We start from the raw sequence: 70,706 nt of genomic DNA, 5'->3' as shown, positions 1-70,706 counted from the left end.
GAGCACCAAAGACGCAACGCCTGACCACACATGTCATTATGGAACAGGGAAGCAGAACCGCCAGAGGCTGCCCAACAACAGAGGCAAGCAGCAGGGGGGGCAGCCCGCACCAACCCCCACAGTCACCGCCGGGGCCAGGGGAATGCCTGCCATAGGCAGACGCAACATTGAAGGGGGCCCAGGCCCCCGCCAGTGCGGAAGCCAGTTCCGCCCCTGAAAAATGGGCGACGGACAGGGAGGAAGCCACCCCGGAGCAAGCCCACAGCTGCAAACCCCACGCAAGAAACGTCAGACAGGTCACGGCACGGCACGCCGAACACTAGTCCGGGGCGTCACACGACCCAAGGAGGGAGCCACATGCAACACACAGGGAGAGCCCTCCACGGCCAACGCGATCGCGTTGACAATAGCTGAGGGAAGGGGGCGCGAACGCCACCTGCTCAGAAAGCGCAGCCAGGCCAGCGATATCGCCAACCCACGACACCGACCGCAAGAAGCGACGGGAATCGACCAAACACCGTGAAAGCCAGCTGAGGGAAGGTGGCGCAAACGCCACCTGCACAGCAAGCGCAGCCAGTCCAGCGAGATCGCAAACCCACGACACCAACCGCAAGAAGCAGCGGGAATCGAGGTAACGCCGTGAAAGCCCGCGCACAGCCAAAAGGCTAAGCAAGCGGCTACAGTAACCAGTGAGGCGGACGACAGCGCCGCCCCCGGAACACACGCCGGCGGCGAAAAAAGAAACAGGCGAACGCAGCCGGCAGCCACGCAAGCGGTGAGCCAGCAAGCGGGAACGAGCGAGGCGGGCGACAGCGCCGACCCCGGAACACGTGCCTGCGGGGAAAAAGAAACAGGCGAACGCAGCCGGCGGCCACGCAGCGGTGAGCCAGCCGGGATCACTCACCCAATGCCCTCAGCCGGGAGAGGGATCGCAAACGAAGCCGTCACCAGCACGGGCTGTCAGCGGCACGGGCAGTCATTCGCTCCAACGAGGAAGTACATAAACTCCACATGGCCGGATCGCTACCAAAGTGACGCAGCCTAAGGAGGGCGAATCCAACTCGCAGCTCCGACACACAGTCAAGAAGGCTTTACGCGACACAAACAACAAGGTAGCAACTGCCACGCGAGAAGAAAAAAGGGACGGCATCTAGGTTGACACCTGAAGTTATACCTTTGCAGGGGGTCAACCTGGGGTCACAGGTGACAATGTTGGTATTATTACTCGCACTGCGCCTGCGCAAAGGGATCATTCAGTGCTTACAGCACCGCCTCTGGCGGTCAGCAGGGATGAAATAGACCTCGGAGGATGAGCTTTACCCGTTCTCATGATTGGCCTTGCCAATTTGAGCTGATTTTGGAGGACACAACGGTAGCACACTCAGCAAATACCCATATTCCACAATCCGGCTAGAAGAAATCATTTTAAATGGCAGCATCTACTACGGACATGTCTTATAAATAAAAGTATTCGATCATATTTTTACTGTACGGTTTTTACTCATTTGATCGTCCAAAGCCATTTATTAAAACAAAACCCCAAAATTCAAAATGCACTTTTACTGTTTAGACATGGTTAGCTTGACACGATAAAAATGTTTGAGGTTCAGCTGTTGCATCATAAGTTTATATAATTTTAATATACATTATTTGATGTAAAAGGAAAATTCATTTTATTTTTTAAATGATGCAAGCAGAAAATACACCGAAGGCTAGACTGTCTCATTGGGTTAGCAGCAGGAGAATCCTCTGTGCAGACCCTGAATTGGCACACAACTTATGAATGCACATTCAAAAACATCCTCTATTTTGTCCTTAGAGCCAATATGACCTCGCGGTCAAGGAAAAGGATGCAGAACTTGACGAAAGGAAGAAAAGTGAAACAGAGGCGCTCGGCAGCAGGAAGTCACTGGTACTGACGATTTAAACAAGATCTGTTAAAAAAAAAAAAAAAAAAGAATAACCTAAAAACTGAAAATATCTTAAATAGGAGCTCGAGGTCACCAACCTTAAGGCAGAAAACAGTCAACTGAAGCAGCAACTCCTGACTGAGAAGGTGTTGTATTATAAATGCATTTTACTCTTGGATTACAGTTGCTAAACTATTGTGTTCTTTACTACCAGGATAATTTTCAGAAGGAGTTAAGTGATGTGAAGAAGGAATTGTCATCATTTAAAACAGATCAGCTGTCCCAACAAAGGAACAAATTGGTATGAAGTCCATTCATGAGACAAACACAGGAGCAAATATTACCTCATTCATTTTGATACTGTACATGTACCTGATTGTGTACCTATTAGGAAAGTGCTGTCAACACAAATGAAAAAGGGAGGGCTTCTAAGAAATACGTGTTTGACTTTGATCACACCAAGGTCTGTAGAAGTCTACTGGTATATAAAGCAATAATGAAAAAGCCTCAACAAGTCAGTAATTTTTCTTTTATATATATATCCATTTAAACTTGTATTTTCTTTACTGCCAGGATACCTTTCAGAAGGAGTTAAGTGATGTTAAGAAGGAATTGTCATCGCTTAAATCATCTTTGTCTTCCCAAGAAACCAACAAAACGGTACACAGTACATTCATGACACGAATATACAAGCAGTCCTCCCTTTATAAATTTCCATCCATGTACCTGAGTGTGTGTACCATCTAGGTCAGTGCCATCAACACCAATAATAAAGGGAGACACACGGATACACCAAAAACTAGAGCTGCAAAGATGAACGTGTTTGACTTCGTTAAGGTCTGTAGAAGAAACCTGATCTATTTACATACTGTCACCATCACAATGTAACATTTGGAACATATATATGTAGGAATTAGACTTTGAATCCTCAAGCCCATCAAGTAAAAGAACACAGAAGAACAAGGTAGAACCCCGATTGGTTCATTTCACATGAATCTTGCTTATCAGTAAATCAACTTTCAAATCAAGCTCAAGGACCTCCGTCTTGAAGACTTTGCTACACCGACAAGTAGGACAAAGAGGGCTGGAAAGGCAGACAAAATCCAAGTAATTGAGCAGTTCAACCGTCAAGGTGGACTCTTCAACGTGCTGATGTATTGTCTGTTTTACAGAGCTTCAGAATAAGGACGCCCCCTGTTGCTGAAAAGCAAGACAGATGGGGGAAGAGACCCATGGAGGTGAAGCCCAAGACTTACAGCCCTGATCCAAACAATATTTTGGTGAAAATATTTGTAACTCAACAGCACTACGTCATGATTAAGTGTTATTAATATCTTTCTGGTTTGGACAGAGTTTTGAAACCACGTCGGCAACCCATCGCTCTATTCCATCGTTTAAATCTAACAGATTCAAAAAGGTAAAGTAAATGATCTAAATGTTTAAGAATTATTATTCCTTTTAAAAACTGACATTGCATTTTTAACCCACCTGCAGAGCCCCTCATCCATTAAGCCACCCGCAAACTCAAAGTTCGCGGCCATGAAGAGGATTCGTGATGCTGGCTGGACCGCTACTGTTGACACTGACAAAAAAAGGAAAAAGACTCGCGACATCTTTGCATAAGTTTGCAGGGGAAAAACTATAAGACACAGTTCTCTGTTCTAACTTTAATGAGCAAATATCTTTGGTGGTAATGGGAAAATAACGGTGTTATAAGTGAAGCGGTGAGTAAAGCGGTTCAGGGTGTATTGCCATAAGCATAGGAGTAAAAAAAATTACAGTAATTTAGGTTGTAGTAGTAGAAGTCAAAGATTGGGAGTGTAAAGGTCATAGTTTTATTGTGTAGCAGCCATTGTTTGATGTTGTGGTCATAATTTGAAATATCCAGAATGTATGCTGTTGCAATAGTTTGCTATTGTATTATTATTACATACTGTTAGTCAATATTGAAGTAATGATAGTAGTGTGCAAAGACTGGGATTCACAATAGTGTATTTTACTACTCGTTATTTCTGTGATTATTTGCATGCGTTCAGAGTTCGGTAAATAAACAAAACAAACTGTCCAAATTTGTGTAATCAAATGTGAACTGTACACCTCTCAAGTTCAGTGAGAGAAATCAAAGAAGGAATGCAAAACTGAAGACAAAAAAAAAAATGTTGAATAGCATGAAAAGCTGACAATAAATGAAAATTCACAATACAGTTTATCTTAAATATCAAATCTTTATTTGATGAGCATTTGAACAAGTTGTTGATGTTAAAAAAAAACACACTTTCCTCTAACACAAGGAAAATAGGTTATACTGTGTATTGACCAAAGGCTATATGCTGTTTATACTAGTATATTGCTCATGATTGCAAAATTTAGACAATTTTAGTCCAATCACATAAATGAAACCTTTGTCATTAAAAAAAAAAAAAAAAAAAAAGTCATTTAGCGTTTGTTTTCATAACACTAGGGACATCACGCGGTGGATTTGTGTATTGCAAGTAAATACTGTACAAAATATTTGGCTACACCGAAGCAATAATGGAGTACACGGCACTATTCGCTGAACGATTTCCATCCTCTTGAATACATAAAATATTTTTGAAGTAGCCCTTAAATCAAGCGCAACAACTATTTACATTTGAAATTAATAAAATTTAAAGTTTGGTTGCTTCAAGAATACAGCTTCTTGTCGGGCCGCTGAGTACAAATTGTGATTTGTCCACTTCCATGTTGAAGTCTGACGCAGACTTTACGGTCTTTAAGGCCTATAGGAAAGGATAAAATCGAAGACAGCCATGAATTGTAATTCTAAACAAACAACAACAACAAAAAGCCATACCTTTGATTTACTACTGTTGCTGAAACACACCAAGTCGTTTTTCCTCACAAATAATTCGGACCTCAACTTTGCTTGCTTGCAGCCACCTACAGTATGACATTGCATCTTGTGTTTTACAAGGTGTCAAAGCCAGTGACGTGGTGGAGGTGGACGGGTAGTCCTCACCTGTGATCACACTCACCAAGAGACCGATCAAAATGGTCATCAATGTACCCAGGAAGGAGATGTAAAGGTAGGATAGCGAGTACCACGTGTCTGCCAATGGAGGCCTAACACTGATATATACACAGGACAGATTTCATATTCATATACAGTTCTGCTTATGGCATAAATAAGCAGTGTTTGGAAAACTTTTTTTTTAGGTTGGCAACATTCACAGCAAAACGTGTTTTATTGGTCATACTAGTGAACTGAGGTTCCACTGATTTTTTTTTTTTCACTTCTAGCCTCCTTTTGAGCCTCTTGCTCATTCATTACTCAAGCAATTACTGGGGTTACTCATAGAGCAAAGTCAGCCACCATATGAGAGAAAAATTACAACAATGAGGAAAAGGGTGGTGGGTTAAAACTGGATAATCGACTTAAGAGATACAGTGGGGCAAATAAGTATTTAGTCAACCACTAATTGTGCAAGTTCTCCCACTTGAAAATATTAGAGAGGCCTCTAATGTCAACATGGGTAAACCTCAACCGTGAGAGACAATGTGGAAAAAAAACAGAAAATCACATTGTTTGATTTTTAAAGAATTTATTTGCAAATCATGGTGGAAAATAAGTATTTGGTCAATACCAAAAGTTCATTGTGACGTAATTTGTTTAAAAAGTTTAAAATATGCGAGTGAATAATTTTTTCAAGTCGTTTTTTTTTTTTTTTTTTTTTTTTTTTTTAACTAAATATTAGACATCAATTAATGATTCTAAGCTAAAAATGACAGACATTTCGAATAATAAATATAATTACTTAGCTTCTTTTTATGGCTGGGTCGAAATAAAAGCGGTTGAACGGTGTCTGTAAACGGGGGTCTTCAGGGTAAAACGGACAAAAATAAAAAATAGTTCGGGGGCTTAATGCGCAATGAAACTGCTATGGCAGCATATAGATATATTGTTCTATCAAACACAACACTTGTTTTGGCTTAAAATACAACAGTATGACCGATGATGATAAATAGAATCCACCTGTGTGTAATCAAGTCTCCGTATAAATGCACCTGCTCTGTGATAGTCTCAGGGTTCTGTTTAAAGTGCAGAGAGCATTATGAAAACCAAGGAACACACCAGGCAGGTCCGAGATACTGTTGTGGAGAAGTTTAAAGCCGGATTTGGATACAAAAAGATTTCCCAAGCTTTAAACATCTCAAGGAGCACTGTGATAGCCATCATATTGAAATGGAAGGAGCATCAGACCACTGCAAATCTACCAAGACCCGGCCGTCCTTCCAAACTTTCTTCTCAAACAAGGAGAAAACTGATCAGCGATGCAGCCAAGAGGCCCATGATCACTCTGGATGAACTGCAGAGATCTACAGCTGAGGTGGGAGAGTCTGTCCATAGGACAACAATCAGTCGTACACTGCACAAATCTGGCCTTTATGGAAGAGTGGCAAGAAGAAAGCCATTTCTCAAAGATATCCATAAAAAGTCTCATTTAAAGTTTGCCACAAGCCACCTGGGAGACACACCAAACATGTGGAAGAAGGTGCTCTGGTCAGATGAAACCAAAATTGAACTTTTTGGCCACAATGCAAAACGATATGTTTGGCGTAAAAACAACACAGCTCATCACCCTGAACACACCATCCCCACTGTCAAACATGGTGGTGGCAGCATCATGGTTTGGGCCTGCTTTTCTTCAGCAGGGACAGGGAAGATGGTTAAAATTGACGGGAAGATGGATGCAGCCAAATACATGAACATTCTGGAAGAAAACCTGTTGGTATCTGCACAAGACCTGAGACTGCAATGGAGATTTATCTTCCAACAGGACAATGATCCAAAACATAAAGCCAAATCTACAATGGAATGGTTAAAAAATAAACGTATCCAGGTGTTAGAATGGCCAAGTCAAAGTCCAGACCTGAATCCAATCGAGAATCTGTGGAAAGAGCTGAAGACTGCTGTTCACAAACACTCTCCATCCAACCTCACTGAGCTCGAGCTGTTTTGCAAGGAAGAATGGGCAAGAATGTCAGTCTCTCGATGTGCAAAACTGATAGAAACATACCCCAAGCGACTTGCAGCTGTAATTGGAGCAAAAGGTGGCGCTACAAAGTATTAACACAAGGGGGCCGAATAATATTGCACGCACCACTTTTCAGTTTTTTATTTGTTAAAAAAGTTTAAATTATCCAATAAATGTTGTTCCACTTTACGATTGTGTCCCACTTGTTGTTGATTCTTGACAAAAAATTAAAATTTTATATCTTTATGTTTGAAACCTGAAATGTGGCGAAAGGTTGCAAGGTTCAAGGGGGCCGAATACTTTTGCAAGGCACTGTATATATATATATATATATATATATATATATATATATATATATATATATATATATATATATATATATATATATATTCATGCCCTTACAAATTGGTGACTATTCTTACAACGTCATATATAGCGCGCAATATGAAACAAAAATAAAACACAATTTTTTAAATAATATGAATTTATTGGTAATATTGTAACATATAACCTGGTGCAATCAAATAACAATATCTTCAGCTACATCATCATTACTAAAATTCAGCAGTGACTTTTCTTATAATTGTATGTAGCACTTTTGGCAATTTCTATCATATTTTTTGATGGCTACACTTCATGGCACTTCAGCTCGCAATTCAGTTTGACTTGAAGGAAGTTCGTTAGTGTGTCCAATTATAAATTAAAAAGGTCAATTGATAAAATTAGCTTACTGATGCAATCTTTGAGTCAGGAAACATTTCTTTTGCTATTCCTGAGAAGTGATCAGCAATAGGTGCGGACAAACTGTGTTCTGCAAAAAATTGGCAGAATAAAATCTCCGCTTTCGTCAATTTTCATTCTGCAGACTTCATCTTTACAACCAGTGTTGTTAATCTTACTTTTAAAAAGTAATTAATTAGTTACAAATTACTTCTCCCAAAAAGTTATTGAGTTAGTAACTCAGTTTACCTGAATGAGTAATTAGTTACTTGGCAAAGTAACTAGTGTTATCTTTCATGTTTTTTTTTTTTGTTTGTTTTTTTTTTTCATTTTTCCCAAAAAAAAAAAAAAAAAACAGTAACCTTTGCTACCGTTCAAGTTGTTAAAATTTCTCCCGTTTTTGCATTAGTTCCCTTCCTTCTACTTTCGACATGTGAAAGTTTTAAAACTGTTTCATCATTTAAAGATAGATTCAAGTCAAAATTTTGCCGATTTAGGAGTATTTTAGATTTTAAAAAATTACTTAGGTTAGCTAGGAAGGTTCACTTCAACAGAGCTATTCTGAGAAGTCTACTGCTTTAAAATGGCGGCTGTTCACCAACACCGCCAAGTCTGTCATTTCGCATGTAGTTCTATATGCATGTGATATCTAGGCATAGATTGTAGGCTGTCGGCTACAGTCAGGAAATTGGAGCCACCTAGCCTAGCATCGCGTTTGCTACGTCACAACAAACACTCTTCTCTCTCCGTTTCTCTGACTTTTCTCGCGTCATTCAACCAACGTAACGCACAGTAACACACACTGTCTCGTTGCCGAAACGGTGACAAAATCCGAACGGAGAAAAAAAAAGGTAATGCACAAAAACATACAGATTTTGAACGTCCGGCATACACATTTAAAAATCAGTGCTCACTTGTACAAATTACGCCGAAACTGTACAACTTGACAGGTATGTATATATACATATATAAATATATGCATATGTAAATATGTATTATATATTTATATTATTATTATCATTTTCTGTTGCAAGTACTTTTTTAAACATTCCTTGCCATTTTTGGTCACTGTTTTTAAATCCACCATCAATTTTTTGAATATATTTTTCTGAATCCTTAGCTGTTCAGGGATCACTAATTTTCACAAATTGGGGGATTTTGGCAGCAGTGTCAGCACATGTCACATTGTCCCTGTTGATGGTATCCTGTTTCGGCAGTTGTCTAAAACAGCATAGTTAGGGTTCGAGCACTAAGCGTGCGAAGGCCCTATTGTTTTGCAAAGGATTATTACGGCCCGAGCACTAAGCGTGCGAAGGCCCTATTGTTTTGCAAAGGATTTTTTTTTTTTTTTTTTTTTTTTCCAGGGCAAATGAAAACGGCCAATTTGGAGGCCTGAACATGCACGAAAAGTCACCAGAATTTGCACATACATGCGGCTTCGCGTAAATTTCGATAATCTTGCTTCGTTCCGAAAAAATGGCTCAGTGGCGCCCCCTTGACCCTTAAAATTTTCAAAAAGGCCTCTCCTCTCAGGTTTTCAACGTAGAGCATGAAATTTGGGGAGTAGATACCTTATGCCTAACTGCTCAAAAAAGCCTCTTGCACCCATATTCCAAATCCAACAGGAAATCGGGTATTATGGATCAAATGTGAAATTTTTATCGTTTCACAGTTGGAGTTTACATTTGGAGGCCTGAACATGCACGAAAACTCACCAAAATATGCACATACATGCAACTTTGCGTAAATTTTGATAATCTATGAACAAATTTAACAAAATGGCTCAGTGGCGCCCCCTCGAAATTTTCAAAAAGGCCTCTCCTATTAGGTTTTATCAACGTAGAACGATGAAATTTGGCAAGTCGATACATTGTGCAAAACTGCTCCAAAAAGTCTCTTGCACCCATATTCCAAACCCAACAGGAAGCCAGAAATTTTGGATCAAATGTGAAATTTTATCGATTTACATTTGAAACCTTGTCGCTGAAGGAAATAGTTGGATGGTCTTCAAAATTGGACAGACTATTCAGGAGACATATGAGATCATAAGTTATCAAAATTTTGTGTTTTCATTCAAGGGTCGGACCTGGGCGTGGGCCCAAAGTTGGCCATTTTTGGGCAAAACACCAAATTTGGAAAATTACTGACAACTCCTTCATACAAAGTTCAATCTATTTTAAATCTGGCATGTGTGTGAGGTATCCCAGCCTGAGAAGGACTGGATTGAAAATTTACCATTTGTGCCTGGCGCCTCCTAGTGGGAACAGGAAATGCCCTTTTTTACGGGACACACTCCTCCTCTAAAGGGAAAAAATCAATCTACCTCAAACCTGCATAAGGGGAGCCTTAAGACCTAGGCTTGCAGGCCTAGTTAGGGCCCGAGCACTAAGCGTGCGAAGGCCCTATTGTTTTGCAAAGGAATTTTTTTTTTTTTTTTTTTTTTCCCAGGGCAAATGAAAACGGCCAATTTGGAGGCCTGAACATGCACGAAAAGTCACCAAAATTTGCACATACGTCCGGAAAATTGTAAATTTCGATAATTTTGCAACGTTGCAAAAAAATATAACAAAATGGCTCAGTGGCGCCCCCTTGAAATTTTAAAATTGGCCTATGACATTAGGGTCTGTCAGCGTAGAGCAATGAAATTTGGGGGGTCTATACCTTGTCCAAAACCGCTCCAAAAAAGCATTTACACCCATATTCCAAACCCAACAGGAAATTGGTTATTTTGGATCAAATATGAATTTTTTATCGATTTACAGGGTGCACATTTGAGACCTTTTCGCCGAGGGAGTTAGTTGGATCATCTTCAAAATTGGTGAGACTGTTCAGGAGACATACAAGGAGATATACAACATATCTGCGCCAAACTTCCCGTGTTTGTTGAGAGTCATACCCTGAAGGTTCTTGTAGGGGTCATTTGCATCAACTCTACAGTGCCAACTAGTGGCGACAGAAAGAAGTTTTAAAAAAGGCCTTTCCTATTGGGTTTTTTCAACATAGAGCGAGGAAATTTGGGGAGTAGATACCTTATGCAAAACAGCTCCAAAAAGTCTCTTGCACCCGTATTCCAAATCCAACAGGAAATCAGGTATTTTGGATCGAATGTGAAATTTTTATCGGTTCACAATAGGAGTTTACATTTGGAGGCTTGAATATGCACAAAAACTCGTAAAAATTTGGACATACATGCGGCTTTGGATAACGTTCGATAATCTTGCAATGTTACGAAAAAATGTAACAAAATGCCTCAGTGGCGCCCCCTTGAATTTTTCAAAAAGGCGTTTCCTATTAGCTTTTTTTAACATTGAGTGATGAAATTTGGGGAGTCGATACCTTGTGCAAAACTGCTCCAAAAAGTCTCATGCACACACATTCCAAATCCTACAGGAAATCGGGTATTTTGGATTGAATTCGAAATTCTTATCGATTTTCAGTGTGCACATTTGAGACCTTGGCACGGAGGGAATTAGTTTGATCATCCTCAAAATTGGCGAGACTGTTCATGAGACATATGGAATCTTAATTTATCAAAATGGTGTGTTTTCATTCACGGGCCTGACCTAAGGGAGGTGCCAAAGTCGTCCATTTTTTCGGCTAAACGCCAAATTCGGATAGTGACTGATAACTCCCTCATACAACGTTCAATCTCTTTTAAATCTGGCATGTGTGTGAGGTATCCCAGCCTGAACAGGACTGGATTGAAATATTACCAATTGTGCCTGGCGCCTCCTAGTGGGAGCAGGCAATGCACTTTTTTACGGGACACACTCCTCCTCTAAGGGAAAAAAAAAATCAATCAACCTCAAACCTGCATAAGGGAAGCCTTAAGACGTGTTGAGATGGCTGATGAAAATTATTGAGGTTTGGGTAAAGCAGAAAGGTCCAAAAGGAAAGTGATTATGACTGTCATCATTTTCTCTCTCCACATATTTTGAACAGTCATAACTTGGGAGACGTAGAGGGGGGCTGTCTGCCACCATCTCGACCTGCATGCCGTCCGAGTTTGCATGGTGTCCGAGTTGCGCCAAACTGCGAGGGCCCGTTCAGTCCTGCTTGCAGGCCTAGTTTTATTTATTTATTTTTCAGGGCAAATGAAAACGACCAATTTGGAGGCCTGAACATGCACGAAAAGTCACCAAAATTTGCACATACGTGCGGAAAATTGTAACTTTCGATAATTTTGCAACATTGCAAAAAAAAAAAGTAACAAAATGGCTCAGTGGCGGCCCCTTGAAATTTTAAAATTGGCCTATAACATTAGGGTCTGTCAGCGCAGAGCGATGAAATTTGGGGAGTCTATACCTTGTCCAAAACTGCTCAAAAAAATCATTTACACCCATATTCCAAACCCAACAGGAAATCAGTTATCTTGGATCGAATATGAAATTTTTATCGATTTACAGGATGCACATTTGAGACCTTTTCACCGAGGGAGTTAGTTGGATCATCTGCAAAATTGTTGAGACTGTTCAGGAGACATATGAGATCTTAAGTTTTAAAATGGTGCGTTTTCATTCACGGGTCTGACTGGGGCGTGGTGCCAAAGTCGGCCATTTTTTCGGCAAAATGACAAATTCAGTAAATGACTAATAGTTCCTTGACACAATGTTCAATCTTTTTCATATCTGGCATGTATGTGCGGTATCCCACCCTTAACACGAGTGCATTGAAATATTACCCATTAGGCTTAGCGCCCCCTAGTGAGAACAGGAAATGCCTTTTTTACGAGACAGGTTCCTCCTCCAAGGGAAAAAAATCTGTTGACCTCAAACCTGCATCAGGGGAGCCTTAAGACCTGTGTTCAGGTGCCTGATGAAAAATATTGAGGTTTTGTTGAAGCGGAGGGGTCCAAACAGGAAAGTGAAAATGACCGTCAACAATTTGTCTCGCAAAAAACTTTGAACAGTCATAACTCAGCAGATATACAACATATCTGCCAAACTTCCCGTGCTTGTTGAGAGTCATACCCTGAAGGGTCTTGTAAGGGTCATTTGCATCAACTCTACAGTGCCAACTAGTGGCAACAGAAAGGAGTTTTAAAACAGGCCTTTCCTATTGGGTTTTTTCAACATAGAGCAATGAAATTTGGGGAGTCCATACCTTATGCAAAACTGTTCCAAAAATTCTCTTGCACCCATTTTCCAAATCCAACAGAAAATCGGGTATTTTGGATCGAAAATGAAATTTTTATCCATTTGTAGTATAGTTTACATTTGGAGGCCTGAACATGCACGAAAACTCACCATATTTTGAACATACATGCGGCTTTGCGTGGATTTCGATAATCTTGCGACGTTACCAAAAAATGTAACATAGTGGCTCAGTGGCGCCCCCTTGAATTTTTCAAAAAGGCGTTTCCTATTAGTTTTTTTTCAACGTAGAGCAATGAAATTTGGGGAGTCGATACCTCGTGCAAAACTGCTCCAGCCTACTGCCTAGCGCCCCCTAGTGGGAACAGGAAATGCCTTTTTTTACTAAACAGGCTCCTCTTCCAAGGAAAAAATTATATTCGCCTGAAACCTGCATCAGGGGAGCCATAAGACATGTGTTCAGGTGCCTGATGAAAAATACTGAGGTTTGGTTGAAGCAGAAGAGTTCAACAGGACAAGTGAAAATGACTGAAGCCATTTCGTCTCACCACAAGTTTTGAACAGTCATAACTTCTACAACATATCTGCGCCAAACATCTCGTGCTTGTTGAGTCATACTCTGAAGGGTCCTGTAGGGGTCATTTGCATCAACCCCACAGCGCCAACTAGTGGCAATATAAAGTCACTCATTTTTCTAATATACTGTATGTCCAGTTCTTTTCAGGTTGGTCATTATAGTTTCAAGACCTTTTGAAATACTTATTTTACAGCCTATGTCCACATGTCTCTGTTGCCGTGACGACCCTTTATTCGCTCCTTTTTTGTAGTACTCTCTCATGTTAGGTTTTAATGAGATGATTAGAGAGGACAATCTGCCACCACCCTGACCTGCACACTGTCCGAGTTGCGCTGGATCGCGAGGGCCCGTTCAGTCCTGCTTGCAGGCCTAGTGTATTATGTATTTTGATACATACTGTTACATATTTTTAAGTGCCAGCTAAATATTCCACTTAATTATTATTATTTATTTATAAATGAATTTATTGTATAATGCTAATTATTACATGTAATAATAAACACAATAATTTTGCATTGCAAGATCACAAAAAATTCTAATCTCAATTTGCAAAAAAAAAAAAAAGATTACAGGCAGGAAAACAAGCCAAGGTCAGCACCCCAAAATTATGTAAGAACAAGTGCCAGAATCAGTTAAGATGTTATAGTAGCGTGTGGTTGTGTGTGCATTGTAAAAAAATTAATTTTTTTAAAAAAAAGAGATAATTAAAAAAAAGGTTCTTTAAATATTAGCAGCTGCCAAAATTTCACCATTAAAAAAAGGAAAACCTGTAAAATACACGAAAATAAATATAATTCTTCATTAAACCTAACTTTTACGAAAGAGTTATATAAGATATATTTTTAGATGCAAATTATGGAAACAATATTAAATAGTGTAATAGTGTAATTTGTTAATATTTATATTGTGGTCCATATGTAACTTGTCGTGATGGTGGTGCGCTTCAACCGGGATTTGAATCCAAGTCGTGGGGAGTTGAGCGTGCTGACTACTGAGTTATTGAAGACCAAAAGTTTTTCTATTTAGTCATTACTAAGAACAGTGGCATGAAAACATATTTGCCCTCTTTTCCAATTTCATTCTTTGTTAAGCAAAAGCACATCAACTGAGGTTTTTAGTTCAAAATTGGCCTATTTTTTTGGACTTCTTTGCTACTGAAAAGAACACGTGTTGTGTCGTGAGACTTACTTTGGTTGCGTGACGTGGGTGACCGGAGTACTCCATGGAGCTATAGTGGTCGTGTTGTACTGTAGTGTGCTATTACAACCCACGGTGGTCACCGGCAGAGGGTTTCTCTTAGCTGAAGGCGGCGGATAGAGCTGACCTCCGATCCCCACCCACAATGTCAACACCAGGCTGAAAAGCATTCCCACGAGGCCTCCCTGCAAAGTCAACAAGTTGGTGGTGAAATATTTAAATCCTGCTACTGTGCCACGGGTTGGGCTAGCATGTGCGTGTCAGTTTGTGTTTTGGCACCACTCACAATTGGGTTGGCTGTACGGAAAAGCATCCCTAATAGATAAAGCCCCAAGAGAGGCCCGCTCAGCATGCCGAATATGGAGAGCGCTGCCTGTGCACGTAACACTGTCAGGACACAGTTCAGCTCACGGGTACTAGAGATCAAAATCGATGTTTACCTGCAGAACACTTCCCAACTGTGAGGCCACTCCAGCCATACCAATGCACAGAGCACCAAAGGCCACACCTCAGGAAAAGATTAAAAAAGTGATTATGCTTTTATTTCAGGGGTCTTAATAAATGGATGCTCGAGGAAATGAGGCAATTACAGCAGGCCAGCATTTAAAAGGTTTAACACACTGACTTAGATCAAACATGTCCAAACCTGTCCTTAAAGGACGCTGTGGGTGCAGGGTTTTGTTCCAACCAATCCGGCACAGATAGTTTAACCAAAGAGGTTTCTGCTGAAACATCAGTACCTACAGTGGGGCAAATAAGTATTTAGTCAACCACTAATTGTGCAAGTTCTCCCACTTGAAAATATTATAGAGGCCTGTAATTGTCAACATGGTTGTTAAACCTCAACCATGAGAGACAGAATGTGGAAAAAAACAGAAAATCACATTGTTTGATTTTTAAATAATGTATTTGCAAATCATGGTGGAAAATAAGTATTTGGTCAGTACCAAAAGTTCATCTCAATACTGTTATGTACCCTTTGTTGGCAATAACAGAGGCCAAACGTTTTCTGTAACTCTTCACAAGCTTTGCACACACTGTTGCTGGTATTTTGGCCCATTCCTCCATGCAGATCTCCTCTAGAGCAGTGATGTTTTGGGGCTGTCGTTTTGTCTCTCATGGTTGAGGTTTACCCATGTTGACAATTACAGGCCTCTAATATTTTCAAGTGGGAGAACTTGCACAATTAGTGGTTGACTAAATACTTATTTGCCCCACTGTAATTGCAGTCAACTAATGACACAAGATTGGTGAAATGGTGTTGATCAGTTGGAATGAATACCTTACACCCACTGTGATTCCTTGTGGAATAGTTTGGACACACCTGACTTAGATTGAAATGATAACAGAGATAATTGCTTTAACTCTGCAGCTAACAAACTTTATTTACTATAATATGCAAGTACGATAGCCTATTTACAGAGGTGCTATAGCGATTTTGTTTACATAAAACTTGTGCCGCAATCAGTGTTGAAAGTTCCTAGAATATCATTTTTCAAGTTATTAGTTGGTCCGCTTGACTTGTTTTCTTCAAAACCTCGATTCCCATTAATATGTGGCGACTTTATACAATTTGAGTATTCAATACTTAAATTTACTGGTGCCAATTGGTCATTCGTAAAATGGGTGCGTCCAGTTGCAAGCTCGTGGACGCAGCTATCTTTAGCAGTCATCATATGCCAATGGTGGCTGCTGCAAGTTCAGCTGTTTGACAATTATAAAATGGTTACTCACAGAATAATATATTCCATTACTTGATGCTGACACACTTAGAGCTGGTCATTGTCATGATGCAGTCATTGTAGATATGTATTTCCATTTATTCACACAAATACATATTTGTTCATTTCACATGGTTGTACATGATCTTCTCATAGCTGTGTGTTATCTACAGTACAATGACTTTCGCTTCCATTGTGTTGTCTGGCTATGGGCAGCACTAGGCTGCTGTTTTTTTTTTTTTATTCCACGATTCATGGAAAACAGCAAATATAAACGGTATGCTCTCTGAGATTCGGGGCACTTTTTCCGGGGTCACCTCGTTGTGTTTTGGGGGATGTGTCCTGGTCGATCAGCTTTAAATGACTTTTTCCTCAATAAATGTACTGTATATATCTTAGATGATTAATGCTTTCTTTTTGTTCCTGAATTGTGTGTTGTCATCTCCTGTTTGTTAAAAGAATAAAAGAGCCTGTAAAAAGAAAAAATCGACTACTTTTTCCTTCATCATCTAGACATGACTAATATAGGACGGGGGAAAAAGGCTGATAGAGAACCAGGCAAGGGACCTGACTCCAGGGAGCGGACAAGCAGAGCGAAGTGGCTTCCAGCCAGCTAGACTGTGAATAGAGTAGTGGTTGTGGCAGTCGCAGGGACGGGGGGAAAAAAAGAGTTACAAAGACAGGAAATGGTAGCGTGACCCACAGCTAATGCACATTTACCGTATATACCAGGCGTGGGCGAACTATTCCACAAAGGGCCGCAGTGGGTGCGGGTTTTTGTTGCAACCCATTAAGAGGACACATTTTGACCAATTTGCTGTTTTACAAGTGCAATCAGTCGATTGCAGTCAGGTGCTTCTCATTTCTGCTGAAACCTCATTGGTTATACTATCTGTGCCTCATTGGTTATACTATCTGTGCTGGGTAAGTTGGAACAAAGACCAGGACCCACTGCGGCCCTCGAGGACTGGTTTGCCCACCCCTGGTATATACAGTATTTAAAACAGCATTCGTTTTATACTTACGGGTCAGTTGTCTGAATGTTTTTGTCTATCCTAAATGTTGTCTATTATAAAGTGATGGGGTTTTGTATTCATGTTGGTGATGACGAACTAAAAATGAATTTCCCTATGGGACAATAAAGGCTATCTATTGTTATTTCATGCATGGTAAATCTTAGTTTAGAATCAGAAAGTGGCAGACTCCAGACATCTTGCCCAATATTAGTGGGTTTAGAGGAAGAACGAAGAAAGTCCATGTCTATTCCTCTCGTTTGTGAGTCATTTTACTTAAAAAAAAACAACAAAAAAAAAAAAAAAAACGATTGCTATATTGCAAATAAAACAACACAGTTAACACACTTCAACCAGGGAATCGCACACTTCACCCGAGGGCACACTTCAGTTTTACTAAGGCATCAAACAGTGACAAATATTCGATAATGACTTAAGTGCCTCCTTAGTTTATTAGGTAACATGTTTCTTGATAATCTTCCATAGACTTGGTATGCTGCCACTTTTGTGTGCTTGCTCAACTGAGGAAAGATGAATGTCAAATATGTTAGTAGCATTGTGTACTGGACCAAATTTTTTCCAGCCGAGCTATTCAGTTAGATTTGAATGTCTGACAATCCGTCCATTTCTTATTCTGTATTTTGTATCCAGTGTACTGTTTTAAATACTGTTACTTAATCCTCTGCAGTTTTCCCGAGGCTACCGTAATTAGTCATTATAATAAGAATGTTGCTAGGTGATCTAGGTAAAGATGTTGCATAATTGAGTTTGTAACCTTTACTTTCCACTTCTTTAACTCCTATTGCTTCATGAAGATTTTAATCATTCCTCAAGGCAGTTTTTTTTCTCAATTCTGACATGTCTATACAAGAAAAAGACTTTCTCCGACTCACCCCAAAGCAAATGATGTTAATACGTTTAAACATTGTACTTTTTTATTGCCACTTACTGAGGCCCATGTTCATCCAAGTCGTTTGCTTCATTGTGAGATTTTTGCACACGGGACGAATGAAGTCTTCCACAGTGACGGCAACCAGGGCATTGATGCTGGAAGACACTGTGCTGAAAAACACGTACAGTACACACACGCGTCAAGAAACAAGTTTTTAAAGTTTTATGTTACCTACAGTATTTGTTCCGCAGGATATGTACTGTAGTGTACATATTTCGCTATATATATACTTATATTGGAAGTGAACCCCTTGATTAATCACTAATCAAAACCTGTTCTTGGCCCAACATTTGGTTGCCACTCTAATATTGACACACATGTACAAAAATTTGCTAAGATAATAATGCTCAATTGCCAGATGTTTTCATAACCATCTAACTGTGTAAAATTTAAAACTGACGATTCATTTCTTATGTAAAGGCATAATTTAGTAAGATATACTGGGGAAAAAGCATTGTTTTTGTTTTGTTTTTAAATAAGTTGACGATCTTTTATCTTTTTTTTTTTTTTCCAATAGGCGTCATTGACTGCAATGGACCTTTGATTCATTTCGACTGAGAGACGCTGGCAGCAATTATATCAATGTCGATAAAAATACATGAGTTCATTCAAGGATATGCAAATGTTCCATTTCATTATGAAAACAGAATTTAAAAAAACAAAAATGACTTCCAGGAATGGGGGGGGGGGGGGGGTTCAGCACGATTAATCGCATAAGGTCCTGGCAAATAATCACGATTAAACTCTGCATTTAATTATTCTGACTTTAAATGACTTTTAAACCCCTTGTTTCATTATTCTGCCTAATAGAATAAACATGATCAAAATGATTTTGAGGGCTGGTAAATGCTACCATTTTTAATCATGATTAGTAGCATGAGGTCCTTGCGATTAATCACGAGTAAACTCCACATTTAATTATTCTGACTCTGAATGACTTTTAAACACTGTATTTCATTATTCTGACTGATAGAATAAACATCAAAAGGACTTCTAAGGCTGGGAAATGCTTATATTTTTAATCAATCAATCGCATGATGTCCTTACGATTAATCGGGATTAAATCTGACATTTTATTTCAGTGCTTGATTTTCATGATGATCATAATAATAAGGATATGTTGGGTGACATTCATAGATCGGACAAAAACTTTACAGCTAATGGGTTAAAATGCAGTCATGACCTAGGCCATAGCTTTGTTTTAATAGCTTTTTCACACTACAACAACCAAGATAAAGGTTTGGACACATCGGCTCTAAATCAATGTTTCCCTCACCTGAGTGTCCCACTGTATGCAGCAGCCACAAACAAACCAGGGATTCCAGGGTAGGTGGCCAAGATGTCCATGACGAGGTAGGGAAGCAACTGTTTTTTTTTTTACCAAGACATTGTTATATCAATGAACTGGTAGATGTGTTTGCCTGTTTTTGAAGTTGCTGCTACCTGGTCAGTGGAACGGACGTCACCATTACTGAAAGGATCGCAGTTCTTGTAAATAGAGAACATGGTGAGACCAGATAACATGGCCAGACTCAGAGTTACGCACAGGCCCACCATGTTCAAATACAAAGCCCTGGGTGACAAGAGAGATGCTGTCAGGGCATGAATCAGTAATATGATATGAATTCATCTAGCAAGTAGGAACACTCACGTCTTGGCATGGCACAGTGTTTTGCACGATATGTAGCGCTGCACTTGGGACTGGTTGATGGAATATATAGACATCCATGTCACGCTTCCACCTAGAATGATGCTCCAGAATGTGTGACGCTTCAGTGGGTCGGGGTCAAAGCTACCCAAAATGAAAGATGTGAAAAATATTTTGAATACGAAGGGGGTCCTCAGGGAGTTTCATTATTTGTAACCTCGCAATGAAACCGGGTACACCAAGCACCCCCCCCCCCCCCCCCCCCCCGTATTTTTGGATTCTTAAGTAGATAACACATCTTTCCAATGATTGTACTCAACCCGCCCTTTCTTACTCAAATGCCTCAAGTCGCCTCCCTTCTTCGGCATCTTCCCAAATCTTGCTCAGGCCGCCCTGAAGCACGGCACCTCTCGCTATTACGGCTACAAAACCCGCCAGCATGATCACCATCTGCAGCACGTCGGTCCAGATTACCGCTTTCAGGCCTCCCTGAAGACGACACCAGCGCACATGACTGATGACTTCAAGCAGATGAGCAAAACGTGGCTTGGAGATATTTAGGGTGGCAGTAAAAACATGTAATAAGCAAGTGTGGGTGATTTACCAACCAAAGTGCAGTAGATAATGCACACTATCCCCGTAGCTACCAGCACTCCCCATAGATCCATTCCAGTGACTAATCAGAAAGGAATATGGGATGTCAATCACTGTTAATGGCACTGAAACGTGAACATTCTTCAAACATAATCAAATTGTATTTCCCGGTGACTTACTCTGATTCAAAGCTAGAGCCGGAGCATAGATGACCAAGCCGGTGTACAACACCTGTTATGAGGGGTCGCCATTAGTTGATTGGATTGGAAAAAAGGCAAGCTTGTCATTCATATTCATGAATGGAAATGTTCCGTTTTCCACAAAAGTAGCCAGGGAAACAGGTGTTGTTTGTCAAGTGTGCAAAAAAGTTGCAGTGAATTACCGTCTGCGTGGTGTACATGAATGTCCCAATTATGCGAATGAGCCGATTGAAGCGCATCTCCAGGTACTAGAACGGAAGGGAAACAAATTAGTTGCCAATTTTTTAATCGAAGTAAAATGCTTACACGTTTTGCAGTAAAAGATGAAACAACAAAATATGAGGATCAAGACAACAGCTTTGTTAAATTTTGTGACTCATGGGTAAAAGTGGTATGTATTGTAACTGTAGTTTATTTTCCAGTGATAGTTACATTTCAATTGTACTTGTGTGTCTTCTTACTTCATAGGCGCTAGTAATCTCCAGCCGGTAGAAGAGAGGCACAAAGATCTCAGCACTGATGGCAGACATAATGACATAGGAGATGCCAAAAATCCAGAAGGATGATCCGTACAAGTAAGCCTCTGCCGGCGTGCCAATCATGGTGACCCCGGACATGAAGCTGGCCGTGAGCGACATGGCCACAGGTACCGCTGTCATCTGCCGCCCGCCCAAAAAGAACTCGGCGCTACTTTTCTGCTCGCGTCCTCGGAAGGCCTGATAGAGGCCGACGCCGGCGGCGCCCGCAATTGAACCGGCAAAGACCACATAGTCCCACACAGAGAAGGTGGCAACAGGGCCACCTGTGCCTACCATGGTGAGTTCACGTGCTGACTCTTGAAGTTGATCAATCTTAAACTAATCCACAATGCGATCCAAAAGGTAGCCGTGAGGAAAAGCAAAACAAAAATAAAACGTACCTGGTGTCACTAGCATTGATTCCCACTCACGGTCTTCCGTCTTGCTATCTGCAAAAACCTATCTGAGCATACAAGACCATAAAGATAATTTCCCTTTGTTAATCATCTATCAAGGACAGCCTGGGGTTTTGCCTTGGTTTCACCATAAAAGCACAATAAATTTCCGAGTGGATCTGCTGATGTTGTTTAGTTGTGACAATACATACTCCCATCAGTTGTACTATATATGAGCAGCTGCTTACTCCCTATTACTCACAAAAATGATCACAGTAGGCAATTGACAGCTGTAGGCCGGTTTTATTTCTCCATTTTTTGCACAAGGTATTATTATATTTTTTTTCACAGATAAAAATGCCTTTGTTATATGACATCAAATTGTAATTTTATGTGTGGCATATATTGGAAATGTTTTTTTATGTGGTATTTAAAGTTTCATTGACCCGTGAGTTTGGTAAATGCTTAACGTAATTGTCAACTAGTACGCGTTAATGTTTGTTGACTGACCATTTAAGAGGCCTTTTTTCTATTTGTCTGTATGAACATGCTTATTTTGAATATTCAATATATAAGTACCAATAATCAGTAACAATAACCAAATGCAAGAAAACAAAATATGAATGTGCTACGTGGAATGCCGGGTTTAATCTCATGTGATTAATCACGATTTAAAATGTAATTGTTGCCCAGTGTTAAAAGTCATGTTGATCGTGTTTATTCTAGCAGGCAGAATAATGGTGTGCGTTTAATCGCAGCAACCTCGTGCAAATAATCATGATTAAAAGAGTCATCATTGCCCAGTCTTAGAAGTCATGAAATGCAGGGATTAATTGCAAGGAACTCATGCAGTTAATAGTAATAATATTAATACATTTTATTTATAACGCACTTTACATTTGAAAAACAAATCTCAAAGTGCACATTACCATATAAAAAAATAAAAAGACTAAGAATAAAAGAGTAAAAGCAAAAATAGAAACATAGATAAAATCAGATGGAAATCTGATAAAATTAGATAAAATTAGCCAGGGTAAGCTTTTTTAAAAAAGTAAGTTTTTAGTCCTTTTTTAAAGGCATCCACTGTCTGCGGGGCTCTGAGGTGTTCTGGGAGGGCGTTCCACAGACGGGGAGCAGCAGCTGCAAAGGCCCTGTCGCCCATAGTCAATTAATCACGACTAATAACTTTTTTGTTGCTACCCCAGAAGTGAACTAAAATTGAACATTTAACATATCCCTGAAATTTAAATATAACTTGCTGTCAACTGTTCAAGTCAAAAAGGATTGGACTTCTATCGCTGTCAATGGCACTGAAACATGATCATTCACTCCTACTATGTTTCCAAAGGATCCCATTTGGATAATAAAATTTAAAAGCATAATAAGGTAATCCAAATCACATGCCATGACTTTCCTCAACAATCATTCAACAAAAGGTGAGATAAGGACGTCCCCGAATCTTTGGTTTATGGAGTACAGGAAGTTTTTCAAGTTCATCGTGGGTTGTTGGGTTTTTTTTTTTTTTTTTTTTTTTTTTTTTTTTAATGTTCCCAAGACAAGATAACACGTTTGCGGTAACTTTATGGTTCGTCACAATGCTGGTTTACTTGGTACAGGTTTTTATGAAACAAAAAAAAGCTTCGAAGGAAGACACTTCTTCCTGGTTAATGTTTACACAAATGCGAGCCAGATTAGGGCATTTTAGGAAATCAGTGAATCTTGGTTTAATATTTAAGAGGCACTAAAAAATGTGCACTACTCTAGTCGACATACATAGAAATGACTGGAGATTGTTTTGACTAGATATTGATGGTAAATAATAAGTAATTCATGTCATCAGCATAATGGCCTTATTTCGCTGTGGTTCCATTGCATTACAGATTGTAGATAAAAGTAAAACAAGACAACAGACAATAAATTATGTATTTCACATTGAGTATTTAAACGTAAGAGCCCCAGGGATTCCTAGTCACAGGAGTTTCAAGCTTCCCAAAAGCAGGTAACACCAAAGAGAGCGTATGAACCTAAAATGACATTTTTTCAATATTCTTTCTTTGATAGGTGCCACCTTGACTCAAACTCTTGCTGACATGAAAGCTGCTGTGTTCACCTGCTGTCTCATCTTGCTGCTTTGCAGCCCTGCGGCACCAATGTGCTTGGCCACTGACTACACTTTGTATGTGGAAAAGCCTGAGTGTGACTATTGTGTGGCTATCAACACCACCATTTGCATGGGATATTGCTATTCCAGGGTACGTAGAAATCACAAATAGCAAGCAGTACTCGTAGTCCTAAAGCTTAGCACACAAACATAATTTTTATTCTTGAAAATGCACAGGTTTTTTTCCCGTGGGAATGCTTTCATTCTGGTCGATAAATTCATGACTTAATCACTTCCTTTTGATTTTGGGGCATTTCCAGATCACTTTCTGTTAACTCATTGGGTGCCATTGGCTCCAATAGACATCCAATCTAGTTGCATGGAAGGGGAAAATAAACGAATGTTCATTCGACCCTCCCAGTCAAACTGGATTGGACATTTATTGCCGTCAATGGCATTAAAACAATAATCACTCAATGCCAGCCATCCCAATTGAACTGGATTTGATGTGTATCACTATCAATGGCAGTGAATGAGTTAATTTTGGGTCATACCCATTATCAGGGTCACTCCCTATAGATTTTTTTTTTTTTTTTTAATAAATCATGGCCACCAAAAAATAATTTTGTGGGTCCACCCAGGTAGATTTTTGCGGGGTTTGGAGTTGAACATTAATAAGAATGAATGGAAAAGCTTTTGTAGGTTTTTAGCAGGTTTGGAAAAAGATGGGTCCATTGGAAAATGACTGGGAATGTTTTTGACAAATTTTGTTGTTAGATCTTTGGCGTGTTACATCTTTGGCAAAAACTGAAGACAGGAGTAGTTCACCTTTATGATATTTTTATGTGAATGACGCTTTTGCATTTTTTAATTTTTTTGTCAGAAAACACATTTTTGTGTGACTTTTGGGATGACAATTGAAAGGTTCACTGTGTTCTGCTGCTTATTTGTATATTTTAGAGCTGGAATTGTGTCAATCCGACAATACTATTTTTTTTTGTAGACAAAAATAATATTATTCTGACAATTTTACATGTTTAGATGCTTTGATTTGAGTCAAAACATTTTCACAGTCATTGGAAAAATGTTTCTATATTAAACTTACATTTTGGCCCTGCTTGTGTATGGCCAGCAGGACAGCAATGTCAGGAACTTATTCGGCTCGCGCTTCCTGATCCAGGCAGGCTGCACCTACGACAAGGTGGAGTACCGAACGACACAGCTGCCCGGATGTCCTAGAGCAGCTAGTGCCGCTTTCACCTACCCGGTGGCCCTCAGCTGCCGCTGCGGAGCCTGCCAAACTGACACCAACGAATGCACCCATAGGGCAGGCATGGGCAGCACTGCATGCACCAAACCGGTTAGACACATGTACCCGTACCCTCAGAACTACATGCTCTTATTCTGAATCTATTGTCCATTTCCACAGTATCTTGTTTGTTATCATATCCTACATGCTTTTTTATCAGTTGAAGGTATGAGCCTTATGTGCATCTGAGTCACTGAACTCGTTCCTTCCCCTTGTACTGTGCACAAATGCATTTGTTTGACTTCCAGGCTGATTATGTACATTCGATTAAAGCCTCTAAATAGCCTCCCGACTAAGCCGCGCTTTACTTAATCACATCCGGTTTTGCTCTATGTTTACTACATATACACCTGGTCTGCTAAAACTTTCCAGTGTCACCTAAGTCCTAGGAGAATATATGTACCATGACTGAGAGGCACGTGAACCAAAGTGTCGTTGTAATGGGTCAAGGCCCCTGTCAAAATATCAAATTTTATACAATACAATAAAGTCACTGTCTGAGCATGAAGTTACTGCCACCACAAAAAAACTTTTTCCTAGTCGTTAACCTGGTTACATACTGTGCATAGCTCCTCTTATCCCTACGGGAGCTTTCGGGTAGACAGCTGTTGCATATTAATAGCAAGGCCATTCAATAGTGGGAGAATGCATGATGCGCGCTGCCATGTGATAGATGACAACACTCCCACATCATGTGTCCAACCTGTTGTCTTTGTGATGTCTTTCTGTCCCCAGCACACATAACAAATACACATGATTTGAGTCAAAAAGTGTTTATACAAAAGGGATAGATTGTCTGAGAACAGACGATCACTTGTTCATAGAAATGCTGATATAAGGTCACCTCTTAGCCGTACGTTAGCCACAATATCTCTTGGTAGAACTCCATAAACGAAATGGCCTCAAAAATGCACTTTTGTAAACCAACATCGGGACATTCTATTCTAAAGCTTTACATTCTAGTGCTGTGGTCCTAAATTAGCGGACCACGGTCCACGACCAGACGACGGCAGATCTCTCCGGACCCCGAGCAAATGGCACTTTTATAAAAAAAAAAAAAAAAGAAAAGAAAAAAACTTTTTTTTTAACGTATTATTTGTATGAATCGCTATGCTCTATTCTATCGCTAAATTCTGTTTCATTTATAGTCCAATATCTTGCATGTTCCCACTTCTGTTGTGATCTTAATGACAAGAATGCGCTGATTGGCTGAGAGAGCCTGCATGGATGCGCTGATTGGCTGAGAGAGCCTGCATGCTGCTAGCTCGAGTGAACGGACCACAGCAATGCAAAACACGAGTCGCACCCGGCACTTTGCAATCTGTTTGTTTACATGCCATCAGGAGAAGACAGACTCTAACAAAATGGCATTCTCAAAGTTGACCAAGAGAAGAAAAGTGGATAATGAAAATCGGCGTTTCAATGAGGAATGGACTGACAAATATGCATCCATTTTACCAACTGCAAGTAACAAACTTACGTGCTTAATATGCTTCAAGACAGTTGCGCTGATAAAAAGTGAGAATGTGAAACGCCATTATGTTAATGAGCAGAGCTGTTTGGAAGATAAGTTTCCTCCTAAATTAGAATTAAGAAGGTAAGAAATTAACAGGCAGAAGCAGTCGTATTAACAGTCGTAATAACCAAGCAAGGTTATTGTTGAATCTATGACACAACAACAAATTGCAACGGAGTGCTCACTCAGAGTGTTGTGGGTGTTGGCCAAACATAAGAAGCCGTTCTCTGATGGAGAAATAATAAAAGAGCGTATGACTGAAGGGATGGCAGAAACGTTCGAAGGAAAAGAAAAGGAGGAAATGACAACAAAAAATCAAACAAATCTCACTTTCAGATTCATCAACCACAAGACGCACTGAAGTACGAGCTGATGATGTGAGTAAACAGCTTTGTGACCCCCAAATGCCATTTCTTTCATTGAGCAGTGTTTTACAGTTAGTTACTGTCAGTAATTATTATCTTTGCACCTTAATGACAGAGCTTGTCATTTATGTTCTGTACATTTTGAACATTTACTGTACAACTTGCACGTTTTCTTTTTTGTCCAGCAGTGTTTTACAGTTACTAAATGAACTGTCAGTAGTTATTGTTTGCACCTCAATGACAGATCTTGTCAATTATTTGGTGTACATGTGTAAACATTGTGGTTGCATGTTTTTTTGTTGTTGTTTTTTGTGTGTTTTTATTTTAAGTCAAGAAACTGTTTTCTGAATTTATTTTTTATTTAATCAGAACGTGCATTGTATTTTGGTCTAGTCAAAAGAAAACCACCTTTACCACCTTCGACCTGTACTTTACCGACATTAATAAATGGACCCATGCTTGTATGAAAAAAAAAAAAACAATTGTGGCCCTTCAAGATTTGTATTTGAGAACCCTTGTTCTAGTGGAATCTGCTGCCATCAGCCAATTCGTGTGGGAATGAACTGTGACGTGCATGTGTGACTGCATACTATTCCATTTCCACCTTTATTCAGTTGTACAACTGGAAATGAGAAAAAGTCGGTAGTTTTACGGTTCTTGTAAGGAGAGGGAAACCTGCTGCTCCACCTAGTTTTTGATGAACCTTTGACAAAACCAACCGAACAACTTACTGCATTCCACTATTATTTTTCACCTACTTACCCAATTCTCTCACATGTGAAAGAAAACCAAAAGTATAACATTTAGAAGACTGCAATAAAGGGCTAGAGTGGGTCAAAGTGATCATTACTGGTTAAAATTCATGCTCTAATGGTGTTTTTAAAACTGAAATGCAAGTTTTTATGAATCTGAAGCTGTTAACAATGACGCCCATTCATTTTAACACTTCTTCATTTTAAGACCGTCCCGTCGTCTTAATCAATTCATTGGCGGAACAGTTTGAAAGATCGCTTGATCGTCCAGTGAGAGTGGGTTAAAGGCAGTTCATTGAAAAACAGTAGGCACGCTAGGGAGGCGCTGACTGGCCATCTGCCGGCGAAGGGGCGGAGTTTGCGTTCTCGATTGTCAAGACTCAATGGAAATTTCCAGTCTTTTTGTAGCGTTACTTCAGCAGAGACGGTTGTCTGACTTCTCGGGAATTAAACAACACCTTATATAAAATAATAACCACGCGGCAACTTTAGGTGAGTGGTATCATTTTAAATAATTCAACGTGTATTAGACGTTTCCAACGAAGTCCTTTGCTAGAGTACTTATCGTCATTATCGCAGATTATCTTGGCAAGCGAATGTTAACTGTTTGGTGAAAAATGATACTACGTCTTGGGAGTGTTCACCTGTAATTTAAGACGAGTGCGGTCATTAATTTTTAAATTCTTAAGTAGTGCTAGTCAACTAAACCAGTGATTAATAATGAGTTTAAACCCAAGTTGTTTATTTTATTTTATTTTTTTTTAGCATGGCAGTTAAAAGAATGTGTGGTTATTTTTTTCTTTAAATTGAGCAGCGCGACGCTAACTCGTAAATTTAAAGTATTACACTTAAACTGAATTTCGCTGGGATGTGCAATGGAAACGTTTTTTTTTTTTTTTTTTTTTTTTTGTCCTTTCTGGGTGCGATGATTACGCAAATCCTTATTTGGGTGTTCCGGAATTCGCAGAAGGACACGCCCACTGTTTGTAAACTTTGTGACGTCACACCTGTGGATCAAGAGCCGAATGTATATAAGCCCCCAGCCGCTGTGTGTCGCGTCAATTACGCAAGTGCTGTCAGTTGTTTGTACTTACAGAAGTGTCTCCTGACCTTTTATTCTTTCTAGAATTTTCCATTTGACAGGACGTTGTAATATTTTTTTCCCTAGAATTCCATTTCACGCGAGGTTCAGTTCTACATAATATCTCAGTCATCATGTCTCAGCACCAGATCAGGTATGTAATTTCCTCTTATTTTGCTAAATTTCTCCTATTGACGGCAATAGATGTCCCATTCATTTAAACTTGAAGCGCTGGCACCGAATCAACGAATGTCGAACATTCATTCTTTCGCTCACAGCCCTTCCAATTCAGACTGATTTGACGTCTACTAGTGACAAATTAATTTCAGTTCACAGCAGAAGGACATCTGTCGTCGCCAATGGCACTGAGATAGTTTACTCTAAATTTTAAAATTAACATGTTTAAAATTTGACTTCTCTTGCAGCCTTCCAGCCAAGCTCATCAACGGCGGCATCGCCGGCATTGTGGGTGTTACTTGTGTCTTTCCCATTGATTTGGCAAAGACCAGATTACAGAACCAACGACAGGGGCAGCAAGTCTACAAAAGCATGTGAGTTTGCATGCGTAGACTTGCACAATATACATTCCACAGGCATTATATATCCTGCTGTCCCCCAAAGGCGTTTGAGTATTGTTAATCCCTGTTTGCGGTAATTGATGGATGTGTGCAATTCCTGAAATTCCAGGTTTTGAAGACCATGCTCTTTTAGCATGCCTATTTCATATACTAGTATGCATGGCTTACTTCAGAAAAATAAGGCCAATTCTAATTTAACCACAGTGTACATTTATATTAGGGCTGGTTCTTGAACGCATTAACAACCATTATTAAAAAGAAATTAAGGAGTTGCATTTTAATCGCCGTTTGCATTCCAAACAACAGAATCTTTCCTTTTTGAGTTTTTTTTTTTTTTAAACCGCCTATCTTTATTTCACTTTTTAAACAAGATTACCTCTGCAATATTTAATTTATCATTGTTTCAATTTTTTGTAGGATGGACTGCCTTGTGAAAACTGTTCGATCCGAGGGATACTTTGGAATGTATAGAGGTAAAATTCCAAATATAATAATGATAATCACTAGAAATGCTAAAATAGGGAAACAGGAATGTGTTTATTAACTCATTAACGGCATTAGATGTCAGACCTATTTCAACTGGGACTCACAGTTGAAATGGATTTGGACTTCTGTCGCCGTCAATGGCAGCAGATGAGTTACTATTGTTAGCTTTAGTGTAATTTTATTAAAACAGTGGAACCTCCAAAGTTAAATACCCCGAGAAGTCCACTCGGTATTTAAAACATTGATGAGGAACTCTCATTTGTTCCAGTATGGAAAGTGATCATGACGACCCCAAGTGGCCTATAAAAATATCTAGCTAAATAATGAAAAATGTATTTTTATTGGAATGGCTTAATGCGTTAAATGGGTACATGCTGGTATAATTGATTCTAAAAAGATCCAACAGGTTCAATTTTAGATAATTTTCCATTGGCGCTAAATATTATTACGGTTTGCTTGACTTTGAAAGTTCCACTGCATTACTTCACGAAGGCTTAATTTGAAAGCAAGAGTTGACAGTGTACTTGAAGTCCACCGGTTACTACATTTAACTTGCAATTTAGACAAGTCCATAACTAATTCCCAAGTAAACTTCAAAAGCAATGCTGACAGATTTTTCAATTATTGTTAGGCATCATTCAAATTAAAGTGGACATAGTGTTTAATGAGGGAAAATTGGGGCCTTTTATTGTGGCTCTCTACTTGTGTGAGGAATGCTGTTTGTCTGCATCTGTGTTTTTCATATTACAGACCTGGGTCCCCCTGGGATATTGAAGGCTAGCCGATAAGGCGCAGCCACGCTGGAGGCAAACCATATATGGTTCTTACTATATTGCTCTATTCCAACGTACAGGCACATGTTTTTTTGTTTTGTTTTTATTACCATCTTTGTTTCTCGTGTCAACTCCTTGTCAGTCATGTCCGTGCTGTTTGTTCACTTTTCACACAACTGGAGCGTGCTTTTCGAAGCTTTGCTTGAGCTTGAAAATGACTTGTGAAAACTCACAATAGTCCATTTTCAAATATGGCTAAAGTCTGATCATGCTCTCCTGTCTTTATTGTTGCTCATCTTTTCACTAACTACTTCTTGGTTCCCTTCTGTTGCTGTTTTTTTTGTTTTGGTTTGGTTTTTAATGTCTTTTTTTTTTGTTTCACTCACCTCTCGTTTTCTCTGTAACGTTCTTTCACTACCCTTCTATGACTGAAGCGTCTCTTTGTGTTTTATTAGCCTCTTATAGGACTGTTTAAATTCTAGTATTGTAATGATAATGAGGGGAAATTTTATGTAATGCATGTGCGAATCCCAACGTAACAACTCCACCTCTAACTGTCATCTTGTTTGTCCCTTAGGCGCCGCCGTTAATTTGACGCTCGTGACGCCCGAGAAGGCCATCAAACTGGCCGCCAACGACTTTTTCCGACACCATTTTGCTAAAAATGGGTGCGTTTATTTCTTCTGCTTGAATCCCGCTTTGTGTGAGCCATTAGCTGTTGACTGACAGTTTTCTATGTGTTTGCAGTCAGGGTCTCACAGTGTTTAAGGAAATGTTGGCTGGGTGCGGCGCTGGCATGTGTCAAGTGATTGTCACAACGCCAATGGAGATGCTCAAGATCCAGTTGCAGGATGCAGGACGACTAGGTAAGACTTGTTCGGGTACAAATCTACAGGTTGTATTATAATTACAGTATTCTATACGTTGTAGTATAGTTACAGTAATCTAAAACAGATGTAATAAACTTTCTGATTAGTGGTTGGCATTCTGAAACACCCTGTAGGCTTTCACGGCCACTTTTTTAATCTTACTTTAAAGAAGTAATTAATTACAGTTACAAATTACTTCTCCCAAAAGTAATTCAGTTAGTAATTCAGTAATCTGAATGTAAGAGTCATTACTTACTTGGCAAAGTAACTGGTGTTACTTTTCATGTTTTTTTTTCTTCATAAGTAACTGGTGTTACTTATCATGTTTTTTTTTTTCACCCCCCCCCCAAAAAACATAGGTCACGCTTTGTGAAGTTCAAAGGGTTTTTGGCAAAATTGGCCCTAGCCCAATTCTTTACCCTAAACTTAACTACCGGTAGACACAAGGGTATTGCGGATATTGCAATAACTAGATGGTAACCTTTACTGTGTTTGGAAGTCGTTTAATGTTGTGAATCAACTGTTAAAGTTTAAATTGCTCCCGTTATTGCATTAGTTCTCTTCTGTCTACTTTCAACATGTGAAAGTTTTAAAACAGTTTCATCATTTAAAGATAGATTCAAGTCAAGATTTTTCCAATTTAGGATAAAAAGTTACTTAGGTTCGCTAGGAAGGTTCTCTACAGCATAGCCTTCCTGAGAGGTTTACTGCTTTAAGATGGCGGCTGTTTACTTACGCCAGCGAGTTTATCATTTCGCATTAGTTTTCTATACATGTGATATCTATCGTAGCATCATGTGGGCCTAGTTTGTAGGCTATCGGCTACAGTCAGTTATTAATGGAGCCACATAGCATCGCAACGCCGTCACAACTCCCTTTCCTCCTCCCTACTCCCGCTCTGCTTTCTCCATGAGCCTGTGTCCCTCACTTTTCTCGCGTCATTCAACCAACTTAGAAAAGCATAGTAACGCACGCTTTTACATCCTCAGTAACTGTAATGGCGTTGCAAAGATGAGAAAAGTAATTAATTAGTTTACTCACTACTGAAAAAAATAACGCTGTTAGTAATGCCGTTATATTCTGACGCCATTATTAACAACATTGTTCACGGCTCTGTATTGCTGTCGTGTTGATATGCTTGTTTTATATTTATCGTGTATTCGTAGCCGCCCAGCAACAAAAGCCAGTCATGGCATCAGCCGTCAAGCAGGTGGCCACCAACCCGCTGCTTAGCCGCTCGTACAACTCTGGAACCATCACCGCCATTGCGGCGCCGCAAACTGTGTCGGCCACGCAGATTGCCAAAGAGCTCCTCCGAACTCAAGGCGTCCAGGGGCTCTACAAAGGCCTTGGGGCCACGCTTATGAGGTAAATTCACCTCCACAAATCACTTTCACTTGCTAGTTTAAGGGAGCAGTAAACCAGTAAGATTAAAAAAGACAACAATATCAAATTTTTGTCCATGAACAAATGATTGATACTCTTTAATATCATGCATGTAGCTACCACAAAAATGCTTCTTCCTGCTGTAAACTATGATATCTTTGCTTATATTTGGTTGGTAGATACAACTTTTTTTTTTTTTTTTAATTTCCCATTGTCATGGAATCTGGCATTGTCCTATCAGAATTCAGCTGACAATGGCTTGAAAACTAAAGTCCATAATTTGAAAGTACTTCTTTAGATTAATGAGTTTGTCCTTCTCCTTGTACCAGATTGGAGAAACAAATATGGAAGCAAGCAAATTCTAGCACGGACAACAAAATTTTCAAACAATAGAATACATCAAAAGTTGTCCGTACTTCCAACTCACATCCGAATCCGATTTTTTTTTTTTTTTTTTAACCTCTGCCAGTACGCGAAACTATGCTCATTTTTCAATGCCATTAACAGTGCGAGACATCTAATCAATTTTGTTCATTCGCCCCTCCAGGTCAGAATGGATTGGATGGCAGCACAGTCAGTGGCAGCCATTGACTTCATTAGTGTCGTCATATCTTAATAGCTGCTCTTTTCTATTTTGTTTTACAGGGATGTCCCCTTCTCAGTGGTCTACTTCCCGTTGTTCGCCAACCTGAACAAACTGGGAAGGCCGAGTCCCGACCAATCATCACCCTTCTACTGGGCCTTCCTTTCAGGTTGCACGGCAGGTTCCGCCGCCGCAGTAGCCGTCAACCCCTGTGACGGTGAGTCCTCAGAGTCATTAGGGACATTTCTGAATACACGTCATTAAAGTATTGTTTTGAAACATCTTGTCTCCTGTCGCATTACAGTGGTGAAAACCAGATTGCAGTCACTTAACAAAGGCTCTGCTGAGGAAACTTACAGTGGAGTTGTAGATTGCATCAACAAAATCCTGCACAAGGAAGGACCATCCGCCTTCCTGAAGGGTGCCGGCTGCAGAGCACTGGTCATCGCGCCTCTGTTCGGCATAGCCCAAGTTATGTACTTTGTAGGCGTAGGCGAGTACATCCTGGACAACTCTCCTCTCAGCATTCTGTCGCCGTGAGAGATCACTGCTACATGCAAAGGGGACTGCTCAAAACCAATAAGGATTCCTGTGACTGGCAGCTACGTTCTATCAGTTTACATCCACTCAAGCAAGAAGGAAGAAGAGTTGTGTTGCACTTGAAACACTTCGGCTTCACTCATGCTCAACATCGGCCAGCATTTGACGGTTGGTTGCTTTGTCGAGCGCGGAGTGGCTGTTACGCCTTTTTTGTGTGTGTGTGTCCTAGCAGCTCTTTTTTCCACCTCCGTGAGGGCGGGAAGAGCTCAAAACTTTCTATATTTGTTACTGTGGCACCAGTGAAGGCCACCCATGAAGCCATTTTTAAGTGTACAGGGCTTTGTTACCAGCATGTCAATGTAAGTCTTCATGTTTGTTTACCTGTTTTGTCCGGCATTTTCACAAAAATGAAATTACATCCTGCAGCGATGCCTTTCCGTTAAAAATATTCCTACACTGTACATGCAACTTTTGGTACTGTGTATGATACACATGTATTAAATAATGCAATACGATCCCTTTGTTGGTTTATTTCATTGACAGCACACAATTACAATGTAGCACATTTTGACCTAAATACACTTACATGATTTTATTGGCACACCCAAAATAAAAAACAGCCCACTTACTAGTACTGTACTTACTAGGCTTTTTGAGATTCATCTGAACCTCTGATGTGCTTTAAAAAGTACGAACAATGGTTGGCTATGATCCCAGGTACACCTTAAGACTGTTCCTGATCATGCCTGCCAAAATAGATTTGATGTCTGGCCATTATGGGTGTTTTTAATTATTGTACTACCACAACCTATACTCAATGCATTATAGACTGGCAGTGACTCACTTAAGGGTAAAATAACAAGCATGGTTTTTAATCCGGTAGGAAGCTCAGTAGTAGAAAAAAAGGCAAAAAAAAACATGCAAGCTCAAGATTTGAACCAGTTCCTAAAAACTGTTTCAACCACTGTGCCGCAGCGTAATGTGTGGTGTGCTGTGCTGTGGAAAATCATCCACTTTCACCTAATAATGACTGGATGATTTTCAACAGGACACCAGACACTACACCGCGGCACAGTAGTTGGAAAAACACTGCCTTAAAACGTGCTGGCCCACATTGACTCCACAAGGCTTGTCCAGTAGGCACATAAATTACGTACATTCTAAATGAAGTAAATTCTACAGAAAAGGCAGGCTAGTCCTCCAACACAAAGAGGCACACAGTATGTAGGACATCAGAGGCGTCCGTATTTACAGCAGGAATGTCACACAATCGTGCCACAAGCAGAGCATGTGTGTTATGCATGGAGGAGGTAACAGTCCAACTCGCATTTCTTCTGCTATATGACCTCTCTGCTGTTCCTGATGGCGCAACATAACACCATGCTGAAGATCATCCCTAGAATCTGAAATCACACAAGACATGTTAAATATTATTGCTAGTAATGCATCACTGATACAAAATCGTGACAACACACCATGACTCCGCCGATGCCAATCCCGATGTAGCCGATAATGTGAAGTCTTTCATTAAAGAAATCCGTGATGGCACTCAGACAGTCCTGTGAATGACAGTGCCGTCATTGTCTGCTTTGAGTAATAGGCTACATAAATTTTCTCTTTATTATGATAATATCTCAAATATCATCTTATGGCCTGCCACTCACCATGACAGACGTCTAATTCATTTAAACTGGAAGGACTGGCTGTGAATGTTCATCTTTCAGTGCCATTGACGGCACCAATGTTTATTGATATCCGTGTTTTTGGGGAAGCTAATGATGGACTGTTAAGGCCTCTGCCCCTCCCTCCTGAGACCTGACCCTCCTTCGGCAGGTGTGCATGTTTTTCTGATTACAAAATGGGTGGAGTGGCAACAAGTGCGGGCATTAACAATCAGCCATCTTAAAAAGCCATTGGGTGCCGCCAACTCATCTGGATACTATGTCAATTGTATTTCGCTTTCCTTCATGATATCTCTGATCACCGGCTCATGACTAATTTGCTCTCGCGCCAAGTCCTGTTTTATGCACGCTCCTTGTCGGATTCCACGCCTGCCTCCTACTGAGCTTCCACGTCTCACGCCCAGCCCAGCTACCCCAAGCAGAGCGATCTAGACCCGTTCTCTCTTGTGCTCACTAATAAAATATTACTCACCACAACCAGTTTGTCTGCTCTGGGATCCCGTCCTGCTCGCCAACCCCTAACATGGACAAACTACTACGTCCCCACAGAGTGCAAAAAGAAAGTTAACTAATTGCTATTATTAACCGATGGGAGAAGTTACTTAAGCACATTTTTTGTGCATGCGACATTTGCACTCTTTGTGCCAGTTATTCATAACTTAAAGAACAAATGTGAACAGGCCCGGGTGCGATGAGTACAAACACCCCGATGCTCAAATTGTCCCCACCAACGTTTAAGTAACCTTATTTGAATTGTATATTGAGTTCAGTTATATAGGCCATTTAGATGATCTTCCCATACAGTAGCCCATGTTGTAAGGATAGAATTGACCCTACCGTTATTTAATGAATTGTTTTCATTATGTTCAGACTTACATTTACCCCTTTTCGCTTGTTGAATGTGCCGGACTGCCGGTCCATTTTTTTCCCCTCAAACACAAGTTTGATTAACTGATGACTTGATCCCAGACCAGGCACATGCACACTCACACAGCCCCCGACAGATTCATGTCGACAACATGCATTTGTTTTTTTTGGGTTTTTTTTCCGGCCACCAGCAGCCATTGTAAGTAATGTAAAAAGACGTCACTGTTGTGGAGGGTGGGAACACACCATTAATTTTGCAACTGAAAGTCCGACCTGCGTCAGAGTTAGCATACCTGTGTGAACTTCTGAACCTGCAAAACTTAAGTAGGAAGCTGCTTAGAGAGAAGTGTCCTCCAGTAAGTGTTTTCTACTGTTAGTGTTAATTAAACTGTGAGAAATGTAGTGAACTCTGCTTGAAACTATAGAACCAAAAACATAAGCAAGAAGCTACTAAGGATAGTTTCATACTGCAGGTCTTAATGCACGAATCAGATTTTTTTTTCGACTTAAGTGAGGCATTAACTTGATGGTCTGAACGGGACAAGTCGCACAGAAGTGGACCATTACAAATCCGATCTGGGTCACTTTCGTATGTGGTTTAAATCCGATCTGGGCCACATTTTTCCAGAATGTCACGGCGGTCTGAACTGTCAAGTCTCCCAAATCAGAATTCATGCAGCAATTACATCATTAAAGAGCGAGAGAGACAGGGCGTGTTTGGTAGCGGTGCAGCTGTGCGTTATTAGTGCCTAGCTTGCATTGAACATGGCTTTTGGGGAAGGGTTGGGCTTGACAACAGTCATAAAAAAACTGGGTGAGGATAAGCCTGAGAATGGTCGGTTTTCTCTCTGCTCTATATGAGCAATATTTCAAGATTGCTTACATGGCCGAGAATTGGAGCAAACTGTCCGTATGTGTGTGTGTGTGTCATGCACGGACGGTGCGTGCATGCTATCGATCCATATTGAAGGAGATGGTACCGTTTCTCGTAGGCACCGTCTAACTGTTTGCATTACTCTAACACAATATAATCAATCAGGTAATGGTATCGTTTCTCATATTTACTGTTGGACTGTTTGTATTCTGTCCTAAAACAAGTAGCATCGGAGAATGCCCGATATCCAACTGATAACACAACTGACAAGACTCCAAGACCTCCTCCCCCTTTGAGGCTGAGGTGGCAGAATCCACATCCTCGTTGCCCGGACAGCAGTAACTCCCGAATCCTCCTGTCCAATCCACAAAAAGACAATAATCCCAAACACACCCTTCTTTTTCCTTCTTCATACCCTTCTTCATACCCCACAGCCCGTCCCGCGAAAGCTTTCAAAAGACTGAATGTTAAACTAAGCATGTCATTTTTCTCGGGAACTTTTATTGACAGACGATAGGGTGACCTTGCTTTGAGTGTTTCTGTTTGACGTTTTGATCCCTGTCGATCTGAATAAATTGTCAACTTGTCCTCGGTGAGCTCTCTTTAAACCGTTCAAAATGGAGTCAGTACATAGGGTTAACACTGGTGTGGATGCGCGAAGTTTGGCCTTCCCGGCAACTCGCAGGGGCTGCGCCAGCGGTACGCCTACTGGTTCGGCTGTTGCGGTTCTGGCGGCTTGGCTGGGAGGCCGAATTCCTTCAATATGAACTTTGAATATAAGACTAAACAGGGATTATTTATGTCCGTTATTTGTGTCCTCTTTTTGGAAATCAAAACCCTGGAATGACAGATGACAGCCAGCATGTGTAGTCATTTGTTTTGATGCTTCTGCGCATGCGGGTCTTCTTGCTCAGCGCGTGCTGGACTGCGAATTAGTGCGCATGCGTAATACTTGAACTGGCTCAATGGACAAAGGCAGTCTGAACAGGCACGCCAAAAAAACATGACAAAAAAATCGGATTTTTGCATTAAGACCTGCGGTATGAACCTAGCCTTAGAGAGACAGGTCCCAGTCTGTTTCACAGCGAAGTGTTGACAGTCAAAAAAAACACATACTGCTGCTTTTGAAAACTTGATTAAGATCTGCCATGTCCCAGCAGCACCTCAGTCATGTACTGTAAATATACTGCTAAAAAAAAAAAGGGAACACTAACATAACGTTGTAGATCTGAATTAATGAATTTTTTTTATTAAATACTTGGTTCTTTTCATAGTCGAACGTGCTCACAACAGCCAGATAAAAATTATCCACGAAAATCAAATGTATCAACCCATGGAGGTTCGGATTTGGATTTATACTCAAAATGAAAGTGGAAAAACACATTACAGGCTGATCCAACTTTAATGTAATAAACAAGTCAAAATGAGGCTCAGTAGTGTGTTTGGCCTCCGTGTGCTTGTATGACCTTGCTGCAACGCCTGGGCATGCTCCTGATGAAGTGGCGAAAGTTCTGCTGAGGGATCTCCTCCCAGATCTGGACCAGCACATCCCTGAGCTCCTGGACAGTCTGAGGAGCAACCTGCCATCCTCTAGGAGATTCCAGGAGAGCTGGACAGGGCCGTAAAAGATCCCTAAACCCTCAGCAGGATCGGTATCCACTCCTTTGTTCAAAGAGGAACAGGGTGAACACTGCCAGAGCCCTACACAATGACCTCCAGCAGGCCACCGGTGTGAATGTTTCTGACCAAATAATCAGAAACGGGCTCAATGAGGATAGCCTGAGGGCTTGACATCCTGCAGTGACCCCTGTGCTCGCTGCCAATCACCGTAGATGGTAAATGGTGAGCTTGATTGCATTTGCCATGGACCACCAGAATTTGCAATTATGCCACTAGCTCTGTGGTCTTCACCAATGAAAGCAGGTTCAAACTGAGCACATGCAACAGATGTGAAAGGGTCCGGAGATCACATGGAAAATGTTGTGCTGCCTGCAACATCATTCAGCATGACCAGTGTTGTGGTGGGTCAGTGATATTCAGAGGAGGCATATCCCTGGAAGGACACACAGACCTCTACAGGTTAGATGATGGCACCCTGACTGCTATTAGGTATCGGGATGAAATTCTTGGACTCATTGTCATAACCAACACTTCTACAGTGGGACCTGGGTTCCTCCTGGTCCACAACAATGCCCAACTTCATGTGGCTGCAGTATGCAACAGTTCCTTAAGGAAGAAGGAATTGATAACATTGATTGGGCCCCACATTCGCATGACCTAAATCCAATAGAACACATCTGGGACATTGTGTTTAGGTCCATCTGGCAAAGCCAGGTTGCTCCTCAGACTGTCCAGGAGCTCAGTGATGCACTGGTCCAGATCTGGGAGGAGATTCCCTAGGACGCCCTCTGTCGTCTCATTAGGAGCATGCCCAGGCGTTGTAGGGAGGTCATCCAGGGACTTGGAGGCCACACACACTACTGTGCCTCATTTTGACTTGTTTACATGAAAGTTGCATCAGCCTGTAGTGTGTTTTTCCACTTTCATTTTGAGTATAACTCCAAAACCAGACCTCAATGGGTTGACATATTTGATTATTACTAGCTCATAGTATATAGTACGTATTTGGATTAACACCACTGAACATATTTTTTGTCTAAGAGCGCCATCTGTTGGACGCTATAACGTATCACTCTTCTTTACCTTGGTTCCCTCTGGGGCGTCATCACACAGGTCCGATGTAGTCGCAGACGTCGAGCCCCCACAGCAGTCGAGCTGCACATTCAAATGTTTTATTCATTTCAGTATCTTTTAAAAACAAATGAGGAAATTAGGAAAATTTGACTCACAGTCCTGTGGTAAATGAGTGCAATAGCAGTTGCGTTGGGATTGGATGCGTCACCGATGGAGCTGCTGTAGAATTTTTGCACCTCCTCGACAATCTTTGAAGATGTATACATATTTATCTTGATAGACTTTTGAACAACTTCACTATGTTTTTATACCTGCTCTTTGTTGATGAATCCAAACACGCCAGCTGCAATCTCAGCAGCGAAGATGATCAACAGGCAGGCAAAGAACTAAAATATTTTAAAAGCAACTTTACCATTTAATAATGTGCTGATCACTTGAAGGATAAGTCAATAAACCTTTGATTGAACTTACTGATGCAAGAAGGCACTGAGATTCCCGAACTGCCCCGAAACAACCAAAGAAGCCGACCAGCATCATTAAACTGCCGGCACCCAGGAGAATATACACGGCTAGGAAGACAAACACAGGCAAATGGCATTAATTAATAGGATGAAAACAAACCTAAAGAAGGCCTAAAACATCTGGGTTGATAGTACAAATAGCACTTGTGCATTTTCAAATGGGGATTTATGCTAAGTTGTCAGTGTGGACTGCATCTTGTATTACGCAAATCAAATTTCACAAAGATGTTTTTTTTTTTTTAATCATTATTTATTTACATCATCAGTATTGGAATATTCCTAAAATTAAAATAAATAAATAAATAAATAAAATACAGTACAAGCAAAATAGCACAAAAGTTTGAAGTTGAGATGCTATGTGACTGCAGTTCAGCGTTTGACCACAGTAACCAAAGAAAGCAGCACTGTACCACATCGTCATCCTACTCTTTTGTTCAAACCACCCTGCCATCTTGGTTTAGCTGCTTTTCTGCAGGGATGTCGTCACCTCGTCTAGTGGTGTGCTCCTTCGAGGGCTGGGGGATACACTGAGGGCCTCATCATTGGACCCTCCTTCTAGTGAGTTAAGGCAGCACACATTTAATGAAGCCACCCGGGAGTGTTGCAAGCTGTTGTTTTTCCTAAACAAAAGCGCTGACTAAGAAGTACAGACGCAGCATGCGCTTGCTAAATAGAATATTCATAATCATTATCCGAAAATTGGATTTGATGCATTTTAGGTTATCCTTTCAGAATATTTTAATTGGTGAGGGAGAAGGTACCTTTTCTCGTGGGCACTGTCTAACTTTCTGCATTACTCTAACACACTTAATATAATCATTCGGGGAATAGTATCGTTTCTCGTATTTACTGTTTGACTGTTTGTATTACTCTAACACACCCAATGTAAAATATACCATAGTTTAAGGAAAACAAGCAGAATATAGGGCATAAGATATAAACAATGCCTTATCACAGTAGCCCAACGTGTGCCTCATGCAACTAACTGAGCAAGATTGACCCTGACAAGCCCACGTCTGCACCACCAACTCGCAATCAGTTCTCCCGAACAGTCCAGAACAAATGGTGGGACCCCCTGTCCCAACACAGGGAACACCGGATAATGCCCGATATCCAACTGATAACACAACTGTCAAAACTCCAAGAGCCCCGTTGACGCTGAGGTGGCAAAATCCACAACCTTCGTTGCCTTGACAACAGTAACTCCCGAATCCTCCTGTCTAATCTACAAACAGACAATACAGTGGTGCCTCTACATACGATCGCTTTGACACACGATCTTTTCGACATCCGACGTAAAATTTGACTAGACATTTGTTTCTACATCCAACGACATGCTCTAAACTTGACGATGTATGACAGCACCACAGTTTTTTTGTTTTCCCGCAAGATGGACGCATGGCAGATTTTCTTGTGATAGAAATCAACATGGGTTCCAACAATGTTAGTCCAGGTGTTGAAAAAAAACGAAAAAAGGTGACGCTTACCATTACCATTGACATGAAGATAGATGTGATAGAAAAATATGAGCGTGAGATACGCATCCGTGATATGGCTCACTCAACAATACAGCTAAGACGGTCCTCCTGCGCTCCCAGTCATAGTTATTATAAGTTATGGCAATTATTATTGAGGTAACATCGCCAGCTTCGTCAGTTTTCTAATCATTTATTCCATCAACTTGTGCCGAGTGTCCCCCGCACCAAGTAAACAAGGTGAAAGTGAAACTAAAAAGGCTCTCTATCAAGTCAACCACGCGATGCGTTCAGGTACACTACGCAAACACATTCCGCACATTAGAACTCTGTTTGTTACATTACTACTGGTATTATTATTGTTGCTATTATTATGGCGATTTGTATCATTATTCCAATTTTTAATCATAATGTACAGTGGTGCAAATAAGTATTTAGTGAACCACTAATTGTGCAAGTTCTCCCACTTGAAAATATTAGAGAGGCCTGTAATTGTCAGCATGGGTAAACCTCAACCATGAGAGACAATGTAGAAGAAAAAAAACCTGAAAATCACATTGTTTGATTTTTAAAGAATTTATTTGCAAATCATGATGGAAAATGAGTATTTGGTCTATACCAAAAGTTCATTTCAATACTTTGTTATGTACCCTTTGTTGGCAATAACAGAAGCCAAACGTTTTCTGTAACTCTTCACAAGCTTTTCACACACTTTTGCTGGTATTTTGGCCCATTCCTCCATGCAGATCTCCTCTAGAGCAGTGATGTTTTGGGGCTGTCGTTGGGCAACACGGACTTTCAACTCCCTCCTCACCCCGTGGCGTCAAAATGATAACAAGAACGGGGAGCAAAAATCCCAGAACCACACGGGGGGACCTAGTGAATGACCTACAGAGAGCTGGGACCACAGTAACAAAGGCTACTATCAGTAAAACAATGCGCCGCCAGGGACTCAAATCCTGCACCACCAGACGTGTCCCCCTGCTTAAGAAAGTACACGTCCAGGCCCGTCTGCGGTTCGCTAAAGAGCATTTGGATGATCCAGAAGAGGACTGGGAGAATGTGTTATGGTCAGATGAAACCAAAATAGAACTTTTTTGTAGAAACACAGGTTCTAGTGTTTGGAGGAAAAAGAATACTGAATTGCACCATACCCACTGTGAAGCATGGGGGTGGAAACATCATCCTTTTGGCCTGTTTTTCTGCAAAGGGACCAGGACGACTGATCTGTGTAAAGGAAAGAATGAATGGGGCCATGTATAGAGAGATTTTGAATGAAAATCTCCTTCCATCAGCAAGGGCATTGAAGATGAGACATGGCTGGGTCTTTCAGCATGATAATGATCCCCAAAACACAGCCAGGGCAACAAAGGAGTGGCTTCGTAAGAAGCATTTCAAGGTCCTGGAGTGGCCTATCCAGTCTCCAGGTCTCAACCCCATAGAAAATCTGCGGAGGGAGTTGAAAGTCCGTGTTGCCCAACGACAACCCCAAAACATCACTGCTCTAGAGGAGATGTGCATGGAGGAATGGGCCAAAATACCAGCAACAGTGTGTGAAAAGCTTGTGAAGAGTTACAGAAAATGTTTGGCCTCCGTTATTGCCAACAAAGGGTACATAAGAAAGTATTGAGATGAACTTTTGGCATTGACCAAATACTTATTTTCCACTATGATTTGCAAATAAATTCTTTAAAAATCAAACAATGTGATTTTCTGTTTTTTTTTTCACATTCTGTCTCTCATGGTTGAGGTTTACCCATGTTGACAATTACAGGCCTCTCTAATATTTTCAAGTGGGATATCTTGCACAATTAGTGGTTGACTAAATACTTATTTACCCCACTGTATTTGTTTTGCTCTTTATCAGTCAGTATTTATCCATCAGTATTTATTGAGAATTTAGTGTAGGTTTTCGGGCTGTGGAACAAATTAATGGAATTTTAATGTATTCTTATGGGAAAATCCTGCTCGACATATGACCATTTCGACTTACAAACAAAGTACTGGAAAGAATTAACTTCATATGTAGAGGTACCACTGTACTCCCAAACACACCCTTCTTCCCTGCCCACGGCCCACCCCACGAGAGCCTTCAAAAGACTGAATGTTTAAGCGTTGTCATTTTTCTCGGGAACCTTTTGTTGACGTGTGATAGGGTGACCTTGCCTCCCCGCCTGAGTCTTTTTCTGTTTCACCTTGCTGTTTTATTGCTGTCAACCTGAATAAATTGTCAACTTGTTTTCGGTGAGCCATCTTTAAACCTTTCAAAATGGAGTCAGTACAAGGGGTTAAGACTAAGGGGAACGCGCGGAGTTTGGCCTTTTGGCCAGGATGTTGGTGTCCTGCCAGCCCGGGTCGTTGAAGCTGCGCCAGCACGGGTCCGGTAGGTCAGCTGGCGCGATTCCAGCAGTCTGGCTAAAAGGTCGGATTCCTTCATTGGTTATTAAGTGTTTTTGATGGTTACGTACCAATGAAAAAGGTGTCAGGGGCATCATTGCCGGTCAGCAGTTCTACTGTTTCTGGGTCAAATCGGAGCCAAAGTCCGACGGCCAGAACTAGCAAGCCGGATAACTGAAAGGACATAAACACAGAATAAATTACTCAATTTTGAACAATATCTGTACAGAGTGGACAGGAAAAATGCGATTTTTGAACATAACAATGTGGAGCAGCACATTGAGATCTGTCAAGGTTAAAGCCACAACTTTAATAGCGCAAAAAATGCACCAAAAGATTTAATTCTAATTTAGATTTAACCGTTCACATTTGTCTGTTAAATTGCCACCAAGTGGCCAAGATGCACAAACCAGAAGGAGCAGCACAATGCCAAATGAATTAAAACAAAAATAAAAAATTGGAAAAATGATGTTTAGTCCGTCAAAAGTTAACCCTTTCATGCACGAGTTATGATTTCTTTTTTTTTTTCTTTCTTTTTTTTTTCCCAGGGCGCTCATTTAACTCATTGGCTGCCATTGACGGCGCTGGACGTCCAATCCATTTTGATTGTGAGGGGGCGAATGAACGAACCAATCCATTTTGACTGAGAGAAGGAGAAAGAACGTTTGTTCACTCAGTCAAAATGGATTGGAAGTGTAGCCCCGTTAGTGGCATGAAATGAGTAAAATACGATGAAAAAATTTTTACAGTGCTACTTGGGGCTGTAACCAGTGTGTATTTCTATTGTAATTCATTTTTAATATCATTAAAATAGTTTTTATTCACATTGCATTAATTTGTACATTTATAATTATAATAAAATATAAAAACACAATAATGATTAATAATAATAATAATAATAATAAATGACCAAAAATAGTCCTTTGGCCAATAACGAGTTAAAGGTCTTAAGTTATAGGCACTATAGACTTCATAATGATATTGACGGGTCAGATTCGACCTTCAATGCGCCAGGCCTTCAAGTAGGGGGCCATCCCAAAATCCGCTTCAGTTATTTGCGGTTGGTCGCAGCGACACATGCAGCGTTCCAATGCCGGATCTATGTTGACAAAGTACGAAAGCTGTACCGCATACAAACAGGAAGAATTGTCTCAGGAGTGATTTGTTCAAGGATTCAAGGTAATTATTATATGTTTCATACCATGCATGCAATTTGAAACGTGAAACACCACTGATTTTTCTACTGAAAGTCCAACTTGCATCAGAGTTGGCATAACATTAAACTGTGTGAACTTGCAAACCTGCAAAACTACTGTGGTCAGGCCAGCCTCCACAAGGACAAACGAAGTCAAGCTAGCTGTCCCTCATTTGGATCATTGTTTGCATTATGGGAATTACTGTAATGCAACGCGGTGGCTTCAGCGTTCAAGTCCCCTTATTTAATATATGAGGAGTTATCCAAGAATAGATCCACTTTAGGGGGACACTGACATGAACATGAACTGACATTTTTAAAAAATCTGTGAAATGAAATCACACATCAGAATTTCATGAGAGTACTTTGGTTCGAGTCTTGGGGTAGTCTTGTATGCATCAGATGTGGATCGCTCCTTGGATATCTCAGATTTTTTTTTTCGCTATCTTTTTCCCAAATCTATTTTATATTACAATACTTTAGTTTGAGTCTAGGGGTGCTTCAGTGTCCCCCAGAAGTGGACCCATTCTTGGTTAGCTCCCTGTTTTTGTTCTTTTTTTTTTTTTTTTTTTTTTTGATGAAGGGACTTGCACTTCAAAATGTTTCTTTAGTAGTTTTTGAAAAGAAAGGTTTGAATCGAACATTGTATCCCCTGAACCAGCAAAAAGTTTACAGTACAAGCAGGTTATGCTGTTATATCGTTCCTACCAATGTTAAGAACCTTGCCTAGTGGATTATCATTTCCATTCATTTCATTAGGGAAAAAGGATTGGAGTTACAAAACTGAAAGCACATCTCAAGACAGCACTGTCTTCTCTTTTTCCCATGGTGCAAATGGGCCACAGGCCGTGCCAGCCTCACTCTTGGGTATTTTCAGGGGTGACGTAACCCGCCCCGTCGGCTCCTCGTACCCCCCTAAAACCCACCGCTAGTGCACGTTCCGCCTCTTTTGGCAGCGCCACAAGAGCTGTCGGTCCCACGGGCTCGTCGCAACAAAGAGCTGCTGTCTCCTTTTATGACGCACAAGTGCTCTGCCATGGATGCCACCCATGAGTGTCTCAATTGGACTATAACTATGTCCAGTTTTTCACTGACGCTATTGAGGGTTGACTGGCACAAGAGTTGTGTGCATAATCATATATAGAAATATGCCTTGAGTTGAGGCTTTCAACCCTTTCAAAGACAATGGTCAGTACATTGGACAGCTATTCAAAAGTTGACACTTAAGACCTGTAACCCTTTGTAGGGCAAGTGCCTATTTTTGGTCATTAAAACATTTTTTTCCCCCAACTGTACTGTATATTTATTACATTTTCTTACATGATATAAACAGGATTTACTTGTAAAATGACAATGAGACCACGTACCAAAAAAAAGAAGAAAAAAAAAGCAAAGCAAACAAATATATATATACATATTTAGAAAAAATATTACTCAGTATTGTATTTTTTTGCATTATTTTTATATAATTATAAATACATTTATAAATTAATACAATGTTAATGAAAGCTAAATGAAGGAGATTAAAATGAACAAAAACAGAAATACACTCTGATGATGGTCCCAAGTAACACTTTATAATGAAGTGTTGTGCAAATACTAATACTAGTATCAGTGCCAATACGGCACTAAAATGCAGCTATGGCGTGTATGAAGAAATAATTCACTGATGCTGCACATTATGTACACATTGAGATTTTGTTTTTAAACACTGGTTGTCCTCCCCAAGATGGCCGCCAATGACAAACACCACCGAAAATGAAGAAGAAAACAAAGAAAAATGCATTAAAAAAAATTATATATCTAAAAAATATATTTTTAAAAACGTGATATTGGTATACAAAAGGCATTGGCCAATGCAAAAAAGCCAGGTGACAGAATCGATATTGGGAGGGGAAAAAAATGCTATTGGTGCAATACTAGAAAGTATAGTTGTTTTTTCAACTATTTCACTCAACTTAAATTTTATGCCATTGACGGCGATAGATGTCCATTTCATTTAAACTGTGAGGACTGGCCATGATTTCAGATTCAGAATATTTATTTTCATTGTTACAAAAAGTACAACCAAACTTTGTTTGGAGCATCCATACAGCTCATACAGCTAAATTGGTAAAGTGCAAAACCCATATAATAAATCCCCTTAATTACCAAGTGTAAACATTGACACAGTATTGGACATACAGTATGTACAACAAAGATTCATGCTCATCTTTCAGTGCCATTGAAGGTGCTAGACTTCCAATCCATTTTGGCTGCGAGAGGTAAATGAACATTTGCCCAAAATGGACGACTAGCGCAGTCAATGGCAGGCAATGAGTTAAATGAGTGCCCTTTAAAGATAAACAAACAAAAAAAGGAGTCACAATGTGTGCACCAAAGGGTTAATATGTTTTAGCATCTCAAGAACCCCCCCAAAATGTATGTTTTTTCGTTTTTTTTTTTTTTTTAAAGAGAAAAAGATCAAACTTTGATAAACCCCTGGGAGATTATGTCTTGTGAAATTCCAATTTAAGATGGTTGCTGGCAGTGAGGCGTCTACTGCAGGTGGTCTTATCTGACCACACTTGAAGAAGCAAGACAGACCAAAACAAACAAGCCGATAAACAGATTAGCGCTGTTTCCTGTAACAAAGTTATCAAGCAATGTCAGACATGTTGTAATATCACAAAAAATGTAAATATGACACTTTCACTGCAAGTCAATTTTCATTTCAGGTCAGTGAAAACTGGAGTGGGCTAACTCCAGTTTATCGGTTTGTCAGCATATGTTGGAATATCACAAAGAATGTAAATATGACAAATTTATCGTAGAAATGACTAAAGTAATTTGGAGACTGTGATATTGACATACAGTGCCTTGCAAAAGTATTCGGCCCCCTTGAATCTTGCAACCTTTCGCCACATTTCAGGCTTCAAACATAAAGATATGAAATTTAATTTTTTTGTGAAGAATCAACAACAAGTGGGGCACAATCGTGAAGTGGAACAACATTTATTGGATAATTTAAACTTTTTTAACAAATACAAATCTGAAAAGTGGGGCGTGCAATATTATTCGGCCCCTTTACTTTCAGTGCAGCAAACTCACTCCAGAAGTTCAGTGAGGATCTCTGAATGATCCAATGTTGTCCTAAATGACCGATGATTATAAATAGAATCCACCTGTGTGTAATCAAGTCTCCGTATAACTGCACCTGCTCTGTGATAGTCTCAGGGTTCTGTTTAAAGTGCAGAGAGCATTATGAAAACCAAGGAACACACCAGACAGGTCCGAGATACTGTTGTGGAGAAGTTTAAAGCCGGATTTGGATACAAAAAGATTTCCCAAGCTTTAAACATCTCAAGGAGCACTGTGCAAGCCATCATATTGAATTGGAAGGAGCATCAGACCACTGCAAATCTACCAAGACCTGGCCGTCCTTCCAAACTTTCTTCTCAAACAAGGAGAAAACTGATCAGAGATGCAGCCAAGAGGCCCATGATCACTCTGGATGAACTGCAGAGATCTACAGCTGAGGTGGGAGAGTCTGTCCATAGGACAACAATCAGTCGTACACTGCACAAATCTGGCCTTTATGGAAGAGTGGCAAGAAGAAAGCCATTTCTCAAAGATATCCATAAAAAGTCTCGTTTAAAGTTTGCCACAAGCCACCTGGGAGACACACCAAACATGTGGAAGAAGGTGCTCTGGTCAGATGAAACCAAAATTGAACTTTTTGGCCACAATGCAAAACGATATGTTTGGCGTAAAAGCAACACAACTCATCACCCTGAACACACCATCCCTACTGTCAAACATGGTAGTGGCAGCATCATGGTTTGGGCCTGCTTTTCTTCAGCAGGGACAGGGAAGATGGTTAAAATTGACGGGAAGATGGATGCAGCCAAATACAGGAACATTCTGGAAGAAAACCTGTTGGTATCTGCACAAGACCTGAGACTGGGACGGAGATTTATCTTCCAACAGGACAATGATCCAAAACATAAAGCCAAATCTACAATGGAATGGTTCAAAAATAAACGTATCCAGGTGTTAGAATGGCCAAGTCAAAGTCCAGACCTGAATCCAATTGAGAATCTGTGGAAAGAGCTGAAGACTGCTGTTCACAAACACTCTCCATCCAACCTCACTGAGCTCGACCTGTTTTGCAAGGAAGAATGGGCAAGAATGTCAGTCTCTCAATGTGCAAAACTGATAGAAACATACCCCAAGCGACTTGCAGCTGTAATTGGAGCAAAAGGTGGCGCTACAAAGTATTAACACAAGGGGGCCGAATAATATTACACGCCCCACTTTTCAGTTTTTTATTTGTTAAAAAAGTTTAAATTATCCAATAAATTTTGTTCCTCTTCACGATTATGTCCCACTTGTTGTTGATTCTTGACAAAAAATTAAAATTTTATATCTTTATGTTTAAAGCCTGAAATGTGGCGAAAGGTTGCAAGGTTCAAGGGGGCCGAATACTTTTGCAAGGGACTGTATAAGCAAAGGTAATTTTTCACTCCAAGTCATCATATATAGCATAACATTACTAGATTTGATATTGATTTGAATTCACCCACTATTGCAATAAAGCACATTTTCCGTAAAAACAAGGACAAAAACAACTAACCAGTATTAGTAACCAGTTGTATGATTGTAATCATACTTTGTATACTTTTTTTTTTTTTCAAAATTACTCCAAAACAATAAATTAAAGCCCTCGGAATAGATTTAATCGTCATTTAAAAAAACAACCAACCAACCAACCAACAAACATACAGAAAACAAACATCAAGCTAACGAATCCACTATTTTTTTTTAATCACAAAAAAATAAAGACAGCAGATTAAAATAATCCTTAGGTAAAACTATTTGAAATCAAAATTAGTCAAATTTTTTTTTTCTCTACTTGCATTCAAATGAGTCCTACAACTGATGCTTTTTTTGTGGAGGTGGGTTGAGCTATTTCTCTGCAGCACCAACATGCATATTGTGTACTGTAAACAACAACATAATGCACTGCTTGCTGGTTTTATGAAATCTACCATTAATGGTGCCCATTCCCATCTGCCATAAAAAGCGCATATTGCAATATGCATCTAAATCCCAGTGGACAACTTGAAACAAACAATAAAAATGATGTCATTTCAATCAATATCTCGCCTCCGCCCCCCTCTTCCCCACGCTGGTGCAAATGGACTCACCCAAAAGATGAAGTTGAAGACGAACAGCAGATATTTCACGCATTTCATCCCGCCGTGGACTTTGCTCATGGTTGCCACCTGGTCTTGAGGAGCCTCAAATTGAATTGATCGTCTTATTCGTGCACGTTCACGTCAGGCTACAGTCGTCGCGACCACGGCGAACCAGGGAGCGTGCGCGCGCACCAACATCCGAAAACATGCGCGTGAGAGAGAGAGATGCAGCCTGGCCACGCCCATTGCCTTCATCGCGTGTTTGCGGGGCATCCCTTGGTGGCCTAAACTGCAACTCTACCAAAAAATGACAATGATTATTGTTTTTTATTTTTTAAATGTATATGTCACACGTAATATGAACGGTTCTTCAGAATAATTAACACTGGAATTGATTCTCTGAGATTTGCTGAAGTAGGAATTTAAACACTCTTGTTTTAACGTGTCAAAAGACAGACAAAATATATATTTTTTTAAACACCTGTATTTTTTTCCCCTGCTCCATGTCTAAGGTTTTGAACATAAAAATGGATTTACACTGCACGAATCCAATTATTCCAATTTTGGCATTGAATGCCACACGACAGTTGCAGAAGTGAGCCTTTCCACAAAAAAAAAAAAAAAAAAAAAAAAAAAAACATAATAGTTCAAAATGACCATTTCTGATTTCACATTTAAGTGCTGCTGGTGAATGCAACACGGCGCATGCGCAGTAAACATTTCATGCAAACAAGTTTGTAGCACACGCTTTTTGCCTTTTAATAATGTAAAATATAAGTATTTAAATTACAAAGTAATAAACTGCTTATATTTTAAGACATCATTTATGTCATAAGTGTTGATATAATTCACAATTAACCAGTTGTTTATTTTCAGATGCCTTTTTTTCCAAGCGGTATAATGCGCAATTGCAGTCTATATTCGCTAGGGTGCGGTGTTGTACTCGAATTGCATCAAAAAGTATGGAAAACCATACTAAGGTATAAAAGTTAGCAGCTGCCTTTTCTGGTTTGTTTTTACTACCTCTTACAGATATTACACAATGTCTTGGATGTAATAGAAAATTTGACAAGGTCACTAATAAAAAAAATAAAAAAAAAAAAAAAAAAAGATTCAGACTGGACTGGCTGGAAGTGGCTTCTAAAATAACATTAATAAAAAGGTGGTTAATGATATTACTACCTAAAGCAGCCAAAATGATAATTTATGGGAAACCTTATCCTGGAGCTTCTGAACAATGGGGGAAAATGTCCAAATTGCAGTCAATTGAAGCCACATGTCCCCCCGCCCTCAGGCTTAAAACATCCTTGATGCCAATGCGGTGAATTACAAAAACACACAATGTATAATGTATATGTTTAATAAATAATTAAAAACAACAACAACAACAACAACAATACTTTTAGCACGTTTTTCTCATATCAGACATGGGTCTTGTACTATAAAACAAAACAGAACACTTAGTTGGATTGTTTTTTTGTGTTGAGGGCTGTGCTGTCTGCTTCGCTGCCTAGAAAACAAGTTTCAACCTGCAGTTTAGATCAAAGTCTTGTTTTCTTTAGCTGCATTTTTATTCTGTACTCTGCGTCATTAAATATTTGGATTTTTTTTTTTTTTTTTTAAATAATGCTTAAAGCTAACAGATTGAACATGTGCTTCATCATGATCTTTGTATTTAGATTAGGGCTGCCACAAATAAACAGCTAATTGAACTGATTTAAGAGTTATTGAACCTCTTAAAATTAAATATTTAATTTATATATTTGAATTTTTCAAAAATGTGTTTCACTTAGTTATGTAAAAAAAAAGGAAGGAAAGCAATCGCTTTTGAGTTTCAAAAGTTTTTTAAAGGAAAAAACAAACAAAAGTAACTCTACTCTTATTTAGTTATATTTCTTTTAAATTAGCATTTCTATTGATATAAAAGATTTTTTTAAACAGATAACAATAACAATAAATATTCTCAAACATTTGCTTTATTTTTTAATGACCAAAAATAGTCACTTGCCCTTTAAAGGGTTCAACGTCTGAAGTGTCCCTGAAAAGGCATGGACTCCACCATCAGTTGGCAACACAGCTCCCACAGACATTGCACCGCGCCTTCCTGTAGGGGGCCGACCGAGGCAGAATGTTGAGTTGGCTTTTAATGTGATAAACTCAAACACAAGCTGTGTTCTAACGCCGGATTTAGTTGAAAATAGGATGAAGAGTCTCAAGAGTGATTTGGTCGAGGTAATTGTTCAAAGCCAAGGTCAATTATAAAGGTAATTGTTATACTAAATGGCACCACTTTGAAACATTGTGAAAAAAATCAATGGATAAAAAAAGTTTTACATTCATATCTATATAAATTCCACGATTTAATGATTTATTTACAAGAATTTACTTAAAAAGCTCTTCGTTTTGTGATGGCCGCCATGTTGGATTACACAATTCTTTAACTTTTGCTTGAAATATTTATGTAAAATGAACCATGACTGCCTGTTTTTGCTTTTAACCAAGAATCTAGACTGTTTTACCTTCATACCTGTAAAAATTCCGCAATTTAAGCATTTATTTACAAGAATTTTCAACTTAAAAAGCTCTTTGTTTTGTGACGGCCGCCATGTCTCTACACAATAGCGGAATTCAACCTAAATAAGCTGTGATTCTAAATAGAAAAATGCTAATTTTACTTCGTTGAGTAAAATTAAGATGATTCCGCACACTTTCCTAAAGTATTAATTTTCTGATGTGAAAAATGAGTGATTTATTAGCTGTTGAAAACTGAAATGAAATTGAAAAAAAAAAATTAAGTTGCTATTTTGGGCAAAAATTTATATGATGTGTTAAATATTGCTATTGAGCCTGAAACTATAGGTGATTATCTCTGCATTTGGTGATTTTTCTGCATCTAGCGATATTTTGAGAATTTATAGCCATTTTAAGTTTTGTTATACCGTATTGGCCCGAATATAAGACGGCCCTGATTATAACACGACCCCCTCTTTTTCAAGACTCAAGTTTGAAAAAAGACTTTTTGAACACCAAATTAATTTTTAGAGAGAAAATAATTACAGTACATCTGAAACAAATGATTATAACAATATATTTGAGAGAAAAAGCATGTTATTTTGCCTCATTCAAGTCTTAATATCTGAACATTTGAATATTTAAACTAAAGTGCAATCACATTCGTAAATGAATGGCTTCTGGTTTTTGAAATGTAAATAAACCAATCTATTGTGATAAAACAACAACATTTCAATAACTGCATTAACCATCAAAGTGAAGTCTAACTGTAACTGTAGTCTTGAAACAAATCTGAATTAGGAAAAACATTGCAATAAAATAATGCAAACTGGTTAAACTTGAGAGTAGCTGAGAGTTGTCATGACAGAACATCGCTTCAATGATATCTGGCGCCATCTAGCGTCGTGAATGGGGAGAGTAGCTAAGATCTGTCATGACAGAACATCGCTTCAAATATATCTGGCACCATCTAGCGTTGTGAATGGGTATAATGTCTAGACCGCGAATATAAGACGACCCCTCTTTATCAGTCTTATTTCAATGCAAAAAACACCATCTTATATTCGGGCCAATACAGTACTTAAATAAAAAATAATAATAATTAATCGGGATTTAATTAGGGAACAACCTTGAATTTTTTAATGTTGCTTCTCTTGGAGACTCATATATGCCTAAGGTAGGTGCCTGTTTTGGTTTTAGGTCGCTTGCAGCTTTGGTTTTGAAAATATTTGAATTTTAAGTTTTTAAAAATAGGCCCCCTACGGATTGGCCCTGAGCCCCGTGTCCTGTCAATTGATAGTGAAGTCTATGAAAAAGGTTAAAGAAAACTAATTAACTTGTGCGGTTTCTAGTTGTAATACAGTTTACAGCTAATATGTTGAGGCCAGAGTAGTATAACAGTAACACATAATTTATACATGAAGCTGAGTAATTGCAAAAATGATTGTCAGGGATTCATTGACTACCCAAAAAATCATTTGTGGCAGCCCTAAAGTAGTTTTCAAATTGTCAAAAATGTGTTTTCACATGTCTGAATTAATTAATGGAACTCATTAACTCGTTCAGGAAACTCATTCACTGCTATTGACGGGGATGGACGGTCAATCCATTTTAACTGGGATGGGGCGAATGTTCGTTCATCCACGCCATCCCATTCAAAATGGATTGGACATCCATTGCCGTCAATGGCAGCCATTGATTTAAAAGTATGTCTCGTAAAATTATAAAAATTAAAATATAAAGCACATGCAGTCCCCGTACTTTGAAATAATACTAATAATTTACTCTCACTGCCTCCACGACTTGCGGCTGAGCACGCACACGCAAGCCACGTTGATGCGTATGAGCCTCCAGGCCACCAAGTTCTTAAAGGACGTCAAAGCCCGCACAAATGTGTGTGAATTGGTGCAACGCGAGTTCCAATGTCGGGCGTCGATGCCAAGGCATCCCGAGTTGCCCGCGTGTGAGCTGTGACACGTAGTCTCAAAGAAGTACTGTTTCTTGTTGACGTTGTTGATGTTAACGTCCGGCAGAACCGTCACCTCGTTGCCGGAAATGTCCGTGGCTTTGGTTTTGTTGCCCACCCACACACTGATGCTCTCGCATACAGAGTACACGCCTCGGTGCTGGGGCTGGCTTGCTCGCCGACGGGTCCTACGGGACCCAGTTGGGTCGGCATCGGGCGGCCGGGCACTAAACAGCACCCTAGGGGAGTGCCTTCGCCGTCTGCTGAAGAGTTTGGGGTCCACTCGTGGGGCGCCAGCTCTGGCGTCGGTGGCGCTTGAGTCCTCCCCAAAAGAGGCCACGGCCTGGGCACTGAAGAAAAGCAACAGGACCAGCATAGACGACCTCATGGGCGCACCGCCTGTGGAGAAGTCAAACAAATTTTATAACAAACACTGAACAAGAAAAAGTCTACGAACCCCTCTAGTATTATATTTTAAAAATGCAAGTCATTTCAGCAAAAGCAGACACGGGAAAAAATGCTGTCCAGGTCTTGCTTTTGTGAGAAGAATTATATTCCAAAACTGATACAAATTGTTGAAGTAATCAAATATCTTCTTCATATTTTATTTAACAATAATCAGGAAAGAATGGTAAATAACAAAAAAACTTATGTTAAAAAAAATTCATAGTGACCTTCTTTGGGTTTCTGACCTTCATCATTTATGTCATCACCTTGCTGCCTCTGTAGAGAAAGCCGATGGCTCTCAAATGCTGAGAACTTCTAAAAGAATTATTTTTTTAACAGTTATTTTTGCCATGTTTTTTATGAATCTGTTTAAACATCCCTTCAAGAGAAAGTTTCTGAGGTGAGAGTTTATTCGACAATTATTCAGAAATGCGAACTTGAAGACCTTATTTTAAACAAAAGAAAAATAATTGAAAACGTGGAAATGTGGAAAATAAGTTGTGGCCCAACTAAACATCGGTCGAACTTTTCGGCCAGAAGGAATGTGTGACACAATCACAATACTGCTCAATGACCGGGAAAAAAAACACTGTAGCAACAATCAAGATTTAGTCAATGTAAAGGGAGTTAGGATCAGTTCAAAATAGGAGTCAGTGTTCACCTAACTCTTCAGCGTTTTTAATGGCAAGGGGGAAAAAAGAACACATTTGGTGTGTCAGAGTCCGTTTAAAATCCTGCAAAGTGTTCGGGATGCAAACAGTGAAGTGAAAGTTTCTGAGGTGAGAGTTTTTACAGGAGTCCTTTCATACATGACCCTGAATGCCGTATGAAAAATGCAATGTCTTCCAATAAAGCGTAGGTTAAACTTTTCAGCTAATCTTTAGCCTATATGGAAGGAATTAATATCAGTTCCAAACAGAGATTGGTGTTCCCATAAAACCTTTTGACTCGAATGCATTGTGGTCCAATGTAACCAAGGTGGACCACATTAAGAACAGCATATCAGCAGTCAAGCATGGTTTTGAGCTGGAATTATGACCTTAGCCAATGTGAAGGTGAAGTTGTGTTCAAAATTATTATGTACATTATTAAATATTATGACATCTCACAAAAACATGAAAACATGCTCGGTGGTGTAAAGAAACCAAGGCTTTTCAGCCAAAAGGAATAGCAACATAGGAATAGTAAGGACAGGCAAGGATAAAATCTTACTCGGAGTCTGCGATCCTTCCAAATGATGCAAATCTTCAAGTGAAAGTTTCTGAGGTGACCGTTTATTCATGAATGCTTTAGAGGATGAAAGATAAACAAACACTTGCCATCTCCCAAAAACGAGGAAAAAAATGCATTGTGGTCCAAAGAAACCAAGGCTTAACTTTTCGGCCAAAAGGAATATTTGAGCACTGTACCAACAGTCAAGCATGATTTTGGCAGGCCTTTTTTCCAGCTGGAATTAGGGCCTTAGCCAATGCGGAGGGAATTAGGAACTGTTCCAAATAGAAGTCAGTGTTCACATAAAACCTTCCGGCTTCTGCTCAAGGGCTAGAAAAATCTTATTTAAGGTCAGAGGCTTTATAAAATGATGGCAAGTGGATGCTGATTTCCATTTAACATGAGTTTGGTCAATTTCATTTGTCAGTCCATAAGACTGGTCAATTTCATTTGTCAATCCATAAGACAGCAGCCATTAACTCATTCACTGCCAGTTTTGGTACAGCATATGTATAGCAGTCACTGAATATATCTTGCGGTAGTTAGACATAAAAAACATTGGCTTTTGAGGGCGACAGAGCAGGTACAAATTACAAATCTGGAGGAGCAACAGACTTCTGCCTAAGCAGCCAAATTCATAGCATCACAAAATTTGGTAGCGTGAGTGCTCTACCTTTGTCCTCGTCCCCTAAAATGTCATCACTCTTTCTCTTCTCATATATCCTACCCTGCAAATTTGAGTTAAACAGTTAAATATGTTCATTTTCTATCCTCTGTGACCTTTGACCTCATTACCCCCGAATTTATCTCATTCACAGCTATTGACCTCAAATCTAATTTAACCGGGGTGGTTGGCATACAATGATTATGTTTCATTGCCAGTGATGGCGATAGTTGTTTAATCCATTTTGACTGGGAGGGGGCAAATGAACAAACGTTCTGTCTCCCAGTCAAAATGTATTGGATTGTCGTCAATGGCAAGGAATGAGTTAACAATTCTTATTTTCCTTAACTTTGAATATTTTCACGCTCCAGTGCGGCAGTGGCCTCTGGCTTTCATGTCAGAGTTTGAGTAGTACTCGTTCTCACACCAAAAGCAAACAAAGAGAACCAAAAATCTTCCGCAAGTCAAATTCCCATAAAAGAAGCTGGCAAAAACCTCCAACTCGCCACATTTACACATTGAAAGGATGCTTTTTTTCCAACCACTTTGTGACACTGCATTAATTGAATCTGACTGAGGTATGCTTCATAACTTGGAATTATCATCTGCGAAACCGACACACTGCATAAATTTCATTCACACTCTCATTTGTAAGCAGGCATGTGTTGAAAGGCATGTTGACCCCCGAGAAAGTGTCATTTGGAATAATTGTCATCTTTTCTACGGGGTATGACAGACGACGTGGAAGCGAGCAGACGTGTCGACACCCGTGACGGCCCCTTCGGCAAGCTGCGCTGTCAGGTGGGTTTATTACACTGCGTTTTGCCCAAAGGAGGGATCGCTCTCAGACGGAAGCCCATTGCTGCCATATTAAAATTGGTAAACATCACAATACGCTTTAAAATAATACATTTAATGCGTCACAAATTTTGCAAAAATAAGATGTATTTTTTTTACATTAAAATGTAAAAAGAACTGTAATCTTTTTGATCAAGTGCATCCAAGCTAGTGTTGTACCGATACAAATACTACGATCGGAAGGATCCGCGGCACAATATGAAAATGAAGGCAGTTAGTAATAAAAAAATAAAGTGTCGATGCTGTGCAATAAGTACTCTTTGAGATTTAGTTTCCAATTGCCTGTTGCCCTTCCCAAGATGGCTGCGAGTTACAAACACCGGTATAAAAGAAGAGTCGCTCCCTCCAGGTGTAAAAAATGTCAATTTTGTGTAGTTCTGTCCACAAAGAAGCACTCTTGCATGCCGTGTTGTCTTACTTTTTCCCATGCACGTTGCATACTAGAGACATTTCGCATTATTATCGCACAATATTACTAGAGACATTTCGCAACCCTTTCCCGCCATTGCAGGTATAACCAGATAAACATAAACATGTGGCTTGGTGGCTAAAAATGCCCGTCTTTCTCACTCAAACTAAGCATGTTTACTTTATTCCCTGACATGGACGGTGCTAGACCTCCAATTCATTTTGCCTGGAAGGGGGCAAATGAACATTTGTTCAAAGGCACTCAAAGTCAAAGACACTCACCTTTTCAGTGTCCGCTAGGGAACGGTAGCGGCTCAGTGTGGCGCCTAGAGGATGCGAGTGAAGCTGCGTGCTGCGCTCGGGGCTCCTGCCATGTGGCCCCCGTCCAGCGCGCCTCGCCTCCTCGGCCCGCCTGCCAAGACACAAGGCAGAACTGTTTCTTTTAATGTCCTCGTAAACATACTCTAAACACATCACATAGTGAATGTGCCCTAACTCCAAAAGCAGGTTATTGCCCTTACTGCTATGTTAAACCATGTCAAAAGCAATAACCTATATTTACAAGCTCAAATTTTAATATTTGAAAAAGCACGCAAAAAAGTAACGCAAAGCAGACTTAGGCGCACTGCTTCCATATATATTAGTATTACATAAAGCTTTATAAAATAATGACTTTAATCTCGTAATAATATGTAAAATTCGATAACATTATGACTTTTTCCCTTTATCATGTAATATTAAGACTTATTATGTCATAATATCACATCTTTTTTCTTATAGTATTATGTAGTATAACTGCAAATTTCAATTTTTCAAGTGGAATTGGTTGAATTTAAATGAGTTTATCACTGTTAGACGTCCAGTCGTTACAGCGAATAACGTTTCTTCATTCGTGGCCAGCTCTCCCAATTTAAATGGATTAGATGACTATCCCTGTCAATGACAGCCAGTGAGTTGAGTAAATTGAAAGTTAACTTTTGTTTAAGTAAATATATAATAATTTTACTGTAGTTTTCAAGTGAAAGTGCCATCCATCCATACATCCATCATCTACCGATTAATCCGGGGTCAGGTCGCGGGGGCAGCAGCTTTAGCAGGGAAGTCCAGACCTCCCTCTCCCCAGCCACTTCAACCAGCTCCTCGGGCGGGATCCCAAGGTGTTCCTAGGCCAGCCGAGAGACATAGTCTCTTCCGCGTGTCCTGGATCGTCCACGGGGCCTACTGCTGGTGGGACATGCCCGGAACACCTCTCCAGGGAGGCGTCCAGGAGGCATCCAAATCAGATGCCCGAGCCACCTCAGCTGACTCCTCCCAACGCGAAGGAGTAGCGGCTCGATGCCGAGTCCCTCCCGGATGACCGAGCTTCTCACCCTATCTCTAAGGGAGAGCCCAGCCACCCTGTGAAGGAAACTAATTTCGGCCGCTTGTGTCCGGGATCTTGTTCTTTCGGTCATAACCCACAGCTCGTAACCATATTTGAGGGTAGTAATGTAGATCGGCTGGTAAATCGAGAGCTTCGCCTTTCGGCTCAGGTCCTTCTTCACCACTACGGACCCGTGCAGAGTCCGCATCGCTGCAGATACTGCAGTGATCGGCCTGTCGATCTCCCTTTTCTCCTACCCTCACTCGTGAACAAGACCACAAGATATTTGAACTCCTCCACTCGGGGCAGAATCTTATCCCCGACCCGGTGAGAGCACGCCACCCTTTTCCGACTGAGGACCATGGCCTTGGATTTGGAGGTGCTGATCTTCATCCCGACCGCTTCACACTCGGCTGTGAACTGCTCCAGTGAGAGTTGTAGGTCACGGCTTGATGAAGTCAACAGCACCACATCATCAGCAAAAAGCAGAGATGCAATGTTGAGGCCAGCAAACCGGACCCCCTCAGTGCTTCGGCTGCACCTAGAAATTCTGTCCATAAAAATTATGATCAGAATCGGTGACAATAGGCAGCCTTGGCGGAGTCCAACCCTCACTAGGAACAAATTTGACTTACAGCCGGAAATACGGAGCAAACTCTGACACCGGTCGTACAGGGACCAAACAGCCCTTACCAAGGGGCTCTGTAACCCGTACTCCTGGAGCACACCCCACAGGACTCCCCAAGGCACATGGTCAAACGCCTTCTCCAAATCCACAATACATGTAGACTGGCTGGGCGACCTCCCATGCACCCTTGAGGACCCTGCCGAGGGTGTAGAGCTTGTCCCCTATCCCACAGCCAGGACGAAAATCTCACTGCCCCTTCTGAATCTGAGATTCGACTTCCTGACGGAACCTCCTCTCCAGCACCCCTGAATAGACCTTACCAGGGAGGCTGAGGAGTGTGATCCCTCTATAATTGGAATGCACCCATGGTCCCCCTTCTTAAAAAGGGGGACTACCACCCCGGTCTGCCAGTCCAGAGGCACTGTCCTCGATATCCACGCGATGTTGTAGAGACGTGTCATCAAGTGATACTAGAGTAGAAACTACTGTAGTGATAAACTCATTTAAATTCATCAAGTGAAAATGGATGAATTTAAAAGAGTTTATCACTCGTAGACATCCAATCCATTTGAACTAGGAGGGTGGCACACTTTCGAAGGCATCGGGAATGAGGCTGAAGCTAATTTCAAATGCAGTTTACTCAGAAATTTAGGTACGGACCACAAACTTAATAAACCAAGTAAACAAGTTACTTAAAAGGAACCTCGGACTTAAAGACTTGTAGACTCTAATAAGCCACAATTGTTCTCTTTTACTAAAATATGCTATTAGGAACAAATACTGTATGTTATTGCCATTGATTCAAAAATCCATCATATTTAGTACATGTTTTAACCTACGGAGGGTGCCATGTCTTACGCATGCAATGCATGCTAGGCGTGTTGATGCAGCCTGGACTGGGAGAATAGCTGTGCTAGCTAGCATGCGAAGCTAGTTTGACAACTGGCATGATATTGTCACATTCTTCTGCTGGTCAGATTGTTTTGTTACTGAGCTGTGGAACGAGTTCCCAATGTCGTGCCTGCATCCAATTCCAGCTCATCAGTAGTGTATTATAAACGATCCTAGGCGACTTACCGAGATATTGACTTGCTGCTATTTGACATTTTGTATATGCCTTCGTTGCTAGTTGCATCATTGCCTTGTTTTTTTCGTTTGTTTGCCTCTCACTGCAGTTTTCCCTCTTTTTTTTTTTTTTTTCCAAATAGATCCTGACCTTCAGTCATGGACCCTTTTTGTGTCTCGCTTTTCGCGATTGCATGTTATTCCATGGTCAAGCCAGCCGTACTTTCTTTTCAGTTCGGTTCCCCTTTCAGGTTTTACTGCAAAGACAGACTGACAGACAACGCATGTGGGTTGCGATTGCTTTATAAGGAAAATCATGACTCCGACATCCCATGGAAGTATTGTCCTGTGGTCTACGAGCTCATCTGTCGCAAGGGAACGCTGGTTGGAATCCAGCTGGAGAGCTTTATATCGACAGTGCTGTCCTGCTCATCACTCATATTGGTTCAATTTGGAAGGGCAGAACCGATGACTGGTATATGTAGATAATGAGTGACACTGTAGAAGTACGGCAGCGCTGCCCAGTGACGTCACTGCCCCGATTGCATTGCGCCGTCCACAACAATAGTGACCTATTAGTTAACTAATTTTTCAAATTTTATAAAAATGAAAACAGTAAGAGGAGTTCGAATATGAAATTATTATAACTAATACTAACATTCATCTTTTAAGAACTACAAGTCTTTGTGTCCGTGGTTCCCTTTAAAGGAAGAGAAGAATTTAAGTTATAAATCCTTAAAATCTTAAATTGGCATGACTGATAGGAAGTGTTATTCTTCACAATGTAGCACTCTCAAATGCAGCACGTTTCCAAATAAAGGCACTTGTATCACATCACTTCCTCTTTGATCAACCAAGAAGAGGAAGCTGAATGGCACCCATAAGAACCTGAATCTAAGCCAGTTATTAAGTTGGTTATTGTCAAAATTTCCTCAATAACTTTAATTCAGTTTGTTTCTTGTAATGCTGTATTGCTGAACCTTTACTTCACTTCTGTACTTCAGTTATCCTTCTAAAACGCAGTGCTACGTGTGCACTTTTAACAACCGCTCTGTATAAAACACATTTATTCAACCCAAATGTGCGAGTGAAAGCAAAGGAAGCATTTGTTGTGTTTTTCATGCCAAATTCCCAGTGAATTATGGTTTTTGGGCAGTTTAGTGATATGTAAATCTTATGTCCTCTCGGAGGGTCGTTCATAGAAAACAGACGCGTCGGTCGTTTCGAAGTCCTGACGCGAAAACGTCTTAGTGGTTTAGTCAAAAGAAATAAAAACGTCCAGTCAGCAGTTGGTCTCTTACTCGGCGGGTTAGAAGAATTCTCCAGACTGGGCCGCGCACCAGCGTTGAGCTCGGGGGCCCAGCGGAGATGTGACTGACAAGTGCACTAGTCAAAATGGGAGAAATACAGTACTTTGCAGTTTGATACATTTCACTTCAGTAACTCATGGAGAATGAAACCTAATAGCGCATAAAGATAGAAAGCACTTGAAAAACAGCAAGAGTCAATCTTTAAATATCATAAATATAACACTCATAAGAAGGTGTGACTGAAGGAAGTGAGGAACACGCTTATGACATTGCAGGGTGTTCTGAATGGAGGAATTTTGGTGCTGTGGGATATTTCCTGAGCAGTGAACACCCACCCAACCCACCCATTCACCCATCCATCCATCCATCCATCCATCCATCCATCCATCCATCCATCCATCCAGCCAGCCAGCCAGCCAGCCAGCCAGCCAGCCAGCCAGCCAGCCAGCCAGCCATCCATCATCGATTTATCACCTATCCATTCGTCTTTCCATCCATTCATCTCCATCCATCTTTCTATTAGCCATGATACGTCGCTCCCTTGCCCTTTCCCATTCATCTTTCCTAAAACATTCTACTTTCTTCCATCCCTCTCTCCTTTTAGCTACCTGTTCTGGACTTATGACAGACAGCACTGCAGTCACATAACATGCAGATGCATTCATATGCGCAATTATTTTTGCTCCATATAGAAAACTGCCATCATTTGTCACGCAGCACTCTAAGTAAACACAAGCGAAAAACATTTCGTCATATCGCCAGTAGGCACTCTCCAATAGTTTGATTTTATAACTTGAAGTGCTCCAATCTTCCATAATGGCTGTGAATCCTCTAATTAAAGTCAAATCTGCCGCTGTGATGTCATCATGAGAGACAACTTGACTGTTAATTTTGCAGCCTGCATGGGGGGGGGGGGGGTCAGGCTCATTTTGTTGCTATGGCAACAGTGTTGTCTTGTTCTTCCTTAGGCGATTTTTGGGGATTTGTTTTATGTGGACTTTTATCTCCCTCAAGGTGGTATGGTTTTTTTGGATTGTTTGCGCCATTTATTTTGCTGAAGTCTGATGAAACATATTACAGTGTTTCACAAACGTGAGTACACCCATCGCATTTCTGCAGATATTTAAGTGTATCTTTTCATGGGACAACACAAACAAAATGACACTTTGACACAATGAAAAGTAGTCTGTGTGCAGCTTATATAATAGTTAATTACATAAGAGTTAATTTATTTTTCCCCTCAAAATAACTCAAAATATAGCATTTAATATCTAAAGTGAGTACACCGCATGGGAACTACGTACATCCCTAAATGTCCAAATTGAGTACTGCTTGTCATTTTCCCTCCAAAATGTCATGTGACTCGTTACAGGAGTGCTGTCAGCATTGCTGCAGAGATTGAAGAAGTGGGGGGGTCATTCCCACCAACATGCTTGACTGTAGGCATGACAAACTTATCTTTGTACTCCTCACCTGGTTGCCGCCACACATGCTTGAGACCATCGGAACCAAACAAATTTAATCTTCATCTCATCAGACCATAGGACATGGTTCCAGTAATCCATGTGCTTTGTTGACATGTCTTTAGCAAACTGTTTGCGGGCTTTTTAGTGTACCGTCTTCAGAAGAGGCTTCCTCCTGCACACCAATTTGATGTAGAGTACGGCGTATGGTCTGAGCACTAACAGGCTGACCCTCCCCCACCTCTCCAATCTCTGCAGCAATTCTGTCAGCACTCCTGTAACGAGTCACATGACATTTTGGAGGGAAAATGACAAGCAGTACTCAATTTGGACATTTAGGGATGTACATAGTTCCCATGCGGTGTACTCACTTATGTTGCCAGGGGTTTAGATATGAATGGGTATATTTTGAGTTATTTTGAGGGGAAAATAAATGAACTCTATTATATAAGCTGCACACAGACAACTTTTAATTGTGTCAAAGTGTCATTTTGTCAGTGTTGTCCCATGAAAAGATATACTTAAATATCTGCAGAAATGCGAGGGGTGTACTCACTTTTGTGATACACTGAATATGGGCTTCACCTAAAACAGTATTAATTAGTTGGCTGCCACTGATGGCGATGGATGTCTAATATGACGATAGTCCAATCCATTTTGACCCACTCAAATTGGATTGGCTGTCTATCGCTGTCAGTGGCAGTGAAACAACATCGCTTAATTCCATCCTTCCAAGTTGAAATGGCTTTGTTTTTCTAGATCTGCCAATGGCAGTGAACGAGTTAAGGGCTTCAGGCAACAAAATAATTCAGAGTTATAAGGATATTGGAGAATATGTATATATACAGTATTTATCTATGTGCTACTGAAACAAAGTTTGCGGAACAAAGTGAAAATGTCAAGCGATGGCAAACAGGTCAAGAAAATCAAAACCCAGAATGCTATCACATTGGATTATTTCTTTTTGTATACATTTATTTATTTTAAAAAATAATGCTAAAATCCTACAGGTTTCTACTTTGATTTCAATATGTCATGTTTTGATTTCTGAGCTAACAGAGCACCACAATTGAAGTGATTGGCTCTATCAAATGTTTAAGCAGAAAAGTGCAACAGAATGCAGGCAGAACTCAAGCTTCTTGTCTGGGCCCCCAGTTTGGACAACCCTGACCTACAAGGACAACAGCCAAACCAACAACTCTTTCACATTCCAAAAAAAAAAGACCCAAAGCAGCTTTAACTGCATTGCAAATTACCACCCTGGTCAAGGCTGAGGTTTGCGCATATCTTTATAAATGTGTTTTCAAAAATTATGATTTGAATTATCACATACAGTGGGGCAAATAAGTATTTAGTCAACCACTAATTGTGCAAGTTCTCCCACTTGAAAATATTAGAGAGGCCTGTAATAGTCAACATGGGTAAACCTCAACCATGAGAGACAGAATGTGGGGGAAAAAAAAACAGAAAATCACATTGTTTGATTTTTAAAGATTTACTTGCCATTCATGGTGGAAAATAAGTATTTGGTCAATACCAAAAGTTCATCTCAGTACTTTGTTATGTGCCCTTTGTTGGCAATAACGGATGCCATACGTTTTCTGCAACTCTTCACAAGCTTTTCACACACTGTTGCTGCTATTTTGGCCCATTCCTCCATGCAGATCTCCTCTAGAGCAGTGATGTTTTGGGGCTGTCGTTGGGCAACACGGACTTTCAACTCCCTCTACAGATTTTTTTTATGGGCTTGAGATCTGGAGACTGGCTAAGCCACTCCAGGACCTTGAAAAGCTTCTTACGAAGCAATTCCTTTGTTGCCCTGGCTGTGTGTGTGGGATCATTGTCATGCTGAAAGACCCAGCCACGTCTTATCTTCAATGCCCTTGCTGATGGAAGGAGATTTTCACTCAAAAAACAGCCCCAAATCATGATGTTTTCACCCCCATGCTTCACAGTGGGTATGGTGTTCTTCGGATGCAATTCAGTATTCTTTCTCCTCTGAGAACATTAGAACCTGTTTTTCCCGGTTTCATCTGACCATAACACATTCTCCCAGTCCTCTTCTGGATCATCCAAATTCTCTCTAGCGAACCACAGACAGGCCTGGACGTACTGTCTTCAGCAGGGGGACACGTCTGGCAGTGCAGGATTTGAGTCCCTGGCGGCGCATTGTGTTACTGATAGTAGCCTTTGTTACTGTGGTCCCAGCTCTCTGAAGGTCATTCACTAGGTCCCTCCGTGTGGTTCTGGGATTTTTGCTCACCGTTGTTGTTGTCATTTTAACGCCACGGGGTGAGATCTTGCATGGAGCCCCAGATCGAAGGAGATTATCAGTGGTGTTGTATGTTTTCCATTTTCTAATAATTGCTCCCACAGTTGATTTCTTTACACCAGGCGTTTTACCTATTGCAGATTCAGTCTTCCCAGCCTGGTGCAGCTCGACATTTTTGTCTCTGGTGTCCTTCGACAGATCTTTGGTCTTGGCCATAGTGGAGTTTGGAGTGTGACTGACTGAGCTTGTGGACAGGTGTCTTTAATACCGATACTGAGTTAAAACAGGTGCAATTAATTCAGGTAACGAGTAGGGCCACATTAGACCTCGTTAGAAGAAGTTAGACCTCTTTGACAGCCAGAAATCTTGCTTGTTTGTAGGTGACCAAATACTTATTTTCTACTCTAATTTGGAAATAAATTCTTTAAAAATCAAAAAATGTGATTTTCTGTTTTTTTTAACCACAGTCAGTCTCTAATGGTTGAGGTTTACCCATGTTGACAATTACAGGCCTCTCTAATCTTTTCAAGTAGGAGAACTTGCACAATTGGTCGTTGACTAAATACTTATTTCCCCCACTGTAGTTTGAGTGATGTGAGTTTTGGTGTTCTGCTTTTAGAATAATGAAAAAAATGACATCAGGGAGGTAATGGGCCCTGTTTTAAACTACGTACATAGTTAATGTTTTGGAGGTCTTTTCATGTGTTAATCAGAAAACATAATAATAATAACAGCATCTCAAATATTACATTGTTTTCCCCAATTGGAATTCCTCAAATTATAAAGTCTGGAAATGCCCTAAAATATCTGCTCTCAACCAGGATAATAAACTTCCTGTTTAATTCTGGGCATGGGTCTGTGGAATATTTTTGTGTGTCCTGTTATGTGGGATATGTCTCTCTAATTCCATGTAGATAGGCGAAACTATAATATTACTTGTAGCATAATGGAGCGGATATCCATCGCAGTCAGTACCACTGAAACGCAATCATTCACTGCCTGCCTTCTAAATACGAATCTGGTCCTTCACATCACTAACCAGTAGATCCAATAATTTCGTCCAAACTTCTCTATGACGCCTATGGCGTCCAGAAGATCAGAAGGCAACATCTGGACGAATGTGGCGGCCATTTTTTTTCTTGGTCATGTAACACAATATACGCACTGCACGACTGTGAGTGTGACTCGTGTGATTTACAATCTGAAACGGCACTTCCTGTTCAACACACACACAACCGAGTGTTTGAAAATCTATGAAAGTACATGCTGTCAGGGATAAGTAAAACCAGCTCTAGAAGGAATGCTCCATCAGCCCGCAACAGCTTTTTTAAATACCAGATGACATGAAATATAATGAGTGTCAATGACAAAAAGTTTGTGCAGCGCAGTTTGAATCTCTCGCTAAACGCGAAACGACAGATTCACCGATTGAAGCGAGTGCAATTGCTTCCCTCGATTTTTTTCTTCATCAATGAGACTCTGGTTAGGACGTCACCTGAGACGAACCACACATTCGCACGCTTTGCAATCTGAACCAATCTCTTCCAAAGCTTCCTTGATTGCGGTGGCCAGTTCAAGATTCAAAAGGCACGACAACATCCACTGCAAGCGCACATATTAATGGACAAAGCTGGTCAGAGTGCAAACTCTTTTCCGCACTTGAGAAATGTAGTCATCCAAGTCCGATCTCATCTGAAAATCTTCTTTTTGGCACAAAGCAACATCAGTGCCAAAGGGAAGGCTTGTGGTTGGGGAAGTCAGAAAGCAGGAGGAGGCAGAGCGACCCACCAAATCTGTCTGAAGGACCAGGCAGGAAAGATGGACCAACTGAGAGAGCCTAAAATGGAAAAAAAGCTCAGCTGGCATGACATCTGGCAAATGGAGGATGCACAGCTGAGTTTCATCATCACAGCTTCGCACGACTTGTTAGCTTCCCCAAAAACTTTCACTAAAACCAGCGATTTTCAATTAGTGATGATTCTGAAAATCAGAAACAGCTTGTTATGTATCAAATGCCTGCATCCCTTGTACACACATCTTGACATTCTCACCCAAGGGTCACTGTACTTAGAGGCATAACCAAATGTTTAGGGGGACCACCACAAACATCAGCATTTTGTACCAGCAGGTGGACATCAACAGCAACATACATCACCAACGGATGCAACCTGTTCGAAATTGAATGTGAGAGTGGACACACATAAAAAACCTGCGGTTTTCCTTAGAAATTGTGGAACCAACTGTTCAATCAGACATGGTATTGTGGTCTCCAAAGGTAAAGGTAAGTTATGTCATAAGGTTAATGACAGTTGGGGTTAAGGACGTATATGAGAGGAAGAAAGTAGTGTTGTGCTTGCAAGGCAGTTCAAGATTTCATTTTGAAGGTCTTGATCTGGTCTCAAAGTCAACTTCCAAAATATTAATTTAGTTCCTGGTCACGACCCCCAAAAGTACGTATCTTGTCTTTGACCCTGTGATTTTTGGTTTCAGATAAGTTTTGGTACAATCTTGGTCATGGTCTTGAACAAAACACTAGAAAAAAGACTGGAAAATGAATCTTCCCAGAATGGATGGAAAACCCATATCATCCAAGAGCATTTGCTGTAACATCTATGACCAGTCTGTTGAGGAAAATGGGAGATCAAGATCCGCTCAGGATTTTAAAAAAAAAAAAAAAAAAAAAAAAGAAAAGAAATTCAGCAACTATCTCTGAATTATATGCAATGACAATAACAGGGTAAAGAGATAGTTTGGAGGCAGGGGAACACTTTACTCAAGGAGAAGGACACCCTTGCTATGCAGAATCCATAGACAGACACAGAAGGTATGTTCCAATTGGAGGGGTCTAACTGGGACACAAAGAACACTGTTTAGACCAGTTGACGGCCATGGGGCTTAGTCTGTTAAGCATCCATGAAGACGGGTGACCATCTGATGACCCCAATGATAGACTTACACCCCCATTCTACACTGCGACAGCTACCTTTAAAACATACTGTAGTCATAGTATTGTGGTTCAACCCCAACCAAGACCACACAAAGATCATCTCACAATCAGATTTGACAAAGTCAAATTCAAGACCAAAACCAATACAGAATAAAGCCAATGACCAAGATTGTGTCTTTTAGTAGTCAAATCCAGGATGGGGTGGAACCAAGACTGGTCTTAAGTGTACAACACTACCTAATGGATAGGAAGATTGGCTCCCTTTAACTTTATTATTGGGATAACTTCTAGCCTCCGGTTAACATGTCAAAGTCAAATCAGCCATCACAACAATTGTTCATACTATATATCACAGTAACATTGGGCCAACTTCAGAATAAAAGTCTAAAAAGGCATTATCATTATTTGTACTCAGGAATCCAAAGCACTCCCATCCAAACCTTCATTGATTGCGGTGGCTGGTTCAGTTAGCAGAAGGCACGAGGATTGCCGCTGCCAGAAAAAATATCAACCCCTTCCATGAGGAAATAATTCAGTCTTTGCATCATTCTTTCCACCCTCTGCCATCGTTTGCAGCAGGTCCGTCGCCCTTTGTACTACACGGCCCACGCTGCGTGCCGTCGTGCTGCAAACACAATAAATCACAGAATGTGTTGAAGAAGAAGCCAGTGTGCCAGAGAACAAGTGTAGAGCAGATCTTGGTTTTATAGCTCTGAGTGTCTCCTGGTGAGATTTGTGAGGATTGCCAGTGCGAATAGTTTGCGCTTGCATGTTGCGTTTTAGTGCTTTTGACGCTCTCTAAACAATAGCAGGCG

General features: G+C 40.3%; 6 protein-coding genes across 11 annotated transcripts in view; 3 read left to right on the top strand and 3 right to left on the bottom strand.

The window, feature by feature from the left end:
* Positions 1–4,102, top strand: part of sycp1 (synaptonemal complex protein 1) — a 24,101-nt gene extending 19,999 nt beyond the window's left edge. For 3 of the 4 annotated variants that reach the window (XM_057846697.1, XM_057846699.1, XM_057846698.1), the window contains 11 exons: positions 1,820–1,912; positions 1,991–2,056; positions 2,125–2,211; positions 2,302–2,373; positions 2,484–2,570; positions 2,658–2,747; positions 2,821–2,874; positions 2,940–3,017; positions 3,083–3,190; positions 3,262–3,327; positions 3,405–4,102. In XM_057846697.1, coding sequence (XP_057702680.1) covers positions 1,820–1,912; positions 1,991–2,056; positions 2,125–2,211; positions 2,302–2,373; positions 2,484–2,570; positions 2,658–2,747; positions 2,821–2,874; positions 2,940–3,017; positions 3,083–3,190; positions 3,262–3,327; positions 3,405–3,533 — 930 coding nt within the window. In that variant the 3' untranslated portion in view covers positions 3,534–4,102. The remainder of the gene's footprint in view (positions 1–1,819; positions 1,913–1,990; positions 2,057–2,124; positions 2,212–2,301; positions 2,374–2,483; positions 2,571–2,657; positions 2,748–2,820; positions 2,875–2,939; positions 3,018–3,082; positions 3,191–3,261; positions 3,328–3,404) is intronic. The other variant, XM_057846700.1, reaches the window with a different exon arrangement.
* A 142-nt stretch (positions 4,103–4,244) lies between these two features.
* Positions 4,245–21,564, bottom strand: slc5a8l (solute carrier family 5 member 8, like). The gene is made up of 15 exons (XM_057846230.1): positions 21,102–21,564; positions 20,823–20,888; positions 20,620–20,671; positions 20,455–20,522; positions 20,181–20,335; positions 19,850–19,990; positions 19,642–19,771; positions 19,475–19,563; positions 18,196–18,308; positions 14,953–15,020; positions 14,799–14,885; positions 14,504–14,697; positions 4,909–5,018; positions 4,744–4,829; positions 4,245–4,669 (listed from the first exon to the last, which is right to left on the bottom strand). The coding sequence occupies exons 1-15, from the start codon at positions 21,453–21,455 to the stop codon at positions 4,559–4,561; spliced, it is 1,824 nt and encodes a 607-aa protein (XP_057702213.1). The 5' UTR covers positions 21,456–21,564; the 3' UTR covers positions 4,245–4,558.
* Positions 21,565–23,637: 2,073 nt separating this feature from the next.
* Positions 23,638–25,062, top strand: tshba (thyroid stimulating hormone subunit beta a). The gene is made up of 2 exons (XM_057846187.1): positions 23,638–23,805; positions 24,790–25,062. Exons 1-2 carry the CDS (start codon positions 23,644–23,646, stop codon positions 25,060–25,062), a joined length of 435 nt encoding a protein of 144 aa, XP_057702170.1. The 5' UTR covers positions 23,638–23,643.
* Positions 25,063–27,944: 2,882 nt separating this feature from the next.
* Positions 27,945–34,407, top strand: slc25a55a (solute carrier family 25 member 55a). Of its 2 annotated transcripts, none has more exons than XM_057846777.1 (9): positions 27,945–28,088; positions 28,765–28,831; positions 29,103–29,228; positions 29,673–29,728; positions 31,092–31,182; positions 31,262–31,380; positions 32,550–32,751; positions 33,415–33,569; positions 33,657–34,407. In XM_057846777.1, the coding sequence occupies exons 2-9, from the start codon at positions 28,812–28,814 to the stop codon at positions 33,890–33,892; spliced, it is 1,005 nt and encodes a 334-aa protein (XP_057702760.1). In that variant the 5' UTR covers positions 27,945–28,088; positions 28,765–28,811; the 3' UTR covers positions 33,893–34,407. The 2 variants fall into 2 exon arrangements, with proteins under 2 accessions (XP_057702760.1, XP_057702762.1); XM_057846779.1 differs by lacking the exon at positions 27,945–28,088 and adding an exon at positions 28,579–28,671.
* A 221-nt stretch (positions 34,408–34,628) lies between these two features.
* tspan2a (tetraspanin 2a) lies at positions 34,629–50,974 on the bottom strand. Of its 2 annotated transcripts, XM_057846780.1 has the most exons (8): positions 50,787–50,974; positions 44,474–44,576; positions 40,481–40,578; positions 40,321–40,395; positions 40,165–40,257; positions 40,019–40,090; positions 35,368–35,451; positions 34,629–35,295 (listed from the first exon to the last, which is right to left on the bottom strand). In XM_057846780.1, the coding sequence occupies exons 1-8, from the start codon at positions 50,853–50,855 to the stop codon at positions 35,230–35,232; spliced, it is 660 nt and encodes a 219-aa protein (XP_057702763.1). In that variant the 5' UTR covers positions 50,856–50,974; the 3' UTR covers positions 34,629–35,229. The 2 variants fall into 2 exon arrangements, with proteins under 2 accessions (XP_057702763.1, XP_057702764.1); XM_057846781.1 differs by lacking the exon at positions 35,368–35,451.
* Positions 50,975–54,395: 3,421 nt separating this feature from the next.
* On the bottom strand, positions 54,396–55,642 carry ngfb (nerve growth factor b (beta polypeptide)). Its single transcript, XM_057846877.1, has one exon. It carries the CDS (start codon positions 55,640–55,642, stop codon positions 55,076–55,078), a length of 567 nt encoding a protein of 188 aa, XP_057702860.1. The 3' UTR covers positions 54,396–55,075.
* Positions 55,643–70,706: the final 15,064 nt, after the last annotated feature.

Source organism: Corythoichthys intestinalis, chromosome 9 (genome assembly GCF_030265065.1).
Source record: "Corythoichthys intestinalis isolate RoL2023-P3 chromosome 9, ASM3026506v1, whole genome shotgun sequence".
Lineage (NCBI taxonomy): Eukaryota > Metazoa > Chordata > Actinopteri > Syngnathiformes > Syngnathidae > Corythoichthys > Corythoichthys intestinalis.
This window is presented reverse-complemented; position numbering and strand designations above follow the sequence as displayed.

Coding starts and splice junctions, on each gene's coding strand:
- slc5a8l (XM_057846230.1), bottom strand. CDS start 21,455: ATGGTAGGCACAGGTGGCCCTGTTGCCACCTTCTCTGTGTGGGACTAT. Junction 20,672..20,822: donor TCATGTACACCACGCAGACG/GTAATTCACTGC, acceptor CCCTCATAACAG/GTGTTGTACACCGGCTTGGT. Junction 15,021..18,195: donor TTGGATGAACATGGGCCTCA/GTAAGTGGCAAT, acceptor TCTTTTCCTGAG/GTGTGGCCTTTGGTGCTCTG.
- tshba (XM_057846187.1), top strand. CDS start 23,644: ATGAAAGCTGCTGTGTTCACCTGCTGTCTCATCTTGCTGCTTTGCAGC. Junction 23,806..24,789: donor TGGGATATTGCTATTCCAGG/GTACGTAGAAAT, acceptor TATGGCCAGCAG/GACAGCAATGTCAGGAACTT.
- slc25a55a (XM_057846777.1), top strand. CDS start 28,812: ATGTCTCAGCACCAGATCAG. Junction 29,229..29,672: donor CAGCAAGTCTACAAAAGCAT/GTGAGTTTGCAT, acceptor AATTTTTTGTAG/GATGGACTGCCTTGTGAAAA. Junction 31,381..32,549: donor GCAGGATGCAGGACGACTAG/GTAAGACTTGTT, acceptor GTGTATTCGTAG/CCGCCCAGCAACAAAAGCCA.
- tspan2a (XM_057846780.1), bottom strand. CDS start 50,855: ATGAGCAAAGTCCACGGCGGGATGAAATGCGTGAAATATCTGCTGTTC. Junction 40,396..40,480: donor CTCAGTGCCTTCTTGCATCA/GTAAGTTCAATC, acceptor AAAATATTTTAG/TTCTTTGCCTGCCTGTTGAT. Junction 35,452..40,018: donor ACGCCCCAGAGGGAACCAAG/GTAAAGAAGAGT, acceptor TGTCATTCACAG/GACTGTCTGAGTGCCATCAC.
- ngfb (XM_057846877.1), bottom strand. CDS start 55,642: ATGAGGTCGTCTATGCTGGTCCTGTTGCTTTTCTTCAGTGCCCAGGCC.